This window comes from Dipodomys merriami, unplaced genomic scaffold (genome assembly GCF_024711535.1).
Source record: "Dipodomys merriami isolate MVZ:Mamm:240054 unplaced genomic scaffold, mDipMer1.0.p SCAF_6, whole genome shotgun sequence".
Classification (NCBI taxonomy): domain Eukaryota; kingdom Metazoa; phylum Chordata; class Mammalia; order Rodentia; family Heteromyidae; genus Dipodomys; species Dipodomys merriami.
Genome location: NW_027206179.1, coordinates 5,768,153 through 5,829,100, shown reverse-complemented (window position 1 = coordinate 5,829,100; position 60,948 = coordinate 5,768,153). Strand labels below are relative to the sequence as shown.

The 60,948-nt window shown below is 37.2% G+C and overlaps 2 protein-coding genes across 2 annotated transcripts in view; both read left to right on the top strand.

Moving 5' to 3' along the window:
* Nucleotides 1-378: 378 nt before the first annotated feature.
* Nucleotides 379-29,221, top strand: LOC138813715 (vomeronasal type-2 receptor 116-like). The gene is made up of 6 exons (XM_070002098.1): nucleotides 379-494; nucleotides 22,562-22,850; nucleotides 23,939-24,745; nucleotides 26,121-26,348; nucleotides 27,297-27,420; nucleotides 28,299-29,221. Exons 1-6 carry the CDS (start codon nucleotides 379-381, stop codon nucleotides 29,219-29,221), a joined length of 2,487 nt encoding a protein of 828 aa, XP_069858199.1.
* A 24,341-nt stretch (nucleotides 29,222-53,562) lies between these two features.
* Nucleotides 53,563-60,948, top strand: part of LOC138813714 (vomeronasal type-2 receptor 116-like) — a 23,166-nt gene continuing 15,780 nt past the window's right edge. The window contains exon 1 of the mRNA XM_070002097.1: nucleotides 53,563-53,660. Coding sequence (XP_069858198.1) covers nucleotides 53,563-53,660 — 98 coding nt within the window. The remainder of the gene's footprint in view (nucleotides 53,661-60,948) is intronic.

The window sequence follows — 60,948 nt, the reverse complement described above, 5'->3', positions numbered from 1 at the left end:
ATCTATGGTCTTGGATAAAATTACAGCACCTGTGGTGAAGAAGGCAAATCTGCAAACATGTTTTCTAACTCATGTTTTTCTCCTTGATGCAAGGCTACAAATGTAGATCCCTTGGAAATAATCTTACACATTACTTCTGAGGTCTCACAAGGGACTTCGACTAAAAGGGAGCTATAGTGTAGATCTGTCAATAAAAAGACACATGTGCATATGTACATAGATATGAGTATATACATAGCTGAAACTGTGAGCCTCACTTGCATCCACAATTTCTGCTTGGCAGATGCTTCAGGCATGTGCCCTTTCATTTTAATACTCCTCCTTCTCTATGTCCCCATCCCTGTCAGGTCCTTGGCTGGTACTAGTTGCTTTTCTACAATGAAGCATCGAGCACACATGGATGGAGATGTGATGATCACTGGGTTTTTCCCTCTCTACACTTTGGGAATAGATCACAGTAACAGTCATGCTTCCAGGCAAGAAGAGAACAAGATGTAAGTAACTTGATATTTTATTTCAATTACTGTTTTATTCTGAGAATGTTCTATGGGTGACGGAACTCTGGGCGTACACATCAATGATCTCTGTCTCCTCTACACTGACCTCCATCCCTATTGCACCAAGCACAGTTCAGTTTCATTATTTTGTGTTACATTTTCTGTTGATTGATTTTTCTGCCTGCTAACAGGAGAGGGCTCCATTTCCTTCCATGGATCTTCTCCTTTCAGATCTGTAAGTTCTTTGCTTTTCTCCAGCTTGCCTGTATCTCCTCCATTTCATGTGTCACTGTAGAAAATGAAGTGAGGTTATTTTAATCAACCTGAGTCACTGGCATGAGTTGTGTATTAAAAGGCTGCCCCTACATTTCCTTACCACGAGGCCAATAGAAACACCTATATTTTGAGAATGTTAATAAAATTGCTTATAATGGCTCATGCCTGTAATCCTAACTACACATGGGGCTATAATATCTGAGAATGGAGGTTTGAAGCCAGACCAGGAAGGAAAACTTGTGATAATTTTATCTCTAAGCTGTAAATGAGGTAACCAGGTACTAGCTCTGCCAAAAAGCACAATAACAATGCCCAGGCACTGATTTCATGCCTTAGAACACACACACACACACACACACACACACACACACACACACACATGCACGCACACACACACACAAGTTCATGTGCATGCACACATTCACACACTCACATATTCTTAGTGTACACAAGTAGTTGCTATTCCAAACTATGCTTTGTGGTATTGTTACATGTCTGATATGCTCCATGACCCAGGTGTTACCAGGCAGCTCAGCATTATGAAATATTCCTTGTGGGAGAATTTTGTGTTCCCAAAATGAATTCTTTATTTGTGCATATGCATATTCTTAAAAATTTTTGTCTGTAACTCAAAATCTCACTAATAAGTGGTATACTAAAAGAAAGAGAGAAGAATAGAAAAATGGCTGCATAGACCTTCAAGAAATTCTAGAAACCTATCTGATCCTTTTTTATATTTTTTATTGTAAAAATAGTTTACAGAGGGTTTAGAGTTACATGAGTAAGGTAATGAGTACATATCTTATGGAGCATTATTACCTCCTCCCTTGTTTTCCCCCTCCACACCTCCCCAAATCCTCCCCAGCACCCCCCCCCGCCCAAGTTGTAAATCTTGTTTTCTACATAGTTTGTACATCTCATTATTACAATGGGTCAACCTGTATCCTTGTTTCAGCATTTTGTTATTTCCCATCCCCTCCCCAAATTAGAAAAATGTATGTGTTGCAAAAAATGTCATTATCTTTATCATCCGCACTGCTTTTTAAGTACTGGTATAGCCAGAGGCAGCTGCCCACAATTAAGAGCAGAGATCCCAGGATAGGAATTACTCTCTTCTGTGCTATAGAGGATACGGGGTTTCATTTTATATGTCATTGATATGTCTATAATTCTTGTTGGTCCTGGGATATTAGGGCCTGCGTGCTCTCCTTGAACATTTTTTTTTAAAAAATTGTGTTTTTTTATTGTAAAAATGTTGTACAGAACGATTACAGTTATATGGGCAAGGTAATGGGTACATTTCCTATTGAGCATTGTTGCCTCCACACTTTTTGCTGAAGGCTAGTGTTCTAGGATTTGAACCACAGCTCTACTTCTGGCAATTTTTGGTAGTTAAATGGAGATAAGAGACTCACAGACATCCCTGCCCAGGCTGCCTTGAAAACATGATCCTCAGGTCTCAGCCTTATGAGTAGTGAAGAATAAAGGCATGAAGCATTAATGTCTGGCTTAGCTTATTCAACACTATTTACCCATGTTCTGCTGAGCTTCATTGTTTTAATTTTCCAAAATACATTTAAGTACTTTTGTTAAGGTACTCTCATAGACACATTGAGTAGTATGGTTTCAAGCCAATGGATGTTTCTTGACTAACCCCAGATACAAAGAAAAGTCTGGTCTGGGTTAGTAAAAGTTTATATATCCTGTTGACTACAGGTAGAGATATTTATTGACTAAGGTTTTCCTGTAGACAAATAGAGTACTGCAGTTAGACATCAGTAGATGAGAGATTTGATTCATGTCTATGCTCACTGAGGTTCGCTGATGTTTCCCAATTTTGATGCAATATGGTGTTTGTGCCAAGTATCTGGTCTAGGTTGTAGTTCCACACTGCATCCCACACACTTTGATTATATTCACTCACTTATGTGTAAGTATTTTCATATCGTGTCACACATTTTTCCTCCCATATCTCTAATTCTTCTACTCATTTTCACTTATCTGAGATAGCTAAGAATAAGCCATTAGTTATTGGCTTACTTTGGACTGTTGCATGCATTTTTATCTCAAAGGTGATACTCTACCACTTGAGCTATACCTCCATTTCAAGCTTTCTGTTGGTTGGCTGGAGATAAAATATGCCATGGACTTTTCTGTGATAGCTTGCTTTGATTCAGGATCCTTAGCTGTCAGCTTCTTTCTTAGCTAAGATTGCAGCTATAAGCTACCAGTAGAGGTAGTTTTAACCTTGAAGAATCTCCAAACTTTAATTTTTATATGCCATTATCAAAACTTCAATTTTTTCTGGGTTAATGAATAGTTAATGGGTGTCCTGATTGCCCAAATGATTGAATACCATTCCTCTGTTATTTTCTAAGTTTTGTTCCATGAGTGGATTTTTTTCTATTCTAATACATACTTTTTAGAATTGTTTTCCACTATGCTATTCTTCCTCTGTGAGATGTGTAACTAGCAATATTTTTAACTATTCATTTGCCTATCCCACCATTTCTTTCATTGTACTGAAGTTTTTCATTTGGATGCAAGCACAGTTACTTTACATTTCCAGTGTTTGGGGTGGAAGTTATGGCCTTGTAAGTGAGACAAAGGATTCTTCCATTTAATCAAACCCAGAGAAGAATTATTCATTATCTTTTATGATCTATTGACTTTTGTTATGTTATCTCTGTGTTTATATTTCTCCTCATTTTCACTATCATTTGCAAAGTTTAATTCTCTATTATGAACTAATCATTTTTTTTGTCGGTCCTATGGCCTGAACTCTGGGCCTGGGTGCTGTCCCTCAGTTCTTCAGCTCAAGGCTAGTGCCCCTACCACTTAAGCCACAGCACCACTTCTGGCTTTTTCTGCTTATGTTGTGCTGAGGAATCAAACCTAGGGCCTCATGCATGCTAGGCAAGCACTGTAACCACTGAGCTACCTTCCTAGTCCCAAACTAATCAATTTTGGGATTAAAAAATGTATGGTCTACATTAAGTGTTTCACACATGAATGCTCAATTTCACAATGCCAACTTTTTTACGTGTGTCATGTTTAGGCATGTATTATTTGACACTTTCTCCAAGAATCAGATATCTATTGATTGCAATTACTTTTTGGTCATCTATTTCCTTGATCCATGTGTCTGTTTTTATCAGAATGTTTTCTGCTCTAATGGCTCTTTAGTATAAGTAAAAACCAGTGTAGGGATGTTTTCGAGTTGTTTTTGTGTCTTAAGATAGCCTTGACTAATGGAGGGTTTCCTTTTCATAAAATTCAGTTTTGCCTTTTTTTTATTTTTGTGAAGGAAGTAATAGGAATTTTCATTAATTTTTACTAGTCCCAGAATATGTATGTATATATATATATATATATGTATGTGTATATATATATATATATATTATTGTCAAGGTGATGTACATAGGGGTTTTAGTTACATAAATAAGGGAATGCACACATTTCTTGTCAACCTTGTTGCCCCTTCCCTCAATTTTCTCCTATTTTTCCCTTTCCCCACCCCTCCCCAGCTGTACCAATCATTTCCAACATTGTCTCATGTACACTGCTGTTGCATTTTTTCTCTCCCAGCAATTATTATATAGACTGTGCTGAATCTTCTGTACATGGTTTTGCACTAGTACAGGTATTTTCACCATACTGACTTTGGCATCCAGAATAATGGGAGGTATGCATTGATATGTGGAATTTTGTTGCTTTACTTCAGTTTTATCACCCTATTGTTCTTGTAGAACCTCCTTTTGGCTTTATTGTTTCTATTTTGTTTTTAGTCTCTAATTCTTTTTCTTCTACTTGATTATTTGATTCCTTCTACTCATTTTGGGTTTATTTTTCTAGTTCCTTGAGATGCAGCATATGTTCTTTACTACAGCATCTCTACTCCTGATTTCAGCAAAGTTTGTTACAATTTCATTTCACTGCTCTTTTTCCATATATATAGATTCTGGTATTGCTTTCATTTTTATTTGTTCCAAAGATTAGTAAACTTCTGGAAATTTGCCTTGAAAAACAAATCATTTAATCATGTATTAATCACTTAATTAAATTTAATGCTGTCAGTTAAATTAAATGCTTTATTTTTGATTGAGAGATAATTCATTTCATTTTGATATTATAGGCATATTTTCAGTGTTTTCCTTGTTAATTTCTAGCCTTACCACAGTGTAGTTTGCAGGTGTGTTCATTGTACTTTCCATACTTTTAAAATCTGGTTGTTTTTTTGCCCTATCCCACGATTTCTCCTGGAGAACACTCAATATGTTGATGAGAGATGGATTATTCAGACATTGGGTGAAATGTTCTATAGGTGTATGTGAGGCTCATCTCATCAAGGGTGAATTTAATTCTGATACATCCTTGTTGACTTGGTCTTGAGGGTCTCTCCAGGAAATCTAGAGGAATTATTGTATTGAGCAGTATTTCAAAAGTCTCCCTACATAGAGTTAAGGGTTTTGATCTTGTGTTAGCATACATTTACAATTGTTATGCCATCTTGTTGATCTGATTGCTTCATCACTGCATTACAAACACTGCACTTTTAATTGCTTTGATTAAGCTTTATATGATGTGATAGGTTATGGATACTGTTGCTTTCTTTCCCTTTGATTTTCTTGGACTGTTCTATTCATGCCTTTTGTTCCTGTTCATGTATTTTTATTGCTCTTGTAAAGATGATGTACAGAGAGGTTACAGTTACATGCGCAAGATGAAGTGAATATTTCTTTTCCAATAATGTCACCTCTTCCCTCGCTGTATTTCCTTCCTAGCCTTACCAACTAGGTCTATAGTTTATTTTCAACATAGTGTCTAGTGAGTAGCACTGCTGCATTTGTTCACTCTTTATTCTACCTTTTCTGTGACTCCATACTCACAAATATAGCAACAAAGAAAACAACCCTCTTGTTCCCATTTCTTGGAGTTCTTTTTAACAAATATTATTTTATATGATCATATGCATCATATTACATCTTTGTGTTATGTTCCTCTCCTGAGTATGTTCTCCTTTGTTCTCACCGTGTAGAATGTCTAGAGACCTGTATAATTTATGATATACAAGGATTTTGTTGAGGTTTTGGATCCAGTTACAATTGATGTTGTTGAAAGGTGATGTATAAATATCTAGTTTAAATTTTCGGCACATGGATGTTCACTTTTGCCAGCATCATTCTTTCAGCCTATATTTTTGGCTCCTTTATCAAATATTAGATGGCTGTAGGTCTTTGTGTTCATTTCAAAGTGTTCAGTTCTTTTTTCCTGTACCATGTTGTTTTTATAACTATGGCTCTCTAATAGTGCTTGAAGTTCAGTATTGTTATTTGTACAACACTGTTCTGACCACTAAAAATTACTTGGCTTTCACAGTTTTTACTTTCACAGTCCTTTCTTGTTCTCGATGAGTTTCTTGATTGGTTTCTCTATCTCTTTGAATAATTTTGTTGGGATTTTAATGGATATTGCATTGAATTTTTAGTTGCTTTGGGCAGTCTTTCCATTTTCACAACGCTAATATTTCCAGCCCAGGAACACAGAATATTTTTCTATCTTCTTAAGTCCTCCTTGCTTTCCTTTTTCAAATTATTGGAGTTTTCACTACAGTGGTCTTTTACCTATTGGTTAATTCCCAGGTATTTTATATTTTTGGTTGCAAATGGGGTTGCTTTTCTAATTTCAGCCTTGATTTTCTGTCAGTGGCATAAAGAAAAACAATTAATTTATGAGGGTTGATTTTGTCAAAGTTCAGGATCAATTTTAGTAGCTACAGAAGAGGAAATTTTGGGATCGCTTAAGTACATGATCATGTCATTTGTAAAAAAGGATGATTTTACTCTCCCTTCCCTATTTGTTTCACCTAAATGCTTTTTCCCTGCATATTTCTCTTGCAAGGAATTCCAATATTATATTGAAGAGGAATGGAGAGAGTGGATATCCTAGTTTTGTTTCTGAATTTAGGGGAAACATCTTTAGTTGTTCATTGGCTGTAGAATTCCATATACAGTTTTTACTGAGGAATGTTCCAAAGATTCCTAGCTTCTCCAGACCTTTGATCATAAAGGTGTATGGACATCGTCAAAGGTTTTTCTCCGTATCAATTGAGTAATTCATGTGGATTTTGGCCTTGCTTCTGCTGATGTGATAGTATGTTAATTGACATAGCTATGTTAAACCATATTTGCATCCCTGATATGAATCCCCTTTGATCATAATGTATGATTTTCTGGATCAGTTGTTGGATTCTGTTTGCCAGTATTTTGTTGAGAGTTATTGCTTCAATGTTCATTGAGGAGAAAACAGATTTGTCTTTTCTCTGTGTGGCCTTCTCTTGTTTGGAGATGAGTGTAATGCTGGCTTCATAGAATGAGTAGTGTTCCCTCCCTTTCTATTTCATTGAAAACTTTGAGTTGCACTGATGAAAATTTTCCTTTAAAGATCTTTTAGAATTTGGCTGTAAAGCCATCAGGTGCTTGGCATTTCTGGGGAGGGATGTCTGTTATTGCCAATGCAATTTCATTGCTTGTGAAGGGCCTATTTTTTAATTATGGGTTTTTGAATTTATTTATTATTTCTAATTTTTATTTTAGAGTTGATATACAGTGGGGTTACAATTACTTGAGTTGGATAATAAGTAATGAGTACAATTCTTTTTTAATCATATCTGTTCTTTATCACTCTCTCCCTGTCTTTCCCTCATATCCTCACCCATACCATATCCAGTTCATTTTCTACAGTGTCTAGTGAATATCACTGTTGAGTTTGTTCACAGTTCCACCTATCATGTGTTCTCCCCTACCCTCCCAAATACAGACTAACAAACTGAAAGAGGTAAAGAGGACAAAGACAGCAACAATTGCAAATAAAAATAACCTTTGTTTCCTTTTCTTGGAGTTCACTTCATAGAATACTATTTTAAATAGTCATCTTTACATACCCATTGAGCCTTTTCTCACCACTCCTCTGCATATCCTCCTTTTGTCTCTGTATGTTAATATCTAGGGTCCTATCTAAATTATCATGTCCCATAGTCTGTGTGGAAATACATATAATATTTACTTGTTGTAGTCAGTCTGTTTGCTTATAGATTTATAGGGACATTCAGTTACCACAAAGAAGGAAACAATGCAGCTTATATTTCTTACTTTGCATAATAAAAATTTTCCAAGGTTTTTCATTTCCTTAAAAAAGTTAAAGTATCATTCTTCCTGAAAGATAAGTATATTACCATTGTGTGTGTGTATGTGTGTGTGTGTGTGTGTGTGTGTGTGTGTGTGTGTGTGTGTGTGTGTACATAGATACATACCATATTTTCTTGTTTTCTTGTTCATTTATCCACCGAGAGATAACTGGGATGACTACCTCCTTGACTTGCTAAACAATGCTGTCATAAACATGTTTTTTTCTTGGGGCTTTAGTGTGGACTTGTTTATGATCCATTGAATAAATGCCAACAAATGGAATTGCTGGGTCATATGGAAGCTTTATAGTTAGTCTTTTAAGGAACTTCCATACTGCTTTCCAGAGTGATTGAACAATATTACATTCCCACCAAAAGTATAATTGAGTTCCCCTGGGGCCACATCCCTGCCAGAATTTGTTATTGTTAGTTTTCCTGATAATGGCCACTGTAACTGGACTAGTTAGAATCCTAATGTAATTTTGAATTGCATTTTTCTTTTTAAATATTATTTTATTGTAAAAGTGATGCAAAGAAGGGATACAGGTATATATATATAAGGTAATGAGTACATTTCCTTTTGAACAGTCATACCCTACCCCTGGTTTCCCCACTTTCCCTCCCCCAACATCCCTTCTCCCCAAGTTGAAAGTTCTATTTCTAACATAGTGTCTAATGAGTATTGCTGTTGCAATAGTTTACTCGGACCCTGTTTTTCTCTGATTCCCATTCCCTTCACAATCAGATGAACTTATATATAAGAAAAAGGGTACCAAAATCAGTAACTGTGACCACAAAAGAAAGAAAAAGGCAATGTTTCCTGAGGTATTGAACACACTTCATCATCTATCGATTGACCATTTTTTCTTTCTCTGAGAAGTCTCTCTTTAAGGTCTTTGGCCTTTTTATGGTTGGGTTGTTGAGTTTTGGAGTTTTGTTTTGTGGTGTGAATTTTTAACTATAGGTATATGTTAGATATAAACTCTTTGGTGAATAGCTAGTCAATGTTTTCTCCCATTCTGTGGTCTGTTCATATATCTTCCTAGCTATGTCCCTTACCATTCAGAATCTCTTCAATTTAATACAGTCCCAATTTTTCCAGTCTTTCTTTGATTGGTTGTGATTCTGGATCTTTGTTTAGAATGTTTTACCCTGTGTGTAGAAGGCTTAGGTGTTATCTGAGTGCTTCCTGTAGTATTTTCACAGTATTTAGCCTTAATTGAGGCCTTTGATCCATTTAGTGTTGATACTAGCTCAATGTGATATATAGGTATATAGCTTCTGTTTTCAGCATATACATAGCCAATTTTGCCAGCACTGTTTGTGTAAGAGTCTATCTTTCTTGGAAACTGTGTTTTTGATTCCCTTACCAAATATTAGGTGATTATATGTTAGTGAGATTGTTTCTGTGTCTTCTATTCTGTTTGATTGGGCTTCAGGCTTATTCTTGTACCAGTACAAAGAAGTTTTTATTACTATGGCTTTGTAATAAAGATCTTTATTATTCCATATAAATGTTTGATTTCTCTATTCCTTTGAAGAAAGTTACTGGAATTTTTATTTGTATTGCAGTGAATTTGTATATTGCTCTGGGAAGAATTGCCATTTTCATGATAATGCTTTTTTATTGTAAAAATGTTGTACAGATGGGTTACAATTGCATCAGTAGGGTAATGAGCACATTTCATAGAGAGCATTGTTACCTCCTCGTTTATTTTCCCCCTATCATCACTTTGCTCCCCGCCCCCCCAACTCATCCTGCTCCTCCACCCTGACATTGTAATGTTCATTCTCAATATAGTGTCCTGTACATCTCGTTATCACAATGAATCAGTCTGCATCCCCATTTAAGCATGCCGCAATATCCCTTCCATTCCCCAAATAACAAAAATGTACATACAAAGTGTAGAACACTGGCTCAAATCCAGTGAAAACTAGGAGCAAAACCATGGGATGATTTTCCCTTTCCTTAAGTCAGTTCCAATGTCTTTATAAGAGTTTTTATATCCCACTCATGATAATCAGGGGACAGAACAGAACATGAATAATCCAGAGGAGAGATCCCAAATAGCTCTACAAACACTGCTGGCAAACATGGTAAATGAAAAGATTGAAAACATACAAAGGACTCTGTATAAGCATGATAGGGAGAGAGAGGAGGCACATCAAAGGCTAATACAGGAAAAGACTGAAAACATAATAAGGACTCTATATTACTGTGATAGGGGGAGAGAGGAGGCAAACCAAAGGTTAACAGAGGAACATCATGAGTGTGAGGAAGCTACTCAAAAACTGATACAGGAAATACATGAGCATCTTGAGATCACTCAAAGAGAAAGGCAGGAATGGCATGAGCAGGCTGAGAACACTCAAAGAGAACTACAGGAATGGCGTGAAAGTGAGGAAGCTAAGCAAAGAGTAATACAGGAATTGAGAGAGCAAGATGACAACACACAAAGATCACTAAAGGCATTCATGGAATCCATTAACAAAGAGCTGAAGGAAGTCAGGGAGACCTCAAAGGGAATGCTGAATAGACCCGGACAGAACGAATGGTAACCATAACCAACCAACTAAGTGATTTGAGAATAAACACTGAACACCAAATTAAGGAAGTAATTAAGTTCATACAAGATCTAAAACAAAGCTTCAATAAAGAATTTGAAGCCATCAAAGCTGACCAATTAGAAGGAAAAGAAATAAAAAACAAAGTAGAAAGTCTTGACTGCAGGTTAGACCATGCAGAAGATGGAATCTCGGGGAGTGAAGACAACCTAGATATTATAGAGAAAGAACATCCAAGACAAGTCCAAGAAATATGATAGATCTATTCAACACTTGGAAGACACCACCAGAAGGCTTAATCTGAGGATAATGGGTGTAGAGGAGCACCTAGAAACAGAAGTTAATGGTCTAGGAAATTTGTTTAACAGGATCCTAGCAGAGAACTTCCCAAACATGCAAAAAGATAGGCCTATTTAGATACAAGAAGCTTTTAGAACTCCAAATAGACCAGACCAGAATAGGACATCCCACAGTCACATTATAATCCACAGAGTATCAATTTAGACCAAGGAAAAGATGCTTAAAGCTGTCAAGGAGAAAAGATTAATCACCTATAAAGGGAAACCAATTAGAATCACCTCAGATTTCTCAGCAGAGACAATCAAAGCAAGAGCCTGGAATGATGCCCTAAAGACAAACAATTATCAACCAAGAATACTGTACCCAGCTAAACACTCCTTCATAACTGAGGCCAAATAAAAACCTTCCGTAGGAAATAAAAATTCAAACCAGCCCTACTAAAGATTCTTAAAAATGTCCTACACATAGAAAACCAACAAGACCACAATAAATGCCAAGAAACCACACCCAAACTGAGAATCCAAGAAACATAGGAAGAACCCAGTAGTTGCAGCCCCCAAGAAGGTGATTTTAATGGCAGGAACTCCCAAATACCTCTCAGTCCTTTCCCTCAACATTAAGGTACTTAACTCTTTTAAGTGACATAGACTTTCTAGTTGGATTAAAAAACAAGATCCTTCTATCTGCTGCCTTCAAGAGTCACATCTTTCCCATAAAAGCAAACACATTTTCAATGTGAAAGGCTGGAACAAAATTTACCAAGTAAACGGCCCAATAAACAGGGAGGAGTTGCAATCCTAATATCAGATAAAATAGACTTCAAATTAAAATTCGTGAGAAAAGATAACTAATTAAATATCTTCCCTTCAGGAGAATATTACAATTCTAAATATCTATTCGCCAAACAACTGAGCACCCAAATTTATCCAAGAAACACTACTTTCCCTCAAATCCCACATAGATCCAAAGACATTAATTGTTGGGGATGTTAACACACCACTTTCCCAACTAGATAGATCAACTCGGCAAAAACACAACAGAGAATCCGCAGATCTAAACAACTGCATTGATCAACTAGATTTAACAGACATCAACCGAATATTTCACCCAGTAGCATAAGAATACACGTATTTCTCAGCAGCACATGGAACATTTTCCAAAATAGACCACATTTTAGGCCACAAAGCAAACTTGTCCAAATTCAAAAACATTGAACTTATACCTTGCATTCTCTCAGACCACAAGGGAAAAAAATTAGAACTAAACACCAAAAGCCACCAAAGAAAGTCCGATAAACTATAGAAAGAATCAACAAAACAAAGAGTTGGTTCTTTGAAAAAATTAACAAAATTGACAGACCCTTAGCAAATCTTATCAGAAAAAGAAGAGAACACACCCAAATTAATAAACTCAGAGATGAGAATGGAAACATCACCACGGAAACAACTAAGATTCAGAACATTATAATGGAATACTTCTCAAAACTTTATGCTAATAAGTTTGAGAACTTGACAGAAATGGAACTTTTCCTAGCAAATATTGACATGCCAAAACTAAATCAAGATGAGTTAAACCAGCTTAACAGGCCCATATCAAGCATTGAAATACAAACAGCAATAAGAGACCTCCCAGCTAAGAAAAGTCCAGGACCAGATGGCTTTACAGTGGAATTTTACAAGGCCTTCAAAGCAGAGCTCACACCAATACTCCTCCAACTCTTCAATGAAATTGAAAGAGAAAGCTCACTACCGAACACATTCTATGAATCCATCATAACCCTCATCCCAAAACCAGGCAGGGACTCATCAAAGAAAGAGAACTATAGACCCATTTCTTTGATGAACATTGATGCAAAACTTCTCAACAAAATTTTGGCCAATCACCTTCAACAATTCATTCAAAAAATCATACACCACGATCGAACAGGATTCATTTCAGGGATGCAAAGCTGGTTCAATGTACGCAAATCAATTAATATTATTCATCACATCAACAAGAGCAAGAATAAAAACCACATGGTTATCTCAGTAGATGCAGACAAAGCATTCGACAAGATCCAACACCGCTTTATGATGAAGGTTTTGGAAAAATTAGGAATCCATGGAACATTCCTCAATACAATAAAGGCTGTATATGACAAACCTACAGCCAGCATTATACTCAATGGTGAAAAACTAAAGCCATTTCCTCTTAACTCAGGAACAAGACAAGGATGCCCACTCTCTCCACTTCTCTTCAATCTAGTATTAGAATGCCTAGCTACAGCAATAAGACAAGATGCAGACATAAAGGGGATCCAAATAGGGAAAGAAGAAATAAAACTCTCCCTCTTTGCAGATGACATGATCTTGTATTTAAAGAATCCCATAGACTCCACTCCCAAATTACTCAAGCTGATTCAAAATTTTGGCAAAGTAGCAGGTTATAAAATTAACCCGCAAAAATCAATGGCTTTTCTGTATGCCAACAATGAGAAAAGTGTGGCTGAAATTAGGAAAGCAACTCCATTTGTAATAGCCCCACAAAAAATAAAATACCTAGGAATTAACTTAAGTAAAGAAGTGAAGGACATCTATGATGAAAACTTTAAAATCTTGAAAAAGGAAATCAACATAGAACTTAAAAAAATGGCAAAACCTCCCATACTCCTGGATTGGAAAGATTAACATCGTGAAAATGGCAATACTTCCCAAGGCTATCTACAAATTCAACGTGATACCTATCAAAATTCCACCCTCATTCTTCAAGGAAATAGAGGAGGCAATCCAAAAATTCATATGGAACAATAAAAGACCCCGAATAGCAAAAACGCTCCTCAATGGAAAGAACACTGCTGGAGGAATATCAATACCAAATTTCAAACTCTACTATAAAGCCATAGTAATCAAAACAGCTCGGTATTGGCATAAGAATAGACCTCAGGACCAATGGAATAGAATTGAAAACCCAGAAATGAACCTACAGACCTATAGCCATCTAATCTTCGATAAGGAAGCTAAAACAATAGAATGGAAGAAAGACAGCCTCTTCAGTAAATGGTGCTGGCAAAATTGGTTAACTACTTGTAGAAAACTAAAGCTAGATCCTTATATATCACCCTGCACCAGAATCAACTCCAAATGGATCAAAGACCTTGAACTCAAAGCAGACACTCTGAAAACATTACAGGATGGAATAGGAGAAACCCTAGGTCTCCTTGGCTCAGGCCAAAATTTTCTGAATAGAGACCCGGAAGCACAACAAATCAAAGAAAGGTTGGACAAATGGGATTGCATAAGATTGCAGAGCTTCTGCAGGGCAAATGACATAGCTAGCAAGATCAATAGAAAGCCCACCGATTGGGAGAAGATCTTTACTAGCCATACAATGGACAAGGGTCTCATATCTAAAATATACTTGGAACTCAAAAAATTAAACCACCCAACAACAAATCCTCAAAGAAACAACTGCCCAATAAATAAGTGGGCGAAAGACTTAAAGAGAAGCTTCTCTGAAGAAGAAAGAAGGATGGCCAATAGACACATGAAGAAATGTTCAACATCCCTAGCCATAAAAGAAATGCAAATCAAAACAACATTGAGATATCACCTCACTCCAGTTAGAACAGCAAAAATGAAGAACTCTAACAACAACAGATGCTGGAGGGGATGTGGACAGAAAGGAACCTTACTTCATTGTTGGTGGGAATGTAAACTTGTTCAACCACTTTGGAAAGCAGTATGGAGGTTCCTCAAAAGACTCCAGATAGATCTCCCCTATGATCCAGCAATCCCACTTTTGGGCATTTACCCAAATGTATACAAACAAGACCACACTAAAGCTACCAGCACAACTATGTTTATTGCAGCATTATTTACCATAGCTAAGATATGGAACCAACCCAGATGCCCCTCAGTAGATGAATGGATCAAGAAAATGTGGTATATATACACAATGGAATTCTATGCCTCCATCAGAAAGAATGACATTTCCCCATTTGTTAGGAAATGGAAAGGCTTGGAAAAAATTATATTAAGTGAAGTAAGCCAGGCCCAAAGAAGCATAGGTCCCATGGTTTCCCTTATTTGCAATATCTAGTATAGGTATGAGTCAAGCGGAAAAGGTCAGATAATGTGATGTTAGGAAAATGAACCCTTAAATATGTATTTTAATGTTTTCGTTTCTTTCATGCATGTGTTTCTAACGCATTTATACGATTATTTCTTTGTTGCTTTGTATGTCCCTCCCCCACAGTGTAACCCCCGCTTTCACTATATTTGATGTCAGTATAACATGTGGAGGAGATGGGGACAAACAAGTCTTTTAAGGATTCAGGTGGACCTGTTGCAACAATGAGAAGTACAAAATGTCATGTGAAAACCAGCTTTACAATGTCGGTGTGGGGGGGGAGGGGGGTATAATTGGGTGGGGGGAGGGGAGAGGCTGGGAAGGGAGATGAAGGGTAAACAAAGGAGGAGGCTGCAATGCTTGGTAAGAAATGTATGCATTATCCTGCCCATGCAATTGTAGCCCCTCTGTACAGTATGTTCTCAAATAAAATAAAATAAAATTTAAAAAATTAAAAAAAAAAGAAATGCTCAACATCCCTAGCCATCAAAGAAATGCAAATCAAAACAATATTGAGATATCACCTCACCCCAGTTAGAACGGCAAAAATCAAGTACTCTAATAACAACAGATGTTTGAGGGGATGTGGACAGAAAGGAACCTTACTTCATTGTTGGTGGGAATGTAAACTTGTTCAACTACTTTGGAAAGCAGTATGAAGGTTCCTCAAAAGACTCCACATAGAACTCCCCAATAACCTAGCAATCCCACTCTTGGGCATTTACCCAAATGTTTACAAACAAGACCACACTAAAGCTACCAGCACAACTATGTTTATTGCAGCATTATTTACCATAGCTAATATATGGAACCAACGCAGATGCCCCTCAGTAGATGAATGGATCAAGAAAATGTGGTATATATACACAATGGAACTCTATGCCTCCATCAGAAAGAATGACATTGCCCCATTTGTTAGGAAATGGAAAAACTTGGAAAAAATTATATTAAGTGAAGTAAGCCAGGCCCAAAGAAACATAGGTCCCATGGTTTCCCTTATTTGTAATATCTAGTATAAGTATGAGTCAAGAGGAAAAGGTCAGATAATGTGATGTCAGGAAAATGAACCCTTAGATGTGTATTTTAATGTTTTTTCTTTCATGCATGTGTTTCTAACGCATTTATAAGATTATCTCTTTGTTGCTTTGTATGTCCCTCCCCCACAGTATAACCCCTGCTTTCACTATATTTGATGTCAGTGTAACTTGTGGAGGAGATGGGGAAAAACAAGTCGTTTAAGGATACAGGTGGACCTGTTGCAACAATGAGAAGTACAAGTTGTCATGGCGAAAACGAGCTTTACAATGTCGGTGCGGGGGTGGGGGGGGAAGGGGGGGAAGGAGAAGGATTGGGATTGGGGGGGAGGGGAAGGATGGGAAGGGATGTGAAGGGTAAACAAAGGAGGAGGCTGCAATGCTTGGTAAGAAATGTACACATTATCCTGCCCATGTAATTGTAACTCCTCTGTACAGTATATTCACAGATAAAATAAAATTAAATAAAAAAAAAAGAACGTCCTTTAACACATGGAGGCTGAACAACACACTGCTGAATCATGAGTGCGTCATGGAAGAGATTAGAAAGGAAATTCAATTGTTCATGATATTCAAAAAAAATGAACACACAAATTACCAGCTCCTCTGGGACACAGCAAATCCAGTACTCAGAGACAAGTTTATAGCTCTGAGTTCCTACATCAACAAATTGGAGAGATCTGAAACCAATAATTTAATGAGACATCTGAACCTCCTTGAAAAAGAGCAGCACGATAAACCCCAATCCAGTAGACTGAAAGAAATAATTAAAATTAAATCAGAATTAAATGAATTAAAATCCCAAAACACTATAGAAAGATTCAACAAAACAAAGAGTTAGTTCTTAAAAAAAATTAACAAAATTGACAGACCCTTAGCAAGTCTCATCAGAAAAAGAAGAGAACACACCCAAATTAATAAACTCAGAGATGAGAATGGAAACATCACCACAGAAACAAGTAAGATTCAGAACATTATAAGGGAATACTTCTCAAAACTTCATGCTAATAAGTTTGAGAACATGGTAGAAATGGACCTTTTCCTAGAAAATATTGACATGCCAAAACTAAACCAAGATGAGTTAAACCAGCTTAACAGGCCCATATCAAGCATTGAAATAGAAACAGCAATAAGAGACCTCGCATCTAATAAAAGTCCAGGACCAGATGGTTTTACAGCGGAATTCTACAAGGCCCTCAAAGCAGAGCTCATTCCAATACTACTCCAACTCCACAATGATATTGAAAGAGAAAGTTCCCTACCGAACACATTCTATGAATCCATCATAACCCTCATCCCAACGCCAGGCAGGGACTCATCAAAGAAAGAGAACTATAGACCCATTTCTTTGATGAACATTGATGCAAAACTTCTCAACAAAATTTTGGCCAATCACCTTCAACAACTCCTCCAAAAAATCATACACCATGATCAAACAGGATTCATTTCAGGGATGCAAAGGTGGTTAAATATACGCAAATCAATTAATATTATTCATCACATCAACAAGAGCAAGAATAAGAACCACATGGTTATCTCAATAGATGCAGAAAAAGCATTTGACAAGATCCAACACCACTTTATGATGAAGGTTTTGGAAAAATTAGGAATCCATGGAACATTCCTCAATACAATAAAGGCTGTATATGACAAACCTACAGCCAGCATTATAGTCAATGGTGAAAAACTAAAGCCATTTCCTCTTAACTCAGGAACAAGACAAGGATGCCCACTCTCTCCACTTCTCTTCAATCTAGTATTAGAATGCCTAGCTACAGCAATAAGACAAGATGCAGACATAAAGGGGATCCAAATAGGGAAAGAAGAAATAAAACTCTCCCTCTTTGCAGATGACATGATCTTGTATTTAAAGAATCCCATAGACTCCACTCCCAAATTACTCAAGCTGATTCAAAATTTTGGCAAAGTAGCAGGTTATAAAATTAACCCCCAAAAATCAATGGCTTTTCTGTATGCCAACAATGAGAAAAGTGTGGCTGAAATTAGGAAGGCAATTCCTTTTGGAAATTAGGAAAGCTAGGTCCTAATATATCACCCTGCACCAGAATCAACTCCAAATGGAGTCAAAGCAGACACTTTGAAAACATTACAGGATGGAATAGGAGAAACCCTAGGTCTCCTTGGCACAGGCAAAAATTTTCTTAATAGGGACCCAGAAACACAACAAATCAAAAAAAGGTTGGACAAATGGGATTGCATGAAATTGCAGAGAATGCTACAAACAAGACCACACTAAAGCTACCAGCACGACTATGATTATTGCAGCATTATTTCCTATAGCCAAGATATGAAACCAACCCAGATGCCCCTCAGTAGATGAATGCATCAAGAAAATGTGGTATATATGTACACAGTGGAATTCTGTGCCTCCATCAGAAAGAATGACATTGCCCCATTTGTTAGGAGATGGAAAGGCTTGGAAAAAATTATAGGAAGTGAAGTAAGCCAGGCCCAAAGAAACATAGGTCCCATGGTTTCCCTTATTTGCAATATCTAGTATATGTGTGAGTCAAGCAGAAAAGGTAAGATAAGTTGATGTTAGGGAAATGAACCCTAAGATATGTATTGAAATGTTTTTTTTTCTTTCATGTGATTGTTTTTTTAACACTTTTATAAGATTATTTCTTTGTTGCTTTGTATGTTCCTCTCCCACAGTATAACCCCTGCTTTCACTGTATTTGATGTCGGTATAATTTGTGGAGGGGAAGAGGAAAAACAAATCATTTAAATAGGGATATAGGTGGACCCATTGCAACAATGTGATGTACAATTCGTTATGTCGAAAACGAACCTTACAACTTTCGTGCGTGGGGGGGGGGGAGGATTGAGTAGGGGTGCCGGGGATGGATGGGAAGGGATGGGAAGGAGAAACAAAGGAAGAGGCTACAATGCTTGATAAGAAATGTAATCATTATCTTGCCCATGAAATTGTAGCTCATCTGTACAGTATTTTCACAATAAAAAACAAAACAAAATTTTTTTTTGTAAATTTTCACAATATCGATCCTTCCTATCTTTGCTTAAGAGTTTTGTGAGGCTATTACAATGGTGTTGCTTACAGTATCACTCTTCACATTGTTGGAACACATGGTGCTACTAAGTTTTGTGGTTTGATTTCATACCCCTCTTCTTTGCCAGTTTGAATCAACTCAAGTAGCTTGGGGGTGAGGAATTCTATAGAATTCTTTAAATACAGGATCATACTATCGACCAAGAGGGATCCCTTTACTATTTGGTTTCCATTTATGCCTTATTTCTCTTGCTAGTTATTCCAGCAGTATGTTCAATAGGAATGAAGAGGTAGGCATCCTTGTGTTGTTTACAATTTAGAGGGAGTGGTTTTTCCCATGAAGTATAATGCTGACTCTAGGTTTGTCATAGATAGTCTTTATTATATTGAGGAACTTTCTATGGATTCATAACTTCTCTAGAGATTTTATCATAAATGGGTGTTGAATCTTGTCCAATAATTCTTCTGAATATATTCAAAAGATCATTTGGTTCTTATCTTTGCTTCTGTTGATGTGTTGTACTACAGTAATTGACTCATGTATATCAAACCAGGTTTGCAATCCTGGAATGAATCAAATTTGAACGTAATGTATGGGTTTTTTTCCTGGTTACTTATTGAATTTGGTTGGCTCGAATTTTGTTGAGAAGTTTTCCATCAACGTCCCTCAGAAAAATGGATCTATAGTTCTCTTTTATTGATGAGTTTCTATCTGGTTTGGGGATAAGTGTTATGTTGGTTTCATAGAATGACTTTGATAATGATCTTTCCCTTTCTGTTTCATTGAAGAGTTTGAGGAATATCGAGTGAGTTCCAATTTGAAGACCTTACAGATTTCTGCTGTGCATCCATCTGGTCCTTTATTACCACTTCAATTGCATTAATTGCTATGGGCAATTTAGGTTGTAGTCCTCCAAGGAAGAAGTCTGTGACAAGGTACAGACAGATTCTGGAGCCAGTTTTGAGCTGGCCAGAAGGAGTCTTCTTGAGGGGCCTCTGTGTCTGGATCTAGCAGTCTCAAACTCCTCTTCCTGTTTCCCCCTACCATGGTCCTGTGGTGTCTCTCCTCCTTTGTGTTGTGTGGCAGCAGCAGCAGCCTCTCTATAGGGGTCCCCAAGCTGATTCAGATGTTTGTCATTCTTTCCCTCCTTGTGTTTCTAGGGTTAAGGCAGTCTGGTGTGATTTTTTCAGTATTACACTGTATTCTGTTTAAGGGTGATTGGTCGTACTTCAGACATGTCCTTCTGCATCTGCCTGGGCTGTCTGGTGAGGCTAGGTTCAAAGGCTGTAGCCCCTCAGCAGTGGTCTGCATACTGTCTTGTTATCTTCTGCTCCTGTGTTTCTGCTGTGAGATTTCTTCTGTATTTGAATGAATCCTTATCGGTTTAAAGTTTGATTGGTGTGGATCTCTTGAGGTGAAATGGATGCAGGGAATTTAAATAGCTGTTTTGCCAGACACATCTAAAGAGTTTACATATGACAATGACATGATCTTCCCACAAGTGTCAGGTCAGACTTTGAGGTGCACCATTAAGTTATTGACTTGAGATTTTTCTAAATGGTTTATGCAAGCACTTATAGACATGAACTGTCCTCTGAGAACCGCCCTTTGTGTGTGCCAAAAGAGTTGATATGTTATGTGTTCTTTCACATTGAATCCCAGAAATGATTAAATTTCCATTGTTATTTAGCTCTTCAAAGAACTTCTGAAGACTCATAAATGAATTGCTCAGTTTCCATGAGTTTGAGTATTTTTTGTGATTCATTTGCTGTTGTACCCAAGTTTCATTGTGTTCATAGGAAACATGCAACATTCTTGTATATTTTTCTTGTTCATTAATGTTTCAGTTTTGTGGTCTGAAAAACTTACAGGATTACATGTAGGAATTGTCCAGTGGAGATACATTCTCTTAACTGTGCTTCTCTGGGAGCATCTTTATCCTTAATTTCTACAGGATAGCTTTGCTAGGTACAATACTCTTGGTGGATAACTTAGATGTGTTTATCTTCAGTACTCTAAAGGTCTCTTGCCATGTTCTCTTGACTTACACAGATTCTATTGAGGAGTCAGCTGTTATGGAAATGGGTATACACCTATGGCATTTGGGTTCCATTTCTGTTATACTTTAGAGAATCATCCCCGTATATTTAATTGGTGAGTGCTTCATGTTAAGACAGCTTATTTTAGATGTTATGCTCAAAAATTTGAATATCCTTGGCTGGGAAGGTGGCTCAGTGGTAGCATACTTGCCTCACATGCATGAGGCCCTGGGTTTGATTCCTTCGTACCACATAAGCAGGAAAAGATGGTAGTTGTTCTGTGGCTCAAGTTATAGAGCACTAGCATTGAGCTGAAGAACTAAGGGACAGTGCCCTGGCCCAGATTTTAAGGCCCCACAACTGATTAATAAAAAGATTATCCTTTCGTGTTTAGGCCTTTTATTTTGTATGTGTATCTACATCTGCTTTATTGAAAATACTTTCCTCAGCTTTTGACAAACCTTTTTCACACATCTTCATTCCTCCTACATTTATATGTTCAATTAGATTTTCCTCAAGCTCACTATTTTATTCTGTGTAGAACTTTTCATAAAATGATAGGCTTTCATTGTGAATATTTCACATATACTTACAGTATATATTGAACAAGTTGATCATTTCATTAGTATTTCCAACATGATTTCATTGTTTCCTTTTAAACAATACCACTTGATTTCATTATATTAATTTATTTAGAATATGCACTCTCACAAGCATGCATGTACACACACACACACACACACACACACACACACACACACACACACGTACACACACACTTTGGCACACAGACAAGCCACCAAGAAAGAAAGAAGGAAAAGTACTGTGATCCTCTTTACCTCACCGTATTGGTTCCTTTTCAGTATCTCAATCTAAACATATTGGAAAGAGAGTAGTGATCAGTGCATTTTACTATGGTGGCATTAGAACTGGGATTTCTATGCAAAGCTTACCTACAATTCTCTCCTCAACACTTTTGTCAGGGGTTTCTCTCTCCAAAAAAAGTTCCTTGAAGTTGGATGCATCCTTTTTGTTTTGTTACATAAAGAAAAATAAAATTCCTTCCACTGATAGTTCTGCTCTTTTCCTGGTTTTTATCAGTAAGAGCTATTCAATATTTTGAGTCTGTGAGCAGACTTTGCTTCTGGATATTGCTCTTAAATTAAAATTTCCTTATGTTATAAACACATAACATAAACTTGGTGACTCAAAACACCAGAATTATTTTCTACAGAGGTGTAGCTAGTTTCCCTAATGTAAAGACAACACAACATTTGCTGTTTCATGAAAATCTAATCCAACAGACAACAGTCTTTTGCTGTGGTATATATGGTAATGAGGAAAACAAGCTCTCCCTCAACTTAAATAAGTATCTGAATTCTAGATGTAAGCATAAGAGAATACATTTACATTGCATTCTAATTGGGGTAATATTTTAACTTATTCCTTGATAAAGAAGCAAGCCGTTCATGTGAATTCTTAAATTTTGAAATACTCCTCCTCAATTTCTTTGCTCATTATGCAGGTTGAACTTCAAGAACTATCAGCTTGTGTTGGCATTGACTTTTGCTATTGAGGAGATCAACAAAAACCCTGATCTTCTACATAACCTGACTCTGGGATATGATATCTATGATGTTCACTTCAGAGCTTGGACAATGTTTAAGAGTCTCTTCACTTGTCTCTTTGGGAAGTACAAGATTCCAAACTACTCCTGCATGAGAGAGAACAGGTCTATCGCAGTGCTTACAGGACCATCAGGAATAATATCTGACCAGATTGGGACATTGTTGGGACTCTACAGATTTCCACAGGTGAGGGTAGGTGGTGTGAAAGGATACAAAAATGTCTAATTTCCTGTCATTTCAGGTTTTAGAATGATAGGAAGAGACTGGATTCATGAACAAATCAAATTTGTGATATCAAAGTGTAATTACTTAAAGGTAGTCAGAAATATATTTTTGCACATTTTGGAAAAAGAGATAGAAGATTTGAACATATAATTTGATAATTCATTGTTTCAGTGCTTATGAATGATTTTCTTTAATAAATCAGGAAATGGAAAATGACTTTGTTGTGTAAAGCTTTGTTGAGCAGGGTACTGATGACTCACACCAGTAATCCTAGCTAATCATGAAACTTGAATCTCCAATTAACCTGCAAGGAGCACAAAGTGAATGTGTGACTCCATCAGTACAGCACAAGTCTTGAGGGAAATTGTCAAGGAAGTGCAAGAGGGTATGAGTTTGTGCCCCTCTACTGGCATTCATGCGTACACACACACAAACACACACACACACACACACACACACACACACACACAGAAGATAATATTTTGAATAAAGTAAATCAGGCTCAGAACAAGAAAGGGTAAAAATGTCCTCTCAAATGTTAAAGTTAGATGTAAAATATGAACATGTATATGGAACATGCACATAGCCACTTACACATACTCATGATCAATCTGACTAAAGTATTGTATACATAGATGTGAAACTTCATGGTATAACTTTTCTGGTCTATTCACAGTATAAAAACTGAACACCAAAAAGGTGATGCATAGCTTATCTCAGTGGGATAGGTATTAAGGGAAAACACAGAGAAATAGGGAATGGATGGGTGGGGAAAAGCATCATGGTGTTCAATAGGAATGCATCAAACAGAATTAAGAACGTCAGGGAATGGGTGGAATTAATATAAATGGGAAGTCTTAATGGAACTAATGACTTTTACAAGTAAATTTATATATTGTATAACTATTCAAAAACAAATTATTTCCCAAAAACTAAAATAAAACCTACATTCCATCTACTTCAACTGATTCTTATCAGACTTCACATCTGAGATTGTGATGCATGGCAATCTTCTCATTCATGGAGTGTCCAATTTTCTTTCTCTTTAGTTTACCTTTGGGCCTTTTGATCATGCCCTAAGTGACCATAACAAGTTTCCTGCTCTCTATCAGATGGCCCCAAAGGACACATCAATAGCCACTGCCATGGTCTCCTTACTGCTTCACTTCAGCTGGAACTGGGTAGGATTGTTAACTACACAAGATGAGCATGGTGCATGGGTTCTTGCTGAATTGAAAGAAGAGATGGCTAAGAATAGAATTTGTGTAGCCTATGAGCTAATGATCTCAACCCAAGATGCGTCACATATATTCAAACTCATGGCAGTTCATAATGAAATAAATCTACCTTCAGCAAGTGTCCTCATTATATATGGTGATAATGATTCACTGATATTTTTAATGGCATTTATTGAGCAAATTTTTATGCATGGCAAAGTTTGTGTCATGAACTCACAGTGGGATTTCACCCTGAAAAGGAAATATTTCATGATAGGCTCATTGCATGTACCTCTTATTTTTACACACCACCATGTAGGTGTTTTTGGATTCACAGATTTTGTCAAGACAGTTAAGCCTTCCAAATACCCAGAAGACATTTTTCTTGCCAGGCTGTGGTTTCTCTCTTTTAATTGCTCTGATTCTGAGTCTGACTGTGTGACATGGGACAATTGTCCTCATAATGCCTCTTTAGATTGGTTGCCTGGGCATATTTTTGACATGACTATGTCTGGAGACAGTTACAATATATACAACGCTGTGTATTCTGTGGCCCAGGCTCTCCATGAGATGCTTCTTCATCAAAAAGAAGTTCAATCAGTGGGAAATAGAAAAGGATCACTGCCTTCTTCTGCTCAGGTAATTTCTTCCATGTTGGAGTACACAAAACATGAGCAAAGTCACTTGCTAGAAGCATTTCTTACTGTATAAAAGTTAATATTTCTGTATGTGTGCATGTGTTTATTTATATGATCATATATATGGTATATATAATGTGTATATATACACACATATACACATATCATATATATTTGTATCTCTATGTCATATATATCTTGTTTGCTGATATTAACCAGTATATATTTCAGTATTTGAACGGATTGTCTCAACTCTTAAGCTTTTTCTTTTCTATTATGAGAAAATATTTTAAGTACAAAATTGAACAAATATATAGTCATATTTAAAATATTGAATATTTCAGGTGCTTTTCAAAACCCTATACAATTCTTTATGTTTCAATGTCTTTAAGGTATTTTTTCTGTTGATCATGGGGCCTGAACTTTGGGCCTATGCTCTGTGCCTGAGCTCTTCAGCTGAAGGCTAGTACTCTACCACTTGAGTCACAGCATCACTTCCGGCCTTTTCTGCTTATGTGGTGCTGAGGAATCGAACCCAGGGCCTCGCCCATGCAAGGCAAGCACTCTCTTACTGAACCACTTGCCTAGCCCCTCTCTAAGGCATTCTAAACGTGTGAATATGATCTGAAGAAAACAACAGCCCAGTAACAAGGATAAAATATATTCCATCTTTCTATAAATTAATTTTGGCCAGTGAAAGAGCTTGAACACAGTACCTAGGCTATGTCCCTGAGTCTGTGTTAAAGGCTAGCACATAACCACTTCAACAAAGCACAACTTGTGACTTTTTCTGAGAACTTTATTGGCTACAAAGTTCTCACTGACTTTTCTGCCCCGGCTTGCTTTGAAGCATTATCCTCTGATCTGAACCTCATGATTAGCTGGGATTACATCCTTGAGCCGCTAGCATCCTGTTTATGAAACCATTAGTTACCAAATAACAGCAACATGTTTGTAGCTAGTGTTTTGAAAACAGTCAATTCAGTTTTTCCCTATGAGTTTCTTCAGTCATAGCAAAGGATGACTTGCCATAAACAATTATCCATGTTTTTCATAAGAGACTGAGTTTCATTCAACTTTGGGTGTTAAATATTTAGCAAGCACAAACTATAGACATTCACAAGAGTGATTGTGGCAAGCTATAGAAAAATGATTTTTCTGAAAATCATCCTCTTTTTCTGAGTGATCAGGAAAGATAATTTTTCACTATGATCATTTTGATCCCTCCATGGATTTTCTCCTAAAATACTTCACTAGGTGTTTCTATTATTCTTGAATTCAGAATCAGAGTTTAAAGACCATCAGGAGCTTTTAATATTTCGCTTTCTATTGTAACTCTGGGATGTACTTGACCATAAGATGATGTCTTCTTTTAGCTGCACACTTTTCTGAAGAACATCCAGTTTTACAGTCCTATTGGAGATCATGTGATTTGGGACAGGAAAAGGAAATTGGAGCCAGATTATGACATTCTGAATATTTGGAATTTTCCAGAGGGTCTTCAACTTGAAGTGAAAGTAGGAAGGTTTTCTCCATATGCTCCACATGGCAATCAACTGTCCTTATCTGAAGATATGGTAGAGTGGGCCATTGGAACTACAGAGGTGAGTTGGATCTAATCCTAATAATGTTAAGGACACACAAATCAGCAAAAGTCACCTTTAAATTCTGTAGGTAGCTGAGTTCCAGCGACTTTCTCCTATAATCCTAGAGTCTAATATACTTGAGAGGGGAATATCAGAATTTAGAATCAGCTCAAACAGGGAAGTCTGTAGGACTCATTGCCAATTTACCTTCAAAAGTCTGGAGGTAGAGTTGTAATTAAGGTAGTAGAGTGCTATCCTTGAGCAAAATAGTTCAAGTCCAGTGCCCAGTCCTTAGTTCAAGCCCCAGGTTCAGAACCAAAAGAGAAAAGGCATTTCTACATGTTGATTTTTAATATTTTCATGAGATGTAAATTGTATTTTTCTCAGTGAAATTCTAACAATGTGATAAAGGCTCTAAGGAGTTAATTTATGTTGTTGAATGGTTCCTTTTGCTCCTTTCTGTGGAGAGTCATAATAGTTAATTGATCTACTACTTAAACATGTTTGGCTAGAGAAATCATTCAAGCCAGCTGTGAGAAGATTCTCACCTCGTGACCACTGTAAAATAAAGTGAAAAAAACAATGGTCCTAGGACTCACATAACATTATAAAGTGGGAGGTCTCCCCTTTGTTCTTTCCCATGTCACAGATGAGTAGGAGAAAGCATATAATGACATGAATTCAAGGAAATCCCATAGGGTTGTACACTAGAAATTACTTTCTCACTACTAATTTCTACCTTTTAAAAATCCTATACTTTTCAATAATTCAACAGGCTAGAAATCAAGACTGAAGCACATAGCCTTTGGGAATCATGGAATATGGAATTTATAACAGAATTCAATAAATCAACTGCACTTACCTGCTTAAAGCATTATACTTAAACATCCCATTTGAAAGGAATGGATTTTTGTAACATTTGGTAAAAGTCTGAACAGTTACTGACACATCCCTGCCTTTCCTCAGACTCCTCACTCTGTTTGCAGTGAGAGCTGTGGTCCTGGATTCAGGAAATCCCCTCAGGAGGGAAAGGCTGCCTGTTGCTTTGATTGTACACCTTGCCCAGAAAATGAGATTACTAATGGCACAGGTGAGTCTATGACATACAAAGAAATCCTTTATCTATATCTAGTTATCCTCAATCCAAACAAATAAATGGAAAAATATGTATTAGGATTACAGAGTCCATTCTCCTCCTCTCTCTTAATAACTAAATTCAGAAAAGTGGTGGGATATGATAGAACATGGCTTTGAATTACATATTGAGAATGATTTTGCAATCTACTGCAGACAAAGTTATGTCCAGGAATTCTTCTTATAACTAATCCTTAGGACCAGTCTAAACTCTAACATAAAATTAAAAATAAGTCCTATAACGAGAGTAGTCATTGTAAGACTTACATTTTACTCACAGAAAACTTGGATCTTGCTTATCTTTATTTCCCAGTGTCCAGAGTTCTTCTTGGCACAGGGCGAGGTGTCAGCAAGCTAGACTCAGTTTAAGAAGTGAGCATGACTATAGAGGGTCCAAAAGTGATCAATCCGTTCCTACAACTTCACAGGTAAGCAGGCAAGGCAAGCATAATAAGATGAAATCAAGGATAATATCCCATAAGGTAAAATTAATGTCTACAGAAACATATAGGGCAATATAAGCTGTATAATTCCAATTTTAATGTGATTGCAGGACTCCTAATCAGCATGACAAAAAGTCAAAAATTAATATGATATAGCAATAGCCCAACTATTCCATTATCAATACATGGGATTGGCATTGAGCAAAAATTTTGGATAAAAAGCCTGAATAAAGAGAGGTTGTATGGTGTGGGAAAAAAATTAAAAAAAAAACACTTTCATGATAGTAAAGGCTAACATCTGACGATTTCAGCTTACTGAAAATTTTCCTAAATTCTCTGAAGAATATGATGTTAATAAAAAGGAGTAATGGTAATATCCATGTCTCACCAGATATGGAGCAATGTGTGAAGTGTCCAGATCATCAGTATGCCAACACACAGAGGACTCAGTGTTTGTTGAGAGCTGCAATTTTCCTGGCTTTTGGAGATCCCTTGGGCATATGTCTGGCCTGCATGGCTCTTTGCTTCTCCATGCTAACTGTTGTTGTTCTTGGGATGTTTGTGAAACACCAAGACACTGCCATTGTCAAGGCCAATAATAGGGCTCTCAGCTACATCTTGCTCATCTCCCTCATCTTCTGTTTCCTCTGTTCCTTGCTGTTTCTTGGTCATCCCAACGCAGTCACATGCATCCTGCAGCAGGTTACATTTGGGGTTGTGTTCACTGTAGCTGTTTCCACAGTGTTGGCCAAAACAGTGACTGTGGTTCTGGCATTCAAAGCCACTTCCCCAGGAAGAAGGATGAGGTGGCTGCTGGTATCAGGGGTTCCTAACTTCATCATTCCCATCTGCACCCTCATCCAGGTGACTCTCTGTGGAATCTGGCTGGGAACCTCTCCTCCCTTTGTGGACACAGATGCACACTCTGAACATGGCCACATCATCATCCTGTGCAACAAGGGCTCCCTCGCTGCTTTCTACTGTGTCCTAGGATACCTGGGCTTTCTGGCTCTGGCCAGCTTCACTATGGCTTTTCTGGCCAGGAACCTGCCTGACACCTTTAATGAAGCCAAGTTCTTGACCTTCAGTATGCTGGTGTTCTGCAGTGTGTGGATCACCTTCCTGCCTGTCTACCACAGTGCCAAGGGGAAGGTCATGGTGGCTGTGGAAGTCTTCTCCATTTTGGCCTCTAGTGCAGGACTTTTAGGCTGTATTTTTGCCACAAAGTGTTATATCTTGTTGTTAATGCCAAATAGAAATTCTCTGCATGGCTTCAGGGAAAAAAGTCATAGTAAGACAAATAAACATTCTTAAGATTAAACATATAGGGTTGATCAATATACAGAAGTTCTGATCTAAAGCTACAGTAATTATCTGTTCTTGTTATAGTTTATATTATAGAATTTGGATATCAAAGACTAAGGATCTAGTGTGAATTTTCCCAGCAGTAGTAGTCACAAGTGATGGTGTTGACAATTTAAACTGGAATTTTGCTTCTACATTTTTGGTTGCTCCTATTTAATCTGTGCTTAATTCTTTCATCCCCTCTTCCTAAGGTCTTTTCATTGTTGTCTTTCTCAATAACTCTTTTAAATGTTACAGTATATTAACATCCTCTCTGCACACCAGCATGTTGCAGAGTCCTCAAATCCATTTTATTAATATTAAATATTTCCTCTGCACATATTTATATCTTTTAATATTGTTCTTAGATATTGCTTTGTTCAATACTTGTTTATTTCTTTTTTATGCTTTTTTTAATTGAAATACATAGTATACAGAGGGGTTACAGTTACATGAGTAAGGTAATGAGTGAGTTTATTGTTTCTCTTGTATGTTCTTCACCGATGGTATAAACCCTGTTTTCACTGTATTTGACATCAGTGCCCTGCATCTTGTATATATATATTTCTAATTTGGGGAAGGGAGAGAAAATACTTGTATATTTCAACTCACACATTCACCTCTTAAAGTTATCTTGAGTCACTTTTATGGGACTTTTTTCTCTGTCCTGGTCTCTCTTTTGCTTTTTCTCTCTCCATCTCCTTTTTTGTCTTCCTGTTTTTTTTTTTTTGTCTTTCCTCTTTCACCTCTCTCCTCATATACCTTAGGAATGACTTGTGTGTGTTAGAAGAAATAAATTGTTACTTAAGACTTCAATGTATAAGATTTTTGGAATTTCTTCCTATGATTAAACTCTACCATGTATAATAGTAAGCCCATTATGACCTGGATATGCTTTTTATTTTATCATTTATTAATCACTATATTTTAATTTGACATTAAAATTTTGAATATTAAATATATAAAGATATTTCTTGTAATATCATCACTTCTAACAATCTGTTCAAATAGGAAAATTTTTACTTGCCGCATTTCAGGACTCTTGTTAAGGACAGATTTACTTATTGTTCAAATAGGTTGATTTAGTGGGCTCTATATTATGTTTACAGAATCACATATGTAAGAGATATGGACTCAATTGCACTCACTTGTTTGTTCAAGAGTTTCATGTTTCTTCTAATATTAATTCAATTGATTTATGTATACTTGTACTCAAGGCACATACTGTCCTTTACCTTTTTCACTCAAGGTTACTTTACCACTTGAACCACAGCTCCATTTCTAGCTGTTTGGTCCCTTATTTGGAATAAGTGTTGCCGGGCATCTGTGTTTCACTCCTGTAAACCTATCTCCTTGGGAGGCTAGGCTCTGAGGATTGCAGTTCAAAGCCAGTCCAGGCAGGTAAGGCCGTGGGACTCTTATCTCCAAATAACCAACAGAAGCCGAGAAGTGGTGTTGTGGCTCAAGTGGTAGAGTGCTAGTCTTGAGCTGAAGAACTGAGGGACATTGCCCAGGCCCAGAGTTCAAGCCCCATGATCACCCCCCCCAAAATAGGGTCTTGTATATTTATATTTTCTTCTCCTGGAGGATTTCAAACCTCTTGTCACATTTACATTTGTAATAAATAAATGGCTGTTACTTACCATAACTTTCTATAAATTGAAATTTTAGTTGATAATACAACAATTTTGACAAAAAATTTTGTGTGCTTGTTCTTTTGTTGAGGGAATGATGTTTAACAAATGAAAATGTAATTAATTGTCAACTTCCTCGTATGAAAATCAAGATATAATCAAAATACCCTTCAGTTTCTAATGAGTTTTTTACTATCTTCTCTAAGAAATCTCATTATTATAGTTGAGTTTATATTACTGAGAAAAATCATAATCCTCATTGTGTAATATGAAATTGTTAAGAAAATATGTGATTTCAGTGATTTTTTGCATGGTATTTTGTAGCCCTGGATATTTTTTCTGAGTTAGGATTTCAGTAGTCTTACAAAACATTTTTCCTATTAAATGAAGAAATGAAAAGAATGTACAAATGGATGGATTGATGTGTTGAAGTATGTTTAGGTAGATGAAAACCAAGGAGAAAGCAAATGCATGTAAAGGAAAAATACATAAATAAATAGATAAAAGAACAGAGGTAAGAAGGGAGCAAGCAAAAAAAAGTCACATTAAAGTTTTTTGGTTTTCAAATTTCAAACTCTACTATAAAGCCATAGTAATCAAAACAGCTTGTTATTGGCATAAGAACAGACCTCAGGACAAAAGGAATAGAATTGAAAACCCAGAAATGAACCTACAGACCTATAGCCATCTAATCTTCGATAAGGGAGCTAAAACAATAGAATGAAACAAAGACAGCCTCTTCAGGAAATGGTGCTGGCAAAACTGGTTAACTACTTGTAGAAAACTAAAGCTAGATCCTTATATATCACCCTGCACCAGAATCAACTCCAAATGGATCAAAGACCTCGAAGTCAAAGCAGACACTCTGAAAACATTACAGGATGGAATAGGAGAAACCCTAGATCTCCTTGGCTCAGGCCAAAATTTTCTGAATAGAGAACCGGAAACACAACAAATCAAAGAAAGGTTGGACAAATGGGATTGCATAAAGTTGCAGAGCTTCTGCATGGCAAAGGACATAGCTAGCAAGATCAATAGAAAGCCCACGGATTGGGAAAAGATCTTTACTAGCCATACAACCGACAAGGGTCTCATATCTAAAATATACTTGGAACTCAAAAAATTAAACCCCCCAACAACAAACCCTCAAAGAAACAACTGCCCAATAAACAAGTGGGCGAAAGACTTAAAGAGAAACTTCTCTGAAGAAGAAGGGATGGCCAATAGACACATGAAGAAATGCTCAACCTTCCTAGCCATAAAAGAAATGCAAATCAAAACAACATTGAGATACCACCTCACTCCAGTTAGAATGGCAAAAATCAAGAGCTCTAACAACAACAGATGCTGGAGGGGATGTGGACAGAAGGGAACCTTACTTTATTGTTGGTGGGAATGTAAACTTGTTCAACCACTTTGGAAAGCAGTATGGAGGTTCCTCAAAAGACTCCACATAGAACTCCCTTATGACCCAGCAATCCCACTTTTGGGCATTTACCCAAATGTTTACAAACAAGACCACACTAAAGCTACCAGCACAACTATGTTTATTGCAGCATTATTCACCATAGCTAAGATCTGGAACCAACCCAGATGCCCCTCAGTAGATGAATGGATCAAGAAAATGTGGTATATATACACAATGGAATTCTATGCCTCCATCAGAAAGAATGACATTGCCCCATTTGTTAGGAAATGGAAAGACTTGGAAAAAATTATATTAAGTGAAGTAAGCCAGGCCCAAAGAAACATAGGCCCCATGGTTTCCCTTATTTGCAATATGTAGTATATGTATGAGTCAAGCGGAAAAGGTCAGATAATGTGATGTTAGGAAAATGAACCCTTAGATATGTATTTTAATGGTTTTTTCTTTCATGCATGTGTCTCTAACGCATTTATAAGATGATTTCTTTGTTGCCTTGTATGTCCCTCCCTCACAGTATAAGTCCTGCGTTCACTATATTTGATGTCAGTATAACTTGTGGAGGAGATGGGGAAAAACAAGTCGTTTAAGGATACAGGTGGACCTGTTGCAACAATGAGAAGTACAAGTTGTCATGTCCATAATGAGCTTTACAATGTCTGTGCGGGGAGGGAGTAGCCTGGGGGGGAGAAGGATTGGGACTGGGGTGGGGGGAGGGGGGAGGCTGGGAAGGGATGTGAAGGGTAAACAAAGGAGGGGGCTGCAATGCTTGGTAAGAAATTTACGCATTATCCTGCCCATGTAATTGTAACCCCTCTGTACAGTATGTCATAAATAAAATAAAATAAATTTAAAAAAAGTTTTTTGGTTTTGTTACAACGAAACTTTATTCATAAGAAGCAGGCTGGATTTGGCCCTTGAGTCATGGTTTATCTATCTTCCATGTGTGTGTGTGTGTGTGTGTGTGTGTATGCCCGTGCGCACGTGTATGAATGTGTGTGTGGTATTGAGAATCAAATGCCATATGTTTTCATCTGATTTTTTGTTGCTTTAAAACAGTTACACATATTCTAACAAATATTGTAAATTTCATAGGAATGAAAGAGAATAAAGTAATGAAAGTTATTAGGATGATTTAAATTTTTAGAGGAAATAAATTGTAATCCATAAGGGGCATTTAGACAAAGGATTTTATGTGCCCATTTAAAAGTAACATAATGAATGCCAACAATGAGAAAAGCATGGCAGAAATCAGGAAAGCAACTCCATTCGTAATAGCCCCACAAAAAAATAAAATACCTAAGAATTAACTTGACCAAAGTAAAGGATCTCTATGATGAAAACCTTAAGAACATAAAAAAGGAAATCAAAACAGACCTTAGAAAGTGGAAAAACCTCCCATGCTCCTGGATTGGAATGATCATCATCGTGAAAATGGCAATACTTTCCAAGGCTAACTACAAATTCAGTGTGATACGTATCAATATTCCAACCTTATTATTCAAGAAAATAGAAGAGGCAATCCAAAAATTCATATGGAACAATAAAAGACTCCGAATAGCAAAAACAATCCTTAACAGAAAGAACAGTTCTGGAGGAATGTCAATACCAAATTTCAAACTCTACTACAAAGCCATAGTAATCAAAACAGCTTGCACAAGAACAGACCTCAGGACCAATGGAATACAATTGAAAATCCAGAAATGAACCCACAGACATTTAGCCCTCTAATCTTTGATAAGGGAGGTAAAAAAATAGAATGGAAGAAAGACAGTCTCTTCAGTAAATGGTGCTGGCAAAATTGGTTAATCACTTGTAGAAATCTAAAGCTAGATCCTTATATATCACCATGTACCAGAATAAACTCCAAATCGATCAAAGACCTCAGAGACAAAACAGACACTCTGAAAAAATAGGAAAAACACTAGGTCTCCTTGGCCCAGGCTGAAATTTTCTTAATAGAGACCCAGAAACACAACAAATCAAAGAAAGGATGGACCAATTGGATTGCATGAAATTGCAGAGCTTCTTCATGACAAAGGTTACAGCTAGCAAGATCAATAGAAATCCCACAGATTGGGAGAAGAACTTCACTAGCCATACAACGGACAATGTTCTCATAGCTAATATATACCTGGAACTCAAACAATTAAACCTCCAAACAACAAATTCTCAAAGAAACAATTGCCCAATAAATAAGTGGCCTAAAGAGTTATAGAGAAACTTCTCCGAAGTCGAAAGAAGGATGGCCAATAGACACATGGAGAAATGCTCAACCTCTCTAGCCATAATAGAAATGCAAATCAAAACAACATTGAGATACCACCTCACCGCAGTTAGAATGGCTATAATCAAGGACTCTAATAACAACAGATGCTGGAGGGCATGTGGACCGAAGGGATCCCTATTACATTGTTGGTGGGAGTGTCAACTTGTTCAACCACTTTGGAAAGTACTATGCAGGTTCCTCAAAAGACTCCACATAGAGCTCCCCTATGACCCAGCAATCCCACTTTTGGGCATTTACCTGAATGATCACAAACAAGACCATACTAAAACTACCAGCACAACTATGCTTATTGCAGCATTATTTACCATAGCTATGATATGGAACCAACCCAGATGCCCCTCAGTAGAGGAATGGATCAAGACAATGTGGTATATATACACAAGGGAATTCTATGCCTCCATCAGAAAGAATAAGATTGCCCCATTTGTTAGGAAATGGAAAGACTTGGAAAAAATATATTAAGTGAAATAAGCCAGGCCCAAAGAAACATAAGTCCCATGGTTTCCCTTATTTGCAATTACTAGTATATGTCTGAGATAAGCAGAAACTGTCAGACAAGTTGATGTTAGGCGACATGAACCTCAAGATAAGGACTCACTCAAATAATTTTTCTTTCTTGTGATTGTTTCTAACACATTTATAAGATGATTTCTTTGTTGCTTTGTATGTCTGTTTTCACTGTATTTGATGTTGGTGTACTTTGTAGAGGTGAAGACATTGTTTAAATAGGGATACAGGTGGACCCATTGCAACAATGAGAGGTACAAGTCGTTATGTCGAAAAACGAACTTTACAACTTTGACCGGGGGAAAGATAGGAAGGGATGGTATGGGGAAACAAAGGAGGAGGCAACAATGCCTGATAAGAAATGTACTCATTATCTTGCCCATGTAATTGTAACCCCTCTCTATGGTATTTTCACAATAATAAAATAAAATGAAATAAAAGTAACATAATGAAATCCATTTCACTATATACAATTTGAAAAGTAAAATTTAAAATCAATCTACTTAGAGTTGAAAAAATAACATATCCTTTGTATATTTGGACCAAAATTCATTTCATATATCCCTTCAAAAGGTGGCTTCACAAAAACAAATCACTATGATCAAAACCTAATAAAACATCTCTAAAGACCTCTACAATGAAAAGTAAAGCTATCATGTAAGTCATTGGATAAGAAAATGGAAAGATATTCTGCATTCAGAGTTTGGCAGAATTAAAATTGTGAAAGTAGCTATATTCCTGAAAGCATACTATACATTCAGAGTTATTCCACTGAAAATACAGTGCATCTTTGTAGGATATAAAAATTAATAATAAGCTAAAACCAATAGCAAACTCTGATAACCCTAGTTGAGACTAAGAAGATTCTTCTCTGATTCTAGGCTGGGATAAAAAGGTTCTGGGATGTCTTACCTGGGTGGGGTTGCAGATAATCTGTGATCCCAGCTCTGTAAGAGGTGGAGATTGAGGAAATAGTTCAGGGCAGTCCTATGTGGCAGTCCTATGTAGTTACAACAGTGGTGCATACCAATAATCACAACTGTGATGAAAATTTACAAAAGCATTGAATGCCATTTGTTTGCACAGCTATGAAGTGAAACCTTATCACAAAAATACCCAAAGTGAGCTGGGTGTTGGTGACTCATGTCTGTAATACTTGGTATTCACCAAGCTAAGATCTGAGTAATGCAGCCAGCCTGGACAAGAAAGACATTGAGTAACTTAGCTACAATTAACTACCAAAAAAGCTGAAAGTAGAGCTTTGACTCAAAGTGGCAGATTTCTAGCATTGACCAAAAAGCTCAAGAACAGTGTGCAGACACTGAGTGCCCAGGAACAGCAACAAAATAAAACAAAGTCAAAACAATGAAAAACAAAATAAAACCCTCCAAAGTCTCAGAATGGAAGATACATAGCAGATTGGAGTGGAGTAAAATTACATTTTAAACTTCATTGTGGAAATCCTGTAGTAAATTAACCAGTCTCACACACTTAAAGCAGTAGGGCTAAGAAAATGAGGGTGGGAAGCAAAGTAGATTGAATTCAGTCAATAGTCCAGGAATGCATTGCAGACAGGGTAAATACATTGACCCTCACAGTTGTTGCATCTGCTGGAATTCCAGATATGAACAAGCTTCAACACAAACCCATGGAAAGACTTTACCTTAGCAGAGAAACAATGAACACACCTACATAAAATCTGTTAGTGAAACTAAGGTGAGAGGCCTCAGGTGGGCAGGACATTGGGGCCAGCCACATCTCTAAGCTTTCCTTTTAGCTGTGGTTGGAACCACAGCTCAGCAGCTTCCAAGGAGGGAAACAATGAGCAAGGGAAGAATAAACTGAATTGATGGTTGATTTGGGTGAAGGAGGAGACACAGGCTTGTTAAGAATTATGTGAAGCTGGGGGCTAAGGGCTCAGACCCGTAGTATTAGCAATGAATATTGCATTGAGCTCCTATGCTGGAAAATGGGTGCTTAATAGACTCAATTCTAGAATGACACCTCTCAAAAGTCACCTGCTAGGTTAAATATGTCACTCCCAAGCAATGGACTGAGAACTGTCACAAATAATCACGAATATACGTTAAACCCACTCAGCAAAGTAGTCAATACACCAACAATCACCAGACTGAGAAATCAGGGAACCTATGAAATTCCAAAGGGTATCTAATCCAATGAATACAAAGTATCTTTAATATCAAGGAATAAATGTAAACCAAGGAAGAGAAAGAGATCTACAAAGAAAAACATTGGTTTTTCAAAAAAATAGAAGGCATAAGAAGAAATATTGGGCATAGATTGGGAAAAGTACTATTGTGAAAATATTTGCATTGAAAAACAAAGAAGGGGATAAAAATGCTTGATAGGAAATGGACTCATTACCTTAATCATGCAACTGTAACCCCTATGTGCAGTATCTTTACAATAAAATACATCTAAAATAAAAAACAAAAAGGAAATATCTGTATCACCCAAAAATATATATACATATATATGTATGTATGTATAATATACATATACATGGATATATATATATATATGTATATATATATATAACCGAAGTCAGGAACCTTTTCAGATGACCTTCAATATTTAAAGGGACCAAGAATGTGGTCTACATACACAATAGGTTTTTGTTCATTCATAATAATGAATGTAATGAGATGGAAAAACTGGAATAACCTGTATACTAAATGCAATAAGTTAGGCCCAGAGAAACAAAGGATGAATATTTTCCTTCACGAATGGAAGCTAGAATTAGTTTATAAAGTAAAAGCATAGGTGATATGCAAGTGTATTCTAATATATTAACTGAAATACAGTAGATTCAAGGGAGAATTCAAATAATGTAATTCCCTACAAAGGCAAAGTCAACTTCTTGCAAAATAAAACACCAGGAAACAGGTACTCCAAAGGGGTGGTATCAGGTTAGGGGAAAGGGGTGGAAAAATGAAGAGGTGAGGAGGAGAATGTAGTCACACACCCAACAAAATGAAAAGATGGAAGAGAAGGATAGGGGAGGAATAAGTGAAACATTGGCAGGGGTGACCATCATCAAGTTATGCGTAGTATTCATAAATCGCTTTAAAAAAGAAAACACCGGCTGGGAAGGTAGCGGTAGAGTGCATGCCTTGCAAGCATGAGGCCCTGGGTTCGATTCCTCAGCACCACATAAACAGAAAAAGCCGGAAGTGGCACTGTGGCTCCAGTGGTAGAGTGAGGGACAGCGCCCAGACCCAGAGTTCAGGCCCCATGACCGGCAAAAAAAAAAAAAAAAGAAAGAAAAAAAAAAAAGAAAACACCACTGTACAATAACTTTAAAACAATTTAAATTTAAAAACTAAAATTAAAAAGTAGAGTTTTTTATGTGTTTTGATGTTTCCATGTTTGTATATATTTTACTCTTTTTAGACATAACAAATAGCATCCATCAATACAATCCCTTCTTAAAACTATTTCTACAGATCTCATTGTCCCATTTTCATAAATGTATATTAATTACATTGATCATGTGGCAGTTCTTATATCTCCATTGACCTACTGACTCCACCACAAGCCAGGACCTTTATTTCATTTCCATCATTCGTTTTTGTTGATCTTTTTGTACCAGTACTATGGCTTGAACTCAGGGACTGAGTGATTTCCCTTAGTGTCTGTGTAGACTGTGCAGATTCTTTCAGTCTGACACACACCCACTTGGTAATGCTTTCTTATTTTAAAATATGCTTTTCACTGTAAAAATAGTGTACAGAGGGATTACAGTTACATGAGAAAGATAATGAGTATATTTCCTATGGAGTATTGTTACCTCCTCCTTTGTTTTCCCCCTGCTATCCCTTCCTTCCTCACCTCCCCAACATTTCCCTCTTCCCCGCCCCTATAAGTTATGAAGTTGGTATTCAACATAGTGTACTGTACATCTCATTGATACAATGGGTCATCCTGTATCCCTATTTAAGCATTTTGTTTATTCCCTTTTCCTCCTCAAATTAGAAAAATGTACATACAAGATGCAGGGCTCCGGAATCAAATACAGTGAAACAGGGGTTACACCATGGTGGAAGAACATAAAATAGAAACAAAAAAATCACATAGTACATTATAATTACGTTAAAAACAATAGCAGAAATTAAAAAACCACTTTTGTCCCTGACCTGTGGTTCATTTCACTTAATATCATCTTATATAGTCATATATACATAGCTTTTGACCTTTTCTGCTGGTCTTAGACTTATACTAGTCATTGCAAATAAGGGAAACAATGGGACCTATGTTTTTTTGGGTCTGGCTTACTTAATATAATTTTTCCAAGTTTTTCCATTTCATAACAATGAGACGATGTCATTCTTTCTGACAGAAGCATAGAATTATATTTACCATATTTTCTTGATCCATTCATCTACTGAGGGGCATCTGGGTTGGTTCCATATCTTAGCTATGGTACATAATGCTGGGATAAACATAGTTGTGCTGGTAGATTTAGTATGGCCTTGTTCATTATCATTTGGGTAAATGCCCAATAGTAGGATTGCTGGGTCATAGGGGAGCTCTATGTGGAGTCTTTGAGGAACCTACATACTGCTTTACAAAGTGGTTGAAAAAGTTTACACTCCCACCAATAATGCAGTAAGGTTCCCTTCTGTCCACATCCCCTCCAGCATCTGTTGTTATTAGATTTCTTGATTATAGCCATTCTAACTGGGATGATATCGAATCTTCAATGTTGTTTTGATTTGCATTTCTTTTATGGCTAGAGAAGTTGACCCTTTCTTCATGTGTCTATTGGCCATTCTTACTTCCTCTTTAGAGAATTCTCTCTTTAAATGTTTAGTCCACTTATTAATTGGGCAGTTGTTTCTTTGAGGATTTGTTGTTGGGAATTTAATTTTTTAAATAAGGTTTTTATTGTGAAAATATTGTACAGAAGGGTTACAATTACATGGGCAAGGTAATGAGTGCATTTCTTATCAAGCATTGTTGCCTCCTCCTTTGTTTCCCCTTATCATCCCTTCCAATCTTCCCCTACCTCTCCCTCCCCCCCCCCCCAAGAAGGTTGGACAAATGGGATTGCATGAAATTGCAGAGCATCTGCATGGCAAAGGACATAGCTAGCAAGATCAATAGAAAGCCCACGGATTGGGAGAAGATCTTTAAATCCCCCAACAACAAATCTTCAAAGAAATCACTGTCCTGTAAATAAGTGGGCTAAAGACTTAAAAGGATTTAATTTTTTGAATTCCAGGTATATTTTAGATATGAGACCCTTGTCTGTTGTATGACTAGTAAAGATCTTCTCCCAATCCGTGGGGTTTCTATTGATCTTGCTAGCTATGTCTTTTGCCATGCAGAAACTCTGCAGCTTCATGCAATCCCATTTCTCCAACATTTCTTTGATTTTTTGTTTCTTGGTCTCTATTAAAAAAATTTGGGCCTGTGCCAAGAAACCGGAGAGTTTCTCCTGTTCCTTTCTGTAATGTTTTCAGAGTGTCTGCTTTGTCTCCAAGTTCTTTGATCGATTTGGAGTTGATTCTGATGCAGGGGGATATATAAGGATCTAACTTTAGTTTTCTACAGATGATTAACCAATTTTGCCAGCACCATTTATTGAAGAGCTTGTCTTTCTTCCATTCTATGTTTTTAGCTCCCTCATTGAAGATTAGTCGGTTGTAGGTCTGTGCGTTCATTTCTGCGTCTTCAGTTCTATTCCATTGGTCCTTGGATCTGTTCTTGTGCCAGTACCAAGCTGTTTAATTACTATGGCTTTGTAGTAGAGTTTGAAATTTGGAATTGATATTCCTCCAGCACTGTTCTTTCTGCTAAGTATCATTTTGCTATTCAGGGTCTTTTATTGTTGCATATGAATTTTTTGATTGCCTCTTCTATTTCATTGAAGAATGGGGTTGGGATATTGATAGGTATCACATTGAATTTGTAGATAGCTTTGGAAGTATTGCTGTTTTCATGATATTGATACTCCCAATCCAAGAGAATGGGAGGTTGTCTAACTTTCTAAGTTCTACTTTAATTTCCTTTTTCAGGTTTTTAAAGTTGTTGTCATACAGGTCCTTTACTTTTTTAGGTAACTCCTAGCTATTTTATTTTATTTTGTGGGACTATTACAAAAGGTGTTGCTTTCCTGATTTCAGCCTCCCTCTTCTCATTGTTGACATTGAGAAAAGCCATTGACTTTTAACAGTTAATTTTATACCTGCTCCTTTGTCAAAGTTTTGAATCAGCTTGAGTAATTTGTGAGTAGATTCCTTGAAGTTCTTTAAATACAAGATTATGTCATCTGCAAAGAGGGAGAGTTTTACTTCATCTTTCCCTATTTGAATCCCCTTTATGTTTGCATCTTGTCTTATTGCTGTAGTTAGGCATTCTAATACTAGATTGAAGAGAAGTGGAGAGAGTGGACATCCCTTGTCTCATTCCTGAGTTAAGAGAAAATGGCTGTGAATTTTCACCATTAAGTATAATGCTGGCTGTAGGTTTGTCATATACAGCCTTTATTATATTGAGGAATGTTCCAAGGATTCCTAGTTTTTCCAGAACCTTCATCATAAAGGCGTTTTGGATCCTGTCAAATGCTTTTTCTGCATCTATTGAGATAACCATGTGGTTTTTATCCTTGCTCTTGTTGATGTGATGAATTATATTAATTGATTTGCGTATATTGAACCAGCTTTGCATCCCTGAAATGAATCCTGTTTGATTGTGGTGTATGATTTTTTGGATGAATTGTTGAAGTCAATTGGCCAAAATTTTGTTGAGAAGTTTGCATTGATGTTCATCAAGGAAATGGGTCTATAGTTCTCTTTCTTTGATGAGTCCTTGTCTGGTTTGGGGATGAGGGTTACAATGGCATCATAGAAGGAGTTTGGTAGTGAACTTTCTTTTTCAATTTCATTGCAGAGTTGGAGGAGTATTGGTGTGAGTTCTGCTTTGAAAGCCTTGTAGAATTCCTCTGTAAATCTTCTGGTCCTGGGCTTTTCTTAGATGGGAGGTCTTTTATTGCTGTTTCTATTTCGGTGCTTGATTTGGGTTAAGTTGAGTTAACTCATCTTGATTTAGTTTTGGCATGTTGATATTTGCTAGGAAATCATCCATTTCATTCAGGTTCTCATACATATTAGCATAAGACTGGAGAATTATTCCCTCTCAGTATTCTGAATCTTGGTCTTATCTGTTGTGATGTTCCCTTTCTCATCTCTGAGTTTATTTGGGTGTGTTCTCTTCTTTTTCTGATAAATTTGTGTAAGGTATGTCAATTTTGTTAATTTTTTCAAAGAACCTACTCTTTGTTTTGTTGATTTTTTCTCTGGTTTCTAATCATTTAATTCTGATTTAATTTTAATTATTTCCATCTATTGGATTGGAGTTTATCTTGCTGCTGTTTTTCAAGGTGATTCAGATATATCATTAAGTTGTTGGTTTCAGATCTCTCCAATTTGTTGATGTAAGAATTCAGAGCGATAAACTTGCCTCAGAGCTCTTCCTTTGCTGTATCCCTAAGGACCTGGTAAATTGTGAGTTCATTTTTGTTGAATATCATCAATATTTGAATTTCCTTTCTAATCTCTTCCAAAAGTGTGTTTGTACAGCCGCCATATGTTACAGGACTTTCTTTGGTGTCTTTTTGTGTTGAGTTCTAATTTTATTCCCCTGTGGCCTGAGAGAATGCAGGGCATAATTTTAATGTTTCTGAATTTGGACAAATTGGCTTTGTGGTCTATTTTGGAGAATGTTCCATGTTCTGCTATGAAGAACGTGTATTCTGATGCTGCTGGGTGAAATATGTAGTAGATGTCTGTCAAGTCTAGTTGGTCTATGCTGTTGTTTAAATCTAAGGTTTCTCTGTTGAGAAACCGAGTTGATCTATCCAGTGAGGATAGTGTTGTGTTAAAGTCCCCAACAATTAATGTTTTTAGATCGATGTGAGATTTGAGGGAAAGTAGTGTTTATTGGATAAATTTGGTTGTTCCATTGTTTGGTGAACAGATATTTAGAAGTGTAATATCCTCCTAAAGGAGAGATCCCTTAATTTGTATGTAGCAATCTTCTTTATCTCTTTTTGCTAATTTTATTCTTTATTTTTTTTATTTTTTTGCTGGTCATGTGGCCTGAACTCTGGGCCTGGGCACTGTCCCTCAGCTCTTCAGCTCAAGGCTAGTGCTCTACCACTTGAGCCACAGGGCCACTTCCAGCTTTTTCTGCTTATGTGGTGCTGAGGAATCGAACCCAGGGCCTCATGCATGCAAAACAAGCACTCTACCGCCGTGCCACCTTCCCAGCCCCTGATTTTATTCTTTTAAATAAGTTTTATATTAGGAAAATACTGTACAGAGGGGTTACAATTACATTAGCAAGGTAAGGAGTACATTTCTTATCAAGCATTGTTGCCTCCTCCTTTGTATTTCCCCACCATGCCTTCCCTCCCACCTCCTGAACTACACTCCCCCTTCTCCACCCTCTCCACTGCCTAAATTATAAAGTTTGTTTTTCAACATAGCATTGTTGCAATGGGTCAACCTGTATCCATATTTTTTTAAAAAAAATTTATTGTGAAAATACTACACAGAGGGTTTACAATTACATGGGCAAGATAATGAGTACATTTCTTATCAAGCATTGTAACCTGCTCCTTTGTTTCCCCTTCTCATCCATTTCCATCCTCTCCCCTCTGCCCCTCCACCCAATCCTCCCCATCCACCCCTCTCCCCCTCCACACCAAAGTTGCAAAGTTCATTTTTGACATAACGACTTGTACTTCTCATTGTTGCAATGAGTCCACCTGTATCCCTATTTAAACAATTTCTTTTTTCCCTTCCCCTCCCCAAATTATACCAACATAAAATACAGTGAAAACACGGTTATACCGTGGGGGAGGATGGCTATAATCAAGAACTCTAATAACAACAGATACTGGAGGGAATGTGGCCAGAAGGGAACCCTACTGCATTGTTGGTGGGAGTGTAAACTTGTTCAACCACTTTGGCATGAAGTATGGAGATTTTCCTTATGACTCAGCAATCCCACTTTTGGGCATTTACCTGAACGATCACAAACAAGACCATAATAAAAGCTCCCAGCACAGCTAAGTGTAAGGTCTGCACAGGGACACCTCCCTACCTCTTGGCTCCTTCTACCCATATCTGTTACCGAGGTAACTGGCAGACCTGGAAGCAGTCACCTTCCCCTCCTTCTATTTCACATCCTGGGCTGCCTCTGGTCATGCCTCCCATATGACCATAGGCAGTTTCCAAACCCTGAGGTCCCATCCAGATCCAGTGTGGCTACACCTTTCCCCCACCTCACCACAACGTTTCCTATAGCTTGTCTAGATCCATCCAAGCCCAGGGGTGGGTTGCTCCTTCCTTTTTAATCCATGCCTTTCCACCATGCATATTAGGGGCAGCAGTTTGGTAAAGAAACTTCTTTTCCTGCCTGAATAGCACGTGTTCTCTTCATCAGCTACCTTATGAAACCTACCTATTTAATATACCATACACTATGTTTATTGCAGCATTATTTGCCATAGCTATGATATGGAACCAACCCAGATGCCCCTCAGTAGGTGAATGGATCAAGAAAATGTGGTATACATATACAATGAAATTCTGTGCCTCTATCAGAAAGAATGATATCGTCCCATTTGTTAGGAAATGGAAAAACTTGGAAAAAGTTATATTAAGTGAAGTAAGCCAGCCCCAAAGAAACATAGGTCTCATGGTTTCCCTTATTTGCAATAACTAGTATAGGTTTGGAACAAGTAGAAAAGGTTAGATAAGATGATGTTAAGCAAAATGAACCCCCAGATAAGGATGTAAATGTTTTTTTTTCTTACTATTGTTTCTATTGCATTTATAAGGTACCATGTGATTTTTTTGCTAATTTTAATTTGAAATCTATTTATCTGACATTAGGATTACAAGCTCCTGCCTGTTTATGGGGTTTATTGGCTTCGTAGATATTATTCCAGCCTTTCACTATCAGAAAATGTTTTTATGGGCAAAATGTATCTCTTAAAGGCAGAAGATCGAAATATCTTGCTTTTTAGTCCAACTAGACAGTCTGTCACTTAATTGGAGAGTTAAGTCCATTGATATTGAGAGTTAAGCCTGAGAAGTGTTTGGGAGTTCCTGCCATGTTATCCATCTTCTTGGGGGCTGCAACAACTGGGTTCTTCCTATGATTCTTGAATTCTCTATTTGGGGGCTGTTTCTTGGCATTTATTGTGGTCTTATTGGGTTTCTATGTGTAGGACATCTTTAAGTATCTTTTGTAGGGCTGGTTTAGTAGAGATATATTGTTTCAGTTTTTCTTTGCTATGGAAGGTTTTTATTTTACATTCGGTTATGAAGGAGAGTTTAGGTGGGTACAGTATTCTTGGTTGATAGTTGTTTTTCTTTTTGGGCATGGCATACATCATTCCATGCTCTTCTTGTTTTAATTGTCTCTGCTGAGAAATCTGAAGTGATTCGAATTGGTTTCCCTTTATAGGTGACTGATCTCTTCTCCTTGACAGCTTTAAGGATCCTTTCCTTGGTCTGAATTGATCCTGTGTGGATTATAATGTGACAGTGGTATGTCCTGTTTTGATCTGTTCTATTTGAGGTTGTAAAAGCTTCTTGTATCTGAATAGGCCTATCTTTTTGCATGTTTGGCATGTTCTCTGCTAGGATCCTATGAAATAAATTTCCTAGACCATTAACTTCTGTCTCTAGGTGCTCCTCTCCACCCAATTTCCTCAGATTAGGCCTTCTGATGATGGCTTCTAATTGTTAAATACATTTATCATATTTCTTGGATTTGTCTTGAATAGTTGTCTGTTCTTTCTCTGTAATATCTAGGCTGTCTTCACTCCCCGAGATTCGATCTGCTGCATGGTCTAACCTAATGTCAAGACTTTCTTCTTCGTTTTTTATTTCCTTTCCTTTTAAATGGTTGGATTTGATGGCTTCAAATTCTTTGTTGGAGCTTTGTTTTAGATCTTGTATGGACTTCTTTATTTCCTTAATTTGTTGTTCAGTGTTTATTCTCAAATCCCTTAGTTGATTGGTTATGGTTTCATTGGACTCCCTTTCCTTCTATTGGGCTCCATTCAGCATTCCCTTTGTGGTCTCCCTGGATTCTTTCAGCTGTCTGTTTGTGGATTTCATGAATGCCTCCATTGATCTTTGTTATTCCCATCCCACTCACACAATTCCTTTGTTAATCTTTCATTAGCTTCTTCATGCTCAGCGCTCACAAAATTCCTGTGTTAATTTTTGGTTAGTCTCCTTTTGCTCCCTCTCATGCTCACACAGATCTCTTTCCAGGCTTAAAATTTTTCATTCAGTATGTTCACCAGTAGAGTTTGTAGAAAATTTTGGGAACTCTCCTCTGGGTTATTAATTATCTGATCTTTCACCTGATTATCATGAGTGGGAATTTAGATACCTGGATTTGCCATTTTTCTTGTGTTCTCCAGCTTGTTCTGCCCATTTGGTATGAAAGCAAAACTAATTTTGTGCTAGAACTCTATTTTAAGGCAAGCACCAACCAGAATCCTGTAGGTGACACAGATTGATTGATGCAGTAAAAGTGAGTACATATACAATCTGGTAAAATGTACACAATCTAATTCAACATCAAACAACTATGGATTAATGGGCTAAAAATGTCAAAGACAAGAAATGTCAGCAGAGAAGAAATTAATAGTTTTAGGGAGAATTGAGGGGAGAAAATAAGATTAGAGGAATGTGAAGAGGTCAAAGGAAAAAAGCCCTAATTTCAGAAAGGAAATGATAGACTGAAGGGAGAGATAAAGAAACAAGAAAAAATTGAAAAAATAAAAATTTAAATTAAAAATTGAAACACTTAAAATTATATATACAGAAATAATACTGATAGAAGAAAAGGATAGGACAGGAGGAGAGGTAAAAAGGAAAAAAATAAAAAATTTAAAAATGAAACACTTAAAAATTTTATAAGTATGAGGCAATAATACTACTATTAAAGGAGTTAAGCCTACGAGGTTGTGAATTGAGTAATTAATTTCTGAATTAAGTATGCATACAATGAAGGATAAGATCAAATAATCGACTATGGATATATATCTGGGATTGAGCAGAACAGCAATTAAATCTTGCAAAAAAAAGGGGGAGTTAAAATAATTTTTAAAATCACACACACCTAAAATAAAAATTAAGAAGAAAAGAAATAGAAAACAATCTTTTTAAAAAGATGAAAAAGATAGGTAGAGATAAAGATTCTTTGATTATTTTTGTGTGGGAGAGGGTCTTGTGCCACGCCTACTCTGGTGGAGTCTGCTTAGTATGGAACACCTGCTTTCAGACCTGAGAATGGGGCTTCACAGAAGCCTATCTCTGAGAATGGGACTTCACCGAAGTCTACCTCAGAGAATGAGGCTTCAAAGAGGCCTATCTCTGAGAATGGGACTTCACCGAAGTCTACCTCAGAGAATGGGGCTTCAAAGAGGCCTATCTCTGAGATTGGGACTTCACCGAAGTCTACCTCAGAGAATGGGGCTTCAAAGAGGCCTACCTCCTGGAAAGGCTGGCAAGCCCCTGGGAAAGATGTGTTTCTGTTCCTGTTTTTCTTTTCTTCACTGTATAGGAGTGCCTATTAATCTTTTACTGTTCCTGCTGCTTGTTCTATTTACTCATGCTCATCGTTTCCTTATTCAAGGCTCTTTCTTGGAAGTGTTGACGACTCCAACATCAGATGAGTGTCTTGAGAATATGACTAACTCACCAGAGTTAAGTGCTACCCTGAAAGCCCCTCTTATGGGGGCTAGTAGACAAGTCATAAGTAAATATGAAAGTATTGGGGGTTTCATGACATCAGTTCAGCAGAAGGAATTGTTTGTGAGAGATTTACAAGAAGCTGTAGGCATGGCTAGAGCAGAAAGAGTGTATGGCTATTGGAGACTTCCCTTTAATCCTGAAGCATATACAATAGACTCATATAGATACCCTGTAGATAAGAAAGATGTAGAGGGATATTTAGATCAAAAGCTAAATAAGATTCCTAAAAAGTTGGTAGATGGAAGGTGGCAATGGCTTATCAGAGGAAAATGGTGGGATCCTCCATTATCTAGAGGACCCCAAAGACTTCCCCCAGATCCATAGCCTTTTACAGGTGTGTATGATAAGGATGGCAACCGTTGGAAAAACTACTTAGGAGAAAGAACTTCCTATTACTCTCTTCCATTTACTGAGAGACTTGATAGGTCTAGGCCTCCTTGGTGCTTACTATCAAAGAAGGAACAATAAAGATCTTATGAGACAGTTAAGGCTTCTATGGAGAAGAGTAAATGATTATGTGAAAGGGTTACAGAAAAGACACTATGAGCTTAAATTTGATATATGGCCAGATTTAACTAAGTATACTGAATATAATGATTTTTGGCCACAAATTGGGCATCCTCTAAAGAATGGCAAAGAAGCACAATTGCTTAGAAAAGATTTGAAATGTATAAAGTACAAAACTAAACAAAAGTAACTATGAAGTACTAGAGTTCATGCCTTTCTGTTCAGCACCTTGCCTATATGCCCTGGTTAATGGTTAATAGGTGATAAACATCGAAACCAATTGTATTTCTTAAAAATAGAGGTAAAGCTGAAAACAAGTGCCTATTGCCAAAACTCTGTGGTAGAGCGCTTGCCTTGCATGCTCAAGGCCCTGGGTTCGATTCCTCAGCACCACATTAAAAAAAAGCCAGAAGTGGCGCTGTGGCTCAAGTGGTAGAGTGCTAGCCTTGAGCTGAAGAGCTGAGGGACAGCACCCAGGCCCAGAGTTCAGGCTCCACAACTGGACCCCCCCCCCAAAAAAAAAAAACAAGATCAGGCGACCAGCTGGTGACCACCCAAGAACGAAACCTTGCAGCAAGATTGTGTAACCTTTTGCCCTTTCTCATGGAGACTTTTGCTATGAAAGCTTGTTGTCCTCTGCAAAAAATCCACTCAGCATTCACTCCTCTTGTATGTGAGTTGTCTGTTTGCCATCTCCCCACCTATTCCAGTTCCTCCACTAGGTGTCCTCCCTCATCCTGACAGAGCAGGTACGTGGCAGTCTTGTATCTCTCTTATGTCTGTACCTAGTCTCTTGGTAGAGTCTCTGGTTTGCTTGTGGTGTTTGGTTTTCCTGTGGCTTTACTGGTTTCTTAAGTCAGTTTGTTTGATCAGTCAGACAGAAGCTCTGGTGTATCCAGGACTTCATGATCCTCCTCCCAGTCTAGTTCAGGGGGAGGGAGATCTGCTTACAGTATCACAACAGAGGGAGATGGCTGTTTCCTCTAACTTGGAGTTGCTATGATGAGGCAAAGTTATGGGTAAGGTTGAAGACTATCAGTAATCAGTGGCTTTTCCCTGAGGGATGATCTCCTGAGACACAGAGCCCAGCCTGGAGCCATTCTCAGAGTTTATGTTTATTGACTTTCAATTTTTTTCTCTTTCTCTTTTTTTTTTTTTTTTTTTTGCAAATTCATTATTGTGATTAAGTGTTTACATAATTTCCCAAATTTCACAGTATTGTGGGATGTTGATGCTTAGTTAAAGTCACAAAATATTCTAACTTTCAGGGGGCAAATTGTCTATCATGGTCTATGAAATTTATGAGTTCTATGAGCTTTGATAATAGTTATTTCTTCCACATCGGGTGATTTGTATATTTCTTTACTTTTGCATAGTGTCAGCTGTTTCCTCTTTCCCACTCGTTCCCCCCCTCCCATCACTGCCATTGAGTTGTTTAGTTCGATATGATCAATGTCCAGTGCAGCTGATGGGTCCCGCTGTTGTATGTTTTCCCTGGAACCCCTCTAGTTCTGTGTTCTCCTCCTGGTTTCCCTCCAGTGCACATATATACCATATATGTGATCAGCAGCATGGGGTTACTTAGTAGTGACATGACCAGATGAGTGGAGGTTCTTTGTTTCTCAAGTCTTGTTAACCTTGTTGTATCATCTTACATTTTGGATTTAACATTCACTTATCAGGTAGCCCATGTGCTGTTTGTCTCCTTGCTCTTGGATTACCTCACACAACATGATTTCTTCTAGTTCCATCCATTTCCCTGCAAATGCCATTATTTTGTCATTTCTAATGGCTGCATATATTCCATTGTGTATAGATACCACAACTTTTGGATTCATTCATCTGTGTTGGGGCATCTAGGTTGTTTCCATATTCTGGCTATTGTGAACAGTGCTGCAATAAACATGGAGGTGCATGTGTCCTTGTATCCTGGTTCCTGTTGTTCAAGATAGATGCTTAGGAGTGGTATGGCTGGGTCATAGGGGAGGTCAATATTTAGCTTTCTGAGGACCCTCCAGACTACTTTGCAAAGAGGTTGTATAAGTGTACATTCCCACCAGCAGTGTAATAGGGTTTCTTTTTCTCCCCATCCCCTCCAGCATTTGTGATTGGCTGACTTTAGGATGTGGGCCATTCTGACTGGGGTAAGGTGGTATCTCAGGGTTGTCTTTATTTGCATTTCCTTCACCACCAGGGATGGTGAACATTTCCTCATGTGTTTCTTTGCCATTTCTATCTCTTCTTCTGAGAAGTCTCTCTTTAGTTCCCTTGCCCATTTAGTAATTGGTTTGGGAGGGATTAGTTTCTTGAGTTCCCTGTATGTACTGGATATTTAACCCCTTGTTTGATATATTGCTGGTAAATATTTTTCCAAGGTAGTTGGTTGTCTTTCTACCTTGTTTGCTATGACTTTAGCTGTGCAGAAACTTTTTATTTTAAGGTGATCTAATTTGTTGAGACTCTCTCCAATTTCTTGTGATCCTGGGACTCTGTTCAGGAAGTTTCTGCCTGTGCCTATAAGTTCAAGTGTCTCTCCTACTCTGTCCTGCAGTAGTTTCAGAGTTTCAGGTTTGATGTTAAGGTCTTTAATCCATTTTGAGTTGATGTTAGTACATGGTGACAGGATGGTATCCACTTTTATTTTTCTGTGTGTGGCTGCCCAGCACCAGTAGTTGAAGAGGCTGTGCTTCTTCCACTGTAGGTCTTTGGCTAGTTTGTCAAATATCAGCTGACTGGAGGCATGTGGTTTTATTTCTGGATCTTCTATTCTATTCCATTGGTCTTCAGGTCTGTTTTAGTGCCAATACCAGTCTGTCTTTGATGTTATGGCTCTATAGTAGAGTTTGAAGTCCGACATCAAGATCCCTCCCATGTTGTCTTTTTTTCTTTTACCTCTCCTGGTTCTGGGTCTGCTGCCTAGACTGCAAGAGGGTGGGGCAGCCTCTGGCTCTGTTTACCCATTGAAGAAAGCCAGTCCTCAGGGTGCTGAGATTCCTATGTCTGGGAAGGGAAACTTTCCACTGGATGGAGGTGAGCCAGGCAGCTTAGGTTCCTGTGACCTGTTGAATAGCTCCTTTTATCTCCTTCCAAGGCCTGAGTTTGGAACTAGCTGCTCTAGCCAGGCCTTTTTCAGTATCAAAGATGGAGTTCTTCACCAGTGGTGGGAGGGAGATACCTCCCACCACTGCTCTGTGAGAAGAAGTGAGGATGTCTTGGGTACTCACACCAATCCCCAATCCCTTAGTTTTGGGGCCGTTAATGGTTTGCCAGTCTCTGTAATCAGCAGGATGAAGATTTCTGCTCCTTGTCAGTGCTTCCTGGCGCTGAGTAGAATCTGCTTTGGAGCCTTTGTCCTGGGCTCTCTCTTGATATGACAGCCACTGCAGCAGGTACCGCCACTGCTGCAGACACCAGCAAGCCCTCAGAACTGTCCTTAACCAAACTGCCTGGAATTTTCTTCTCTGACCTCTCTCTACTATGATGGCACACTTGGTGTGACTCTCAAGCCTAGGACTTTTCACTGGAACACTAAAACTGCTTGCTATGTGAAAGCTTGTTTAGCCTCCAGCTTCTCTGTTGCCATCTTCCTCCCAACATTGTCAATGCTTTCTTGAGGACCATTATAGGCAGGTACTGTATAATGAGCCATATCTCCAGTCCTTCTTTGTACTGAGTATTTTCGTGATAGCATCTTGCTTTTCTATATGCCCATGCTTGGGTTCTAGTCTTTATATTGATGCTTGTGCCATAGCTGGAATGAAAGGCATATGAGTCAATATCCAGCATTACTCCTGTCTATTGCTTCAAGTGTTTCCCTTATTTATCTATGTGTAGTTTCATGCTTGAAGCTCTTAAGTTGAGGACTCTGATGGAATGACAGGAAACCATTTCCAGTATTCAACAAGTGGCAATATAGCTTTATGAACAAAATTTGTTACAGAAGCAATCTTGTGTCCACTATATATAATTCACCATATTGTAAACAATCAGTTGACTGTAGCTATGTGGGAATTTTCTGGATCATCTGTTATGTTTACTGGTTCCCAGTTATTCTTGGCACCAGAGTCAATGTGACTTTGTTTCAGTGGTTGTAATATAGTTTGTAATCATGTTTACCATGTTTCCAGCAGGGTGCTTTTTCCTCATGGTTTTGTTCTTTCATTGTGTGAATCCAAATGAATTTTAAGAGATTTTTTTTCAAGGACAACATTGGAATTTTGAAGAAAATGAATCTGTGAGTTTCTTTGTTGGGCATTTCAACAATATTCATGCTCATCCATAAAATGGGAGGTGCATCCTGTTCTCTTCTCTGATACTTTCTTCTGCATCCTCTGGTTTTCAACATTGATAAAGGACTTTGATGCCTTAGGTTGAATTTCCCTTAGACATCTTTTGATACTGTGGCAAATGGATTGTTACAGGAGTATCTTTCTTCATCAGTGAGTTTGTGTTGGTGTAAAGCCTTCTGCTGTCATCTTTATGGTGTTGAAACATGAGATATCATTTGCAGAGAGAGATGTTTGCCTGGATATGGTGTGTATGAATTGACCCTCTGTGTATGAGGCCCTCATAACTTTAGTTGACAACTCAGAGGCATAGTCTTTTTCTGGTCATTTCACCATTCACATGACATGGCATCATCTCATGTAATCCAGTTGCATCATCTCAAATAAGTTTCATGCAAAGAGTTTCTAGACACAGACTTTTGATAAACTCCAACCAACATAACTCCATCTTTGGGGCTTCACTATCTGTGGTCTTGGATGAAATCACAGCACCTGGGGTGAAGAAAGCAAATCTGAAAACATGTTTTCTAACTCATGTTTTTCTTCCTGAGGCAAGGCTACAAATGCAGAGCCCCTAGGAATAGCCATTACTTCTGGGGACTCACAAGAGTCTTTGATTAGGGGTGAGCGATAATGTTGATCTCTGTCAATAAAAAGCACATATGCCCATATACAAAGATATACAAATATACATAGCTCAGATTGGGCCTCACTTCCTGCCAGGATTTCTGTTTGGCAGATGCTTCAAGGATGTGCCCTTTGGCTTTCACACTCCTCCTTCTCCATCTTCCACTCACTGTCAGGTCCTTGGGTGGCACTAGCTGCTTTTCTACAATGAAGCAGCGAGCACACATGGATGGAGATTTGATGATCACTGGGTTTTTCCCTCTCTACACTTTGGGAATAGATCACAGTAACAGCCATGCTTCCAAGCAAGAAGAGAACAAGATGTAAGTAATTCAATACTTTACTTTCATTACTGTTTATTCTGAGGATGTTCAATGGGTGAGGAAACTCTGTGTGCACGCATCACGATCTCTCGCTCATCTACACTGAACTCCATCCCTATTGACCCAGGAGCAGCTCAGTTTCATTATTTTGTCTTACATGTACTGTTGAGTGATTTTCTTCCAGCCAGCAGGAGAGGACACTATTTTCTTCCATGTACTTTCTCCTTTACAGGTCTTTAAGTTCTTTACTTTTCTGCAGCATGCCTGTATCTGCCCCATTTCAGCTGGTACTGTGGGAAATGAAGTGATGTTACTACAATTAACCTGAGTCGCTGTCATGAGTTCTGTATTAAAAGGCTGCCACTTCATTTCTTTATCCCCTATACCAGAAGTCTAACTTTTCTTTAGTCACACGAATATTTTGTGAATGTTTATAAAATTTCTTATGGGGGCTCATGCATGTAATCCTAACTAGTCATGGGGCTGATATTTGAGTATGGAGGTTTGGAGCCAACCCAGGCAGGAAAATCTATGAAATCTTTTTCTTCAATTAACCAGCCAAATGCTGGAAATGATGATGTGGCTCAAGTGACAGTGTGTTAGCCTTAAGCCAATAAGCTAAAGAACAGTGCCCAGGCACTGATTTCTTGCCCTAGAACTGGTGTGCACACGTGCACTTTGCACACACACACACAAACATACACTTTCTGAGTGTACACCAGCAGTTACTGTTCCAAATTAAGCTTTGTGTCATTGTTTCATGTCAGATAGGCTCCACAACCCACGTGTTACCAGGAAACTCAGTGTTATGAAAGACTCCTTGGGGGTAATTTACCTGCCCAAGATGAGTTCTTTATTTGTGCACATGCATATTCTTGAAGTATTGTCTATAACACTGTCTCTCACTAAAAGTGGTTATACTAAAAAAAAAAGGAAAAGAAAGAAAAATGACTGCACAGAACTTCAAAGAAATTCTAGCAAACTATGTGATTCCTTTTGCAAAAATAAAGTAATTATCTCCCTCACTGGCCCAGCTTTTTAAGTGCTAGTAGAACAACTGTAGCTAGAGGATGCTGCCCACTATTGAGAGCAAAGATCCCAGGTTAGGAATTACTCTCTTTTGTGCTATAGAAGATCCATGGCTTCATTTTATATGTCACTGATATATTTATCTTTCTTACTTTCATCCTGGTCCTGGAATATTAGGGCTTGTGAGCTGTTCCTGAACATTTTTGCTGAAGACTAATGCTCTAGCAGATGAGCCTTCTCTACTTCTGGCATTCTTTGTTTGTTACATGTTGATAAGTGACTCATAGCCATCCCTGCCTAGGCTGCCTTGAAAACAGGATCCTCAGGTCTCAGCCTTACGAGTAGTTAGAATAAAAGTGTGAGGCACTACTGGTGAACTTCATTTATTCTTTATATTCTACACTATATAATTATGTTTAGATGATTTTTATTCTTTTAATTTCTCAATATATATTTGAATATTTTTGTGAAGCTGTTAATATAGACACATTGTATAGTATGTTTTCAGCAGGTGGATGTTACTTTGCTACTCCAAATACAAAGTAAATTCTGGTCTGGGTTAATAAAATTTCATGCATACTATTGACTACAGATAGAAATAGTTATTGACTAAGTTTTTCTTGTAGATAAATAGAGCATTGCAATTAGACATCAATAGGTGACAGATTTGACTCTAGTCTATGCCCACTGATGTTAGCTCATGTTTGCCAATTTTGATATAACATTGTCCTTATGCCAAGTGACTGGTTCATGTTTCAATTCCACACTGCATGTCACATACTTTGAGTTTATTCACTGTTTTATAACCATTTCTATATCATGTCACAGATCATTTTTCTCTCCCATAGCTGTAATTTATTCTACTGTTTTTCACTTTTCTAAGTTAGCTTGGATTAAGCCAATGGTAAATGGTTTTCTTTGGGCTCTTACATGTATTTTTATCTCAAAGTTGATACTCTACCACTATACCTCTACTTTTAACTATCGTTGGTTGACTGGAGATAAAATGTGCCATGGACTTTTCTGTGACAGCTTGCTTTGACTCAGGATCCTTAGCTGTTTGCTTGTTGTTTAGCATGGATTGCAGGTCTAAGCCACTGGTTGGGATAAATTGGATTTCTTGAAGATTATCCAAACTTTAATTTTATATACCATTACCAAGACTGTAATTTTTCTCTGGGTTAATGAATAAATAATTGGTGTCCTGAATACTCAAATGATTGAATATCATATTTTCTGTTGTGATTTTCTATTTCTAATTTTTTGGGGGGGGGGTTTGGATCCGGTCGTGGGGCCTTAACTCTGGGCCTGGGTGCTGACCCTCAGCTCTTCAGCTCAAGGCAAGTGCTCTACATCTATTTCTAATTTTTAAGTGTCTGTTGCTTGATTGGATTTTTTCTATTCTAGTATTTAATTTTTAGAATTGTTTTCCAATACATTATTCATCCTCTGTGAGATGTATAGCTAGCAAGATCTGTCCCACTATTTCTTTCATTGTGCTGAAACTTTTCAATTGGATACAAGCACAATTACTTTATATTTCCAGTGCTTGGGTTGGAAGTTGTGGCTCTGCCAGTAAGGAAAAGGATTCTACCATTTAATCACACCAGAGCATAATTATTCCTATAGTTTTATGAACTACTGACTTTTATGTTATCTGCGTATTGATATTTCCTCTCATTTTCACGATTACTTGCAAAGTTCAAGTCTCTATTAAGAACTAATCAACGTTGAGATTAAAAATATATTGTCTAGTTTGAGTGTTTCACACATGCATGCCCAACTTCACAATGCTAAGGGTGTCATGTTTGAGCCATATGTTATTTGACATCTTCTCCAAGAATCAGATATCTATTGTTTGCAATTACTTTGACCCATGTGTCTGTTTTTATCAGAATATTTTCGGCTATTATGGCTCTGCTGTATAAGTAAAAAACAGATATAGGGATGTTTTTGTGCTGTTCTTGTGTTAAAATAGCTCGGGCTAATGAAGGATTTCCTTTTTCATAAAATTCAGTTTTGCCTTTTCTATTTCTATGAAGGAAATAATAGGTATTTTGATATAGACTGGACTGAATCTTCTATAGATAGTTTTTCAATAATAGAGCTATTTCACCATACTGTTTCTGGCATACAGAATAATGTGAGGTGTGGGTTCATATGGGAAATTTAATGTTTTAAACACTTTATATTTAATGATTTTCCTTCAGTTTTATCACCCTATTGTTTTTTTAGAACCTCCTTTTTGCTTTATTGATTATTGCTATTGTGTTTTTAGCCTCTACTTGTTTTACTTCTACTTGATTATTTCATTCCTTCTACTAATTTTATTTGTTTTTCTAATTCCTTGAGCAGCAGCATATGTTCTTTAATACAGCATCTCTATTCCTGATTTCAGCAAAGGTTGTCACAGTTTCATTTCATTGATCTTTTTCTATATGTATAGATTCTGATATTCTGTTTTCATTTATATTTGTTCCAAAAATCAGTAAACTTCTTGAAATTTTCCTTGAGAAATAAGTCATTTAATCATGCATTAATCATTTAATTATATTCAATAATTTGAATTAAGTGAAATTAAATATTAATTAAATTAAAGGCTTTATTTCTGATTGAAAAAGAATTCATTTCATTTCAATGTTATGGGAATATTTTTCATAATTTCCTTGTTAATTTCCAGCCTTACCACAGTTTGATTTGCAGGTGTGCCCAATGTACTTTCCATAATTTAAAAATCTGGTTGTTTTGTGTCCTATCTATCCCATGATCTCTCCTTGAAAATGGTCAATATGTTGATGACATATGGTTTATTCAGACGTTGGGTGAAATGTTCTATAGGTGTATATGAGGTTCATCTAATTATGGATGAAATTTAATTCTGATACCTCCGTGTTGACTTGGTCAGGAGGGTCTCTCCAGAAAATCTGCAGCTTTTAGTATGTTGGGAACTACATCAATGTCTGCTTACATAGGGTTAAGTGTTTTGATCATGTGTTAGTATACATTTACAATTGTTATGTCATTTTGTTGATCATTGCTTCATCATTGCATTACAAAGTTGGCACATGTAATTGCTTTAATTAAGATCTATTTGATGTGATGTTATGGATATTTTTGCTTTCTTTTCTCTTTAATTTGCTTGGATTGCCCTATTCCATTCATTTTCCCCCTATTAATGTACTTTTATTGCTATTACAGGGATGATGTACAGAAAGTAAGATGAAGAGAACATTTCTTTTCTGACAATGTCACCCCTTCCCTCGCTATATTTCCATCCCATCTGCACCCACTGTCTATAGTTTATTTTCAACATTGTGCCTAGTGAGTAGCACTGCTCCATTGTTCAACATCTGTTCTACCAATTCTGTGACTCTATGCTCACAAAAACAGCAACAAAGAATATAACCCACTTGTTCCATTTTCCTTGAGTTCTTTTTACCAAATATTATTTTATATTATCAGATGCACACAGGTATTACACTGTTGTGTTCCTCTCTTGAGTATATTCTCCTTTGTTCTCACTGGGGGGAGATGCCTAGAGACCTGTATAATTTATCATGTACAAGTGTTGATTTTTGTTGTTTTGTTTTTACCATTTGGTTTGTTTACTTGTAGATTTATTGCTACATTCTAGCTACTATACTCAGAGAAAACATGCAGCTTATATTTCTCTGGATCTGCTTACATTCCTTGCTTACCCTCATTGAAGATCACTGATAGTGAATTTCTTTTTTTTGGAATCAAATTATCCTTTGGCCTGAGGGTTTTAGTCATTCAGGCACTTAAACTCTTATTTGAAGAGTTTGCATTCCCAGTCAATATTGATAGATCACTTCTCAACATTGCCATCATGCACCTTATTCTCCTGGTTTATTGAAACTTCTTCTTTCCTTCATCTCCTTTAGAGACTTTGGTGTGAGTTCAATAGTAGTGAGTTTTGACATTTGGATTATGAGTTTTCATTTGTCTGCTACATATTTTGTGGTACTTATGGGGCTTAAAATAGATTATAAGAAGCTATTTTGGAATGATGAAAAATATCTGTGATGATGAGGACTAAAAAAAAAGAAAACCTATACACACATATAGTGGAGGGCTCTGATCAAATCCATAAGTGAATGAAAAGACATGTTATAATGAAATCTTTTCCTTTAACTTTTAATGAAACTTTTCTTTAATATTATCCGGTCAGATAAGTTGATGTTAGGCAAAATGAACCCCAAGATAAGGACTCAAATGTTTGTTCTTTCTTGCTATTGTTTCTAACATATTTATAAGATATTTCTTTGTTGCTTTGTATGCCCCTCCCCCATGGTATAACCGTGGTTTTCACTGTATTTGATGTCGTTATAATTTGTGGAGGTGAAGGTGGACCCATTGCAACAATGAGATCTACAAGACGTTATGTTGAAAAATGTTTACAAGTTTGGCGTGGGGTGGAGGGCTGGGGGGAGCCGGGGGAGAGAAATGGGAAGGGGAAACAAAGGAGGAGGCAGCAATGCTTGATAAGAAATGTACTCATTACCTTGCCCATGTAATTGTAACCCCTCTGTAAGCTATTTTCACAATAAAAAATACAAAAAAAAAGGTAATATGGGGTCACAACTTTTCCAAGAAATGTACTTACTCTCTTACTAATGTAACTGTACTCCCTCTGTACATCACCTTGGCAATAAAATGAGTATAAAAATCATTTTCAGATAAAATATTAAAGCCATACAAATGAAAATGGCAACTACATTTTATTCCTCCCCTCATTTGTAAATTAATGATTCAATTTTACATTGTTCTATGGCAATTTCTAGATATGTTAATAATTTTCCCTTGCAGAGCTCACTCCTGTAATCCTAGCTACTCAGGAGGCTGAGATCTGAAGATTGCAGTTCAAATCCAGCCCAGGCAGAAAATGTCCATAAGACTCTTATCTCCAATAAACCACTCATAAAATTGGAAGTGGCACTGTGGTTCAAGTGGTAGAGTGCTTGTCTTGAGCTGAAGAGCTGAGAGACAGCGACCAGGCCCAGAGTTCAGGCCCTACATCTGAAAAAATGTTTCCCTCTTCATATAAATTATGTGTAAGATTTATCTACCATATTTACAATATTAGAACATTCTGAGCTCACTTAGAAAGTGACACTCACCAGTAAGTTTAAATTGTATTTTCTTTCTGTAGTAGTACAAAGAGTTACCATTCAGAACATTTTATGAATAGATGCCTTTTGGACCATGTCCACCCGTTTTAACATTCTCACCCTCACCTCCAACCCCACTACCTACTTTTCTTAATTTTGGATTGTATATTGAATTTTTTGCTATTTAAAAATTTTATATACATTTTATGTAGTTATATATGTAGTTATTTATTTATATATTATCTATAGCTTTATATAGTGATATACAAGTTCTTTATATATTATATATCACATATGTATCATATATATGTAATATAGTACATGTATATATATATGTATATATACATATATATGTATATATATATATATACCCTATATATTCTTAACAGTAACTTGAATATTTTTTAAACATTAGTTTCTTTATGTAGTTGTACAAAGGATATGCATTCTGCTCATTTCCCACATTCATGCTTCTATTCCTCTGCATTTGGTCTCCCATGCCCCACAAGTATTCCTAGTACCCATTTTGTTGGCCTTTGCTTTATCTTGTTAAGGAATTATATTATTTGTGCTCCCCATAGATTCTATTATATTTCAGTTACTTCATTTATAATTGCTTGGGTGCAATCCAGTTTGCTTACTTGTAGAGTTATAGGACACATACTAATTCCCATGAAGGAGGGAAATCATGCAACCTGTGCTTCTCTGGGTCTGACTTATTTCACTGAACATAATCTTCTCCTAGTCATTCCGTGTCTTTATGAATGGTTCAATGGCATTCTTTCTAGTGGATGGAAAGCATTTCACTGTGTACTTATATAGAGGCATCTGGGATGATTCCATATTTTGGGCTATAGTAAATAAAGCTGCAATAAACATGGCTGTGGTGGTAGATTTATTCTATCCCTGTTCATACTCTATTGGATATATGTTCAGAAATGGAGTTGTTTTGTCATAAGTTAGTTCTATGTTTGATGTTTTAAGGACTCTCTGCTTTCCAGTCATGGTGAACAAATTTTGAGTCCAACTACCAATATAATAGAGTTCCCTTTTGGACAGTTCCTTGCCAGCATTTCTTTTTGTTTCCTTGATAATGGCCATTCTAAATGGGGTGCGGCACACTCCCA

Excerpts from the sequence above, each read along its gene's own strand:
- LOC138813715 (XM_070002098.1), top strand. The coding sequence starts at position 379 with ATGAAGCATCGAGCACACATGGATGGAGATGTGATGATCACTGGGTTT. Across the intron at positions 495-22,561 it reads AGGCAAGAAGAGAACAAGAT|GTTGAACTTCAAGAACTATC; the intron begins GTAAGTAACTTG and ends CTCATTATGCAG. Across the intron at positions 22,851-23,938 it reads GACTCTACAGATTTCCACAG|TTTACCTTTGGGCCTTTTGA; the intron begins GTGAGGGTAGGT and ends CTTTCTCTTTAG.